A 62520-nucleotide genomic window follows, 5' to 3' on the forward strand; every position below is an offset into this window, starting at 1 on the left:
GTGAGTTACAACACATATTCTTATAATAAATTAATATTGGAAAATGTGTTGTAATTCACTAGTGACATTAAATTATTAATTTATGTTTATGTATTGATGCCATTTATTCATATTTTAACCATATTGAATAAAGATTTTTTTAACTGATTTGACTCGGATACTTTGATTTAGGAACAATCTTCATTACATATTTCTTGTTTTAATATAATTTTAGAGCCAATTCCGAATTATTAATTACTAAATGTATGCATTTGCTGATAAGACTTGTACAAAAAGATTTTAGATTTGGATTATTAAGTACTTAATAAACATCGGTAGTTTTTGTATTAATATTTAAAAACCATTGAATAATCCAAAGATTTCCAATTGCTTTAAAAGGTACGGTTAACCTTTATAATGAAAATGTAAGTGATGAACAATAACTACACAAATCCTAAGTTATTAAATGTTAAATTTAGTTCAGAAATTATTATGGATAACAAGTCAACAGATTGTTCTAAGTGTGGTCTTCGATTTCAGAGAATATAATTTTACAGTTAAATAACGTAATTTTCATAATTGACTGAGCTGAGTCACTTTCAAACTCATGTACTTATACTGAATGCAAACTATATCACGTGAATCCCACTTCACAACTATGTGCTGTATGTCCACACAACAATATCATAGTGTAGGTCAAGAACAAGCAGATGATTTGCTCACTCTGTAAACTATTGTGGAAACAATGTTTGACAGACATAAAGCAATAACTTACCAAATTTACTGCAGGTAGTATAGAGCAGAGGTGTTTGCCTGTAGGTGAGGAGAATCCAGTGCTTCAACTGATAACACTGGCCCAACCCATGAGATAGCATGACAGATATCTTGAGTCAATAAAGTCTCACTCACTTCTCAGACCATAACTAATTATTCTTTTCCCCCTTTCCACATTTCTATTTTGTCACAAATATCACTTACTCTGAGCAAAACAACCTCTCAAACAGACTCAGTATGAGACAATGGACCTTATGTCGCAAGAACAAACGGTAACGTGTTTGAAAAAGATTGCAGATAAAAGTGTACTCTAGTAGAAATGACTCACTGTATTTCTCAACTATGACAATACGTCATGGCCAAATTGATGGTGACAGGTTTGAATAATACTTTGAAGAAATGTTCAGTGTTGTTTAAAGTATCTATTGCTCATTTAATACCCTATAAATATAAAACATTGGAAATCTACAGCAAATATATGGTGATTTTGTGTTAATTGTTGATAATAATAATATAAATCACTCTCTGATTATTCTGTATACAAAAAATTATTAGGGTTTTAATAACAATATATTCTTATTAAATATAGACCATAATATTTAATATATAATTTTTACAAATGGAAACAAATTGTGATGACATATTGTCTGTGTAGCCATTTTGATCACTTGTTTATAGTATAATTTAATAAAACTCGACTCAATTTTAGATAATTTAATCATTTTAGCCATTATGGAGAGTGAAAAAATACAAGTGTGGCTTAAGAGGGTTAGTCTATGATTTATCTTGAAGATACTTAAAAGACAGTTGTCAGAGTGTTAGGGTTAGTATTTGTTTGAATGAATTTGGACCGATCGAATATAGAGTCCCACAAGGCATGGTTCTTGGTGCTTCTTTATTTCTTATTTATATAAATGGTTTGTGCAATGGTAAACACAATTTATTTACAGATGATAGAGCTTTGTACTACTCTGCTGATGATTCTGTATAAATGAAATAGAGCAAGAAGTAAACAGCTATATGTTTACTCTTTGCTAATAGTTTCTTGAAAGTGGTATTGAGTGTAGAAATAAATCAAATATATTAGTACCTGAGAGGAGACTGTGGGTTTAATCGAAAGATTGTATATGATACCTTAATTGTTGGTGTAATAAAAAGATGAGCTGCATTCACTGTAAAGAAATAGTTGTTTAGGATTCCATTCATACATAATTAAACAGATCATCTTTTACAGCCATCTTGCCACATGATACATTCACATTTTTATTTAATTGATTTAGATTTTATAGCAGTGTTTAAATATTAAAAGTTCTGGTGAGGTAGTGAAGGTACTATAATGCAAAGTGCAGAAATAAAATTTTATCATGGACTTTTAATATTGGTTTTGCACAGCATATTTTTCTCTTTACTGTAAGAATAAACTACAAATCTGAACATCACATGTTCAAATCTCTACACTTGTACTCATTTTGTTTAAAAATGTATTTAGTCCGATATTTTCTTCTTGCCATCATGGTTACCCATAAGACAAAAAAAGTTATTTGCTAACGCTCAGACAAAGCCCATGGAGTGGCATGCTTCATCATCAAACTCGGTGTTGCCTTTGTAGAAATGAAGCTTCACGGAAAATTTCAAGTCTGTAGGTCACTTTGTTTCCGAGATAATGTGACGTCAGACAGAAATAAAATTTCTCTAACCCCACCAGAGATAGGCTTTCGCTTACACTCAGCCGATTAATTAGTTATGGATTAAGTGAATTTGACTGTATTATTTTAATATGGACAAAATAGTGTAATTAAATCTTACCTTAGTATAACTATCCAATGATTCTTAGAAACAGGTAACATAAATGCACATGTATCAGTAAGAAACGCAAAGAATCACTATTAAAACAACTTGTTTATTGTTTCAAGATGCACAACACAAAACAATTAAAGACAGGTTTGATTACTTGTGAATGGGTTCAAGGGCGGTCAGAGTGCTATCTACTTTCCCCTTGTTAAACTCGAGAACAGCTGCTGGGCATTGTTGAAGGGTGGTGGGAGGGTGATTGCATCTGAACCTATCCACTGAGAGTGAACCTCATATTGTTGATATTTTTAATTACTAGATGAATGTATACAATTAATTTTAAATCTATAGTGTAAAGTACATTTTTAATGTTTGGATGGTTTTATAATTTGATTTAGACTTATAAATATACATCCGCCATCATGCCTAATTTAATAAGTGGTGAATAAAGGCTATTTAAACTTGTATAATACTACTCTTTTATAGGGAGAAGAGAAAAGACTTAGCAAAAGCTTTAGCCATTCAAATCTAGATGTATTGTATATGTATTTACACAAAGATATTGTACATTCGAAAATAAAATCAAACTAAGAAATCTGTCCATTTCCCATTGATCCTTCTATGTATGTCATCCTTTCTTCAAATATCATTTGGGCCGGCCACAATTCTCCTGTATGCAGTATATTTCATCTTTTTAAGAGTCTCAGCGTCTTGTCAGACAGATTAGCTGACTCAAAAGGCTTTGCTTAGCCAGTTTGTTGGCTTTGTTTTGGAAACAATGTATAATAGTAGATGAATGCATTATAAAAACTGCCAAGAAAAAAACAATTGTAACTATTTAATAGGAAATAACTATTTTAATTTTAATCCTTTAATTTGTTAATGTTATGTGGACGAACGATATCAGTTCCTTTGAAACAGTGTCGAGAATCTGTTTATGTGTACTTCACTTAAGTCAGTTTTTAGCACACCCCAAAAGGTGTACTTGGCCTATCGACCCACACAGTACCTGAGCTCTTGGTGTGAGATCCTTGATAAAAACCATGTGTTTACAAATAAATGTGTGTGTTTATTGAAAATGTTCTCTTATTTCGACCTGATTCTTGCCATGTGTGGTGATGAAATATTTGACTTAGATACCAGCAAACAACTTTTCTACGCCTTTGAATTTTTTTTTGCAGCCGGATTTATTGCATACATTTGTACAAATTACGTTCACATTCTAAAAATAACAATTTAACTCGCTGTTAGAGAAAGATATTTTATTATTTCGCTCTATAACTAACCACTGACTAAAATAAATAAAATAACTAAGTAAATTTGAATTAATTATCCAGTCAAAATCGATTTATCGCAATTGATCTTTGTACAGTGACGTTTCAGATAGAACTGATATCTAAGGCCGCAGGTTGCTACAGCTGGAATTTCATGTTTTTGTTTGCACATAATCTAATGAATATTTTTATCATAAGCTCACTTTAGCGCAAAGAAGATAATGAGTTTTAAATCCTAGTAATGTATATTAAACTTCAAAACATAAAAACATATGTTGTGTTGTATTTCATATATTAGCTACAGTTGTAAGTAAATAGAGGATAGAGTTCGAGCAACATTGCTCTATCCAACACGAAGTATTGATGTATTAGGATGTCAGTAGGATGTCTGTAGGATGTCCATAGGATGTCAGTAGGATGTCCATAGGATGTCCGTATGATGTCAGTAGGATGTCCGTGGGATGTCCATAGGATGTCCGTAGGATGACCGTAGGATGACAGTAGGATGTCCGTAGGATGTCAGTAGGATGACAAGTCAAAATGCTCCTGATTGGTATTTCCAACATATGTCTGATTTTCCGAGCTGTTATAAAAGCTTAAACCTAGATTACTGCATTTAAATCCCTTTGTTTTTTTCCATTATTTAGATGATAAATATAGAAAGAAACAGGATTCTTCCTGAAATTTGTCATCGTTCAGTTATAAATAGTTATACACTATTAATGTGATAAAAATTTGACCTGAGAGTTACAGTTAATTATATACTGTATAACGTATGGTCTTTCAGCATAATCATAATACCTTTTCTTTTATTATTCTGTATGCGTCTTAGTAAGTAACATTTAGTAATTTGTTAACTAAGGCACTAAAGGTTTCGGTCATTCAAAGAAATCGGGAAACACATAACAGCGTTGTGTCCAATTAAACATTACTAACAAAAATACATTTTTAATTAATTATATGTGGTACTAAGGATAAATGTAGTATTTTTTTAAAGATTCAAAGATTATTATTTAAGGTAGAAATACATTTTTTATTTAGGGTTGGTAAAATCATTCCAGCTTCATTAAGTGATAAATGCAATCAGTAACACTATGTTTCGAGATTTGCAACCTGATCTCTTCTTCAGGTAAATAACTAAACTAATGCATATCAATCAATAAACAATGGTAAATGTCTGCAAAAATCCTATTTCCATCATCAAAAACAAACTTCAACCAAATAATTTATTAAGTTAAAGTGAAAATTGAGTGCATCATGATTTTTAAACCACAGTGTTTTGGAAATTAACATTTTGATGATCTAATATAATTAGTCTACGAGTGATGTGCTAGACTATTATACAAATCACAATAAGAGTGCTTATTAAGAGAATTTTGCTTTATTGACAGTACCAAATATTGTATATTTATAGTAATAATAATAGTTTTAACGTAAGAAAACGTATACTAATAAAACGTGAAAGTGTCATGAAATGTTATTCATGTGTAATATTTGAAGGAAATTATTCCCACAGTTTGGTTTTTGTTATAATATTTTATATGTAATTTTTAGCCAAAATTATACTACAGTATTTTATAAATTTTAAGCAATAATTTTCATGTATATCATTTGTCCATTTACTGTCAATGCATAGAGCAGACTGATATGAATAACAGATTTTAAAAAAAGCATAGAATGTGGTGCGGGTGAAGTGGCTGAAAAATGGGAGACCTACTAGTACGAGTGAAGGCAAAGTTGTGAGCCTTTAAATGTGTACAAAGATAAATCCTGCCAAACAAACAAAAATTAAGTTGATATTTTGTACATGTCTTGAAAAATTGTACTAGAAAATTAGAGATTTTAACATAGAACATTTACAGCATCCGAATCACTTTAATCTCTTGTAAATGTTATACATTACATGATGTCGTAATCTTTTGTAAACTACTCAAGTCTTTTTTATACAGAAAAAATTGTTAATTTCTGAAAAAAATTGTATTTTGTAAGACAAATTTCTTTACCAACAACAAATTATAATATAATTTGCTAAAACCTGAGTTAGCAAATGTTCTGATTTGTTTCATATAATACTGAGGGAAAAGATTGTTACCTTAACAATCCTAATTATATTGGCAATTATTAAATTAGAACTATCAAACTATAAAACATTTTTTCAGTACATTCCATATTATTGTTCATTTTGGAAATTCCATAAACCTTTGTCACAAACTGTAATTATAAAATCCCAAAGACAAGAACCAATCCGTTACACAAGAACACAACCTAGCTTGTGAAACCCATAGAGGATTTTTTTCTAAGAAATTAATTAATCATCAGTTACAATACAATACATTACAATCTATTTATATAAAAGAAAGTCGTGTTAGTTACACTATTTATAACTCAAGAACGGCTGAACCGATTTGGCTGAAAATTGGTAGGGAGGAAGCTAAGAATTGGGAGAAGGACATAGGATATTTTTTATCCCGTTCCCATGGTCAGGATTCCGCCCCACTGGTCTCTAAAAGTTATGGAAATACCCGTAAGAAATGCACTGCAGCAAACATATATAATGCGACAAAAGAAATATATGTTTACATCATTTAAAGTTGGTTCTCAGAACTCCATGCGTACATATTCTCTCGATCGAGACGACAAAGCAAGCTCAATCATGGCATCGGAGATATAACTAATTCGATACAGAAGTGATACACGCGCAAAGCCTAAAATAAAAACCATACGCAATTTCGCTTAACATCTGAAGCTCATAATCATTAGACTGTAATAATATGTACCTACAATATGCATATTTTCGTTTCAAAATTACATTGAGCGCCATCATTTATTATATCGTATGTGCGCTAATGAATTCGACTTTTTGACTCCTGTCCACGCTGGGCTAATATAGTTAAATTATATACAAAAATCATAGAATATTGGAGAACAATTCCAGTTATTTCACAGGTGCATATTGAGACTGTTTTACAATTTTAATCTTAAACAGATCATGAGCTTCGAGTATCTTTCAGTGACTACCATTTATCTCAGAAGGGTAATAACAACATTCAAAAGAAATGTGCCTCCTATGTCCCAATTTTTCTGTAGGAAATCGCGTGCGAAGCCGTGGGTAACTGCTAGTTCTATATAAATTTGTTACACAATGTGACTCACAATAACATATGGGCAATAAGACTCATAAAAATTGGAATGTATTTATTATTTATACAAAATCTTTGGAAATTCACAAAACAATTCCGAGCAAATAAGGTATACTAAAAAATAAATACATATGGTTGTTAAAATATTACAAAAATTTCAACTGGTTTTTATTGTTAATATAAAATACTGAGCAAAACAAAGGCATAGAATTCTGTTGCTTGTAAAACGTAAACTAGGAACATTTTAATAATTGATATTGAATAACTAGGATACAATATATTTTTATTTTGAAAAAACTTGTTTCAGAGCACAGATACATAAGATATTGAAAAACTAAAACCTGATATTGACTATACAACATTTTGCATTTCTGCCATATCATTACAAAGTCATTATAATGTAATGTAATTTTTCTAGCTAAAATTGTAACTATAAACAGTCAAAGTATTAATTTACTTTATTTTACAACATTATTTTAAAAAACTTGAAAATCTATGTTCTTGACAAATATGACTGTAATACCTTTAACACAATGGATTCATCTTTATTTTTATATGGTAAAATTATGTTGTACTCATAACTGTAATTCAGAGATCAAAGTGAAAATATGATAGGATTTCAAATGCCACTCACAACCAATATATTAAAAATAACTTTTACTCCTCACACCAACACAGCAATTTCATTTCATTTCAATATAAAATTAAACATAAATTAAAGGATTTCTAATACGAGGTGTTCATTTTTTAAATGTTTATACCTCTTTTAAAGTACACTTATATTATTCATAGGGTAATGAAAAACTTTGAGAAAATTATTTTGGGAGTGCAAAAATCCCCCTTCTTCCCCATACCAACACAACCACTTTAACTGTTTTAGTAATTTTTCAGTTTAGAAATGCCCTTTTCAAATTTAAAATTTGCAACATTTTTGGCTGCTTAATAATGGTTTCTAATTTGTATACTATATTAAGCTCTTAATTAAAAGTTGGGAGACAATACATTTGATGTATGATAAAGCAATGATTTTAAAATTAAATTAGTAACCATTTTTATCACGATTTTTTGTACCACAGATTAACAAATCATGTCTTATTCAAACACCTGCAATGCTCTAAAACAAACTTTATACAGTGAAGTGTATTTTTCGGATAATGTATTTCTTTGACACATCAACAAAGTTATAAACTTGTATTAAAAACCCGAATATAGCCACTTGTTTGCTTGGAAATCTGCTTTACTAGTATCTAGTATATTTTTTAATGCAAAAGCAATTATTTCAAATTTTATTTTGTTTTCAACAAATCCTAAAATTATACATCCATAATTTTAGATGGGCAAGTACTAATTTACCACTTCACTGGAGGTGAGGGAATTTTTAATTTCATAATATTATAGTTTCCGCCTGAGAATTTTTATCCAACTCAAATTAATCATCCAACAAACCAAGTAAACCAACAGTGGATATGGGCAGTTATAAATTAAGCACCATGTAGAAGTTAAACATTAAAATAAAAACGCTTTGTTTTACTTTTTTTTAACAATATTTTGGACCTCAACTTTAAAAAACCCCTATAATTTAAAGCTTATTTGAAGGAAAACATGCTAATTAGAAAATTATATAAAAATAACAATAGAGATTATTACACTAAAACCATAAATATTGTAAGATTTGAATGTTGTGTCCATTACATTTTTTAGCAAAATCAAATAACTAAATTGATCAAGTTATAACAATTTTAACATATGTGTAATAAAGTATTTTTTATGATGCACTTAAAACATTACGTCAGTGGTGTGTTGTAAACCAATTTTATAACATTGCATAGGCGTAATAAATTTTCCTCAGAAGCTGTTAACCTTTTGGGGTCCAGGTGACTTCAGTCCGACAGCTGTTGCAACGTGAATATCTCACAAAAAAGTAGGTTTGTGAATAAATTGGGTTTTTGTTAATGTTTATTTTGATGTACCATTTGATAAATCATTGTTACAGCCTAGTGACAATCTATACATTTTTGGATTTTTTACCATTGTACTGATAAAATATTCAATGTTGAAGAACAACAGAACCCAAGTACATCACTATATCTTTCAAGTACACCGTTTAAAAGAGAACACCAACTAATCCACCAGTTTTTTCAGTTTATTAAAGTAAGTACTTCTTACATTTCATTTCACTGAACAAATACACTGTATTTATAATACAATATACCTTGTTATTTTAAAATTATATGTTTCTTACGTTATGAACTTATTTATATAGGTACTTAAAACATGACTAATACTTATTATCCGTACTTCCTACAAGTTTTGACTCGGGAAAAAAAATAACATAGGTAAGAACTTAATTACATATATGTATATTTGCTTTATTTTACAAATAAAAAATTGAATAAATTATGAATAAACTTTTTATCTGCCTAACTTAACTTTGTATAACACTGATATGAGGTTCTACCTTGAAAAAACTACAATACTTTTACAATTTATTGGTTTATTGTGACATGTATATAAGTAATATTGAAATATTATTTGAATTTATTTAAGTGGATTTTCATTTGCTTTGTAACTGCAGCAGCACACTTTTAATCAATTTTTTTTAGGAGCTTATAAAAAAAATCAAAGTTTTGTTGAAATTTTCTTTGAGCTGAAAAATATTTTTGTTATAAAAGGAACCTCTCCACAGGCACTTGCCTCTAGAGGCCCTAGTTATTTTTGAAAATATTTCTTTTAATTTACGAGTGTTTTTTTTTTAATTTTATTTACAAGAATGTTAAATTTTTATTTAAGTTTGCTCATTAGGTTTGTACATTGTGTATACATTTGGTTGTTTAGGTTACTTTATTGATTTATTACATTGTGTATACCATTCTATATAATGTGTTATTGTAATATTTTCAAAAACAAATCATATTATATTCTATTCTATTCTATTCTAAAAAAATAAAAGCAAGTTATTTGAATTGGAATAATGAATTGGATTTTTTGAGTAAAAAAAACAGACCCCAAAAGGTTAAGGAGTTATGAACACTGGAAATATAAACTGTATGTACTGTGTTTTTATCATATTGTCTGTTAGTAGATGTAGTATCAATGTGAAAAAAAAGACATCAATGAAAATGCAACCTCTTTGTTGTAATTTGGCATCACTGAATATTTCAAACGAAAACCAGTAATCTCTCTTTCTGGTTGACTGAGATACCAGTTGGGGGCATGAAATAATCCACTTATGTTCCACATTTGATTTCCAAATCATGCTCCTAACACATATGTAGAAATGCATAACTTTTTATTAGGCAAAAGTAGGCAGCCGCCTAGGGAGACAGCTTCAAGAAGCTGTAAAAAGAAGAAAAATTACAAAAGTATGTCTAAATTACTTTACTTTAACCCAGCAAAGATAGTTGGATAAAACGGGCTTGTATTACTTTGAAACTGAACTTTAATCAGATCCAACATTACTGAAGTATCAGAGTAATGTAAACACTGAGTAAGTTGACAAAAGTATAAGGGACCTATTTAGCTTTCCTCTATTTCAATTGATAATAAACATGTGTTTGTATCTCTTTGTATCAAGTAACCTTGAATATTTTCATATTCTAGACAGTTGGAACCTTCCAAAATTTCAATCATTTGGATAGGTAAATGTGAATGCTGAGCATAAGTTTAAAATGAATAGTATCAAATCTCCAATCGTAACTCTCCATTTTTTTATACACAGAAGAATGTAAAATGTGTTGAGAGACAATTTCCACAGAAATCCGATAGATCACAGCTTTTTATTCACTTGTTGCTGTTAAGCAAAATTCCTTACTTGATGAAATACTGGTAATGTCTTCAATTTTAAAATTTTTAAGTTTTGAAAATTAAGTAAACAATTAATTATAAAGGTTGCAATGGTATTGAGGATAGCTACTGGACAAGTTCATTTTTTATAATTATTTATTATTGAGAAAGCCAGAGTTGCACACTCCAAGGCATCAGACACTGAGTTTGTTAGACATATTCAATTCTGGCCCAACCAGTACTATCAACTCACACTGTACTGATTCTAACAATATATTACTCTGCTTGTTTCATTTTTTATAATTATTTATTATTGAGAAAGCCAGTGTTGCACAGTCCAAGGCATCAGACACTGAGTTTGTTAGACATATTCAATTGTGGCCCAACCAGTACTATCCACTCACACTGTACTGATTCTAACAATATATTACTCTGCTTGTTACATTTTTCATGCAAATCTACAAATTTGTTATATAGGCAATGGGCAGGGTGAGACTAAAACATGATGAGCATCTACTTGTAAAATATCAAAAGAGTGAATTCTTTGGATTCTAACTAACATATTTTTGTCCATTATGTCTGAAATATAGATACAAACTCGCTAAAAGAAACTTTTTCCTTTCGCTACCAATTTATTATACCTTTGGGCATGGATATAAGTATCCCCATATGATTAAGTCTTTAAGTAAAATCTCCACATTAGCTCCTACATAACAATATCACACCCAGTGAGCTGGCAGTCTTCATACCTAAACAGCAAGAAGATTTTTGTATCTAAATGACCACTCACCAGTTCTTTGCTTGCGTGGTACTGACATTTTATTTCCGTTCATACAACTTCTCTAGCATTACAACGATATCTAATATAGTCAGTCACATTAAATTAGTATTCTATTAATTATTTAGATACAAAGCATGTTGTTTGTAAATTTTGACAATGCACAGCACAGCACATGTGTCTGATATGAATTTATAATATTTATTGCATGTTTGTAATACTTAACGATAATAAAGAATCCATTTTATCTATCAAGTAGAAATTGTCAGAGAATTACACGTTATAAGTCCACAAAACTTATTTCTTAAAACAAATTGATGACTTGTTTTTAGTTAATTACGTTATTATAATCATAAGACGTACATTTATGTGGTAATTTAAACTGAGATATGTTTCTAATTAGAACTTTCAAATCTATTATCAGCTTATGATATCAAAAGACGGGAAAAGGTAAGCTATTTTTTGAGAAGTAGAAAACGTACATATTCATATAACTTCCAATGATGACAGCCTATTAATTCACCCGAGCAGAATGGACATAATTATATTGTTATTTGTTACTCTGTTAAATTGTAAAAGTAAATTCTGCCCTTACTTTTATATTAGAATCAATAGTTTGTATACTATTTGTTCACACATATTATAACTAATGTATAATATCAAACAATGTCCTTCATAACTGTAATGAATTTGATTCAACAGGAAAATTTCAATATTTTTTATACCTTAAGTATAATTAATATAATTTACTATTATGGAATATGTTTTAATAAAAATCATGAAACACTGTTTTTAAAGTCTAACCTTAATTATTAAGAATAGAGATACCATATTTATTAATAAACTATATTATCACAATACAGATATTTATATCTTAGTTTACTAGGCTCTAAGGTAGATCCTTGTTTCATATTGAACTCGCTAGATTTTAAGTGTGATTGTTTCAATGTGCCCAAACACCCACATTTTGAAGCTCAACAGTATTATTATTAATTTTATAAAAACAGTCTCGATAATACAATTATTATTGTAATGAGTTAATTATCACATTTTATGTATCTTTGTTTGGTAATATAATAAATGTTGACTAATCAGAATATTACACAACTTCAGTAGTACAGTATTTACAAAGTTTTAGTGGTGCAAATTTTAAATCACAAGGAATCCAAGTCTAATTGTTGGTTTAAGTGCTCTTAGAATATTTAGAATTAGGAAATAAAATGGTTTAAAGACAACAAATAGATTCTATAATTTACAAAGTAAATAGTAAATACAAACATATAAAATCTCTCAGAGACAAATGAACAATAACTGAACAAAGTTATTTGCTAAGTTCTACTTTAAGGAAAAATTATTATAAACGATACAATGAAGAATTTCAACAATTACAAGATATGATTTGAAACAAAACAAAATCATCTAGAGGCTAACTGATCACAGACAAACTATCAGCTTGTTATCAAATAATGATTGAGAAACCAGTCCTTGCTTGGACCAACGTAGCGATAAAATAACTTAGCCTATCGTATTTTACATCTCAAATAGTCGGTGAGAAAAGTGTACTCTTTGAATAAGTAAATATAGGAGCCCAAATATATCACTGTGAAAACGCTTGTCTACTGTAACTACAGCAGGACTACTGAACCGTACTTTGGTGATGCTGTTCACTTGAGAATATCCCTGTAAAGTATGCACAATAATCGCACACGTGGCAGTGACCACGCAACCTAAGCCAAGCAATGCCTAACTACACATTCACCAAGCTCTGACCGGTGCAATGCTGGCCACTTCAAACATAGCAACAGAGAGCAAATAAACTACCTAGGCAAGTGAAATTACAATTTACTTCACAAACTTCATAATGAGTAGAATACAAATCCCACATTTCCTTAAAATTTAAAATGTATACAAACAATTTGACGAACAAGACATAACTATTTAGAAAAATAACAGAAACCCCACCAATATTTAAAATTAAAAATACATACAAAATTGAGAATTATTATAAACTTATGGATTATGATAATTGAGCAATTTTTATCTATTATCTGATATAGAAATTGTTTACAACTCTCACTATGTTTTAAAAATAGAATTCCATCTTTTATTAGTACAAAGAAAAATAAACTTGTGAATTATTTTTTTTACACAATATGATCTTGACATTTCTTTCAAAACTTAGTCAAAGCGTTTTCGATCCTTCATCTCAAATACATTCTGTTTACTGGCTAACTGTGTGGCTTAATAATCTCATAGTTATATCACAAAAAATAGGCAGTACATTTATATCATCAGAAAGCAAGATTTGTACATGAAGAATTTTTTATCCCAATCACCAATTACTGGTGAGCATTAAAACGATTGTACAAACTGCATTTTTCATGATTTACACATTAAATTCCCATTCTGAATATAATTACATATCTCAATTGACAAAGTACTCAGTCCGGTTGGCAGCGCAACAATAAGTGGTAAAAATATTATCCTAGATAAAGCATCAATCTTGTAGATAATAACGGCACAGCCGAGATCAACCGACCCCCAGATCAGAGCTTGCGAATGCGTGACACGACGTGATGTGACATGACGCATCAGGACACTTCACTCAGATGGCGTGAGGTCCCGTTCTTCCTCACCTTCCGTCAAGAGCTGTAACAGCAAGTCGTGTAGAGGTTCCAACGCCTTCCGGTACCCGGCATCTGAAAAGTGTAGATAGTCCGGCATATCGTGATGGCTAATAGTGCCGTCAGCACCGACCAGCCCCTTCTCACAGCTCACTGTCTGCACGCGACTTCGGCCCTGCAGCTTCCTCCTCACCAACTCATTCACTGATGCATTCCGTTCACGCAGGGGTTTGGGTGCTGACCTCGTGGAAACAATTCCTGTCAAAGATACAAGAGTGAATAAACATATCCGTATATTTAACGAAAAAATATTGAAACATAAAAACCTCATTGATGTAAAAGTAGTTTTACTTACACCCTATGAAAGCATATTGTTGAAGCCTAAGAATTTGGTCCAAACTAAGTTTAGAATTTGTTTCATAATCCTTCATCAACATTTCAACCACTTTTACAACTAATTTTAGTGATTAATAATGATACTCAATGTGATAGACATATCACATTGTTATTTTAGTGTATTAATCACTAAAATGCTTATAAGCTAGCCTATTGTTAACACAATACTTATGCAGTATAACAACCACATTTAAATTATCTGTATTTTCAGTTAAAAATAACAAAAATGGCCTAATTATAGTTGTCCTTCACATGTATTAACCTATCCTGTCCATATTTGAAACTACCCAACGCATATCTTAACTAGCCATATTGTATCTGAAAAGCGTAACCTAAACGTAATGTCCTGACTGTCACGTATGTGTTTAAACCTTGTCCAAGGGACCATCCCCCTAAATAAGAGCAAACTACCCCATCAGGACCCAACTGACTGCCCCAAGTTGCCTGCCACACCACAGGTCACCCTATTGACTTTTGCCTGTCGAGATTAGAAACCAAACAACGAGGAAAAGGTTAATCTTATTTAAGTTTCTTTAATTTTTACTGGAAACATATAACAAATGTGGTCGGTATAATGCGTAGGTACTAGTGACATTTTTTTCTCACATTGTGTAAAATGCATGAAAACAAACAAGACTTTTCAACAATACCTAAATATATAAAAAATATTAATATCTAAAAACTCATCATTCGAGCCACAAATTTCAAATACACTAAAAATGTCTTCAGATACTTCTGAGGTCTTGTACGACTAAGTTCTCCAGTACTGTTGTGACATATTCTTGTACTAATAATGAATTGGAAGTGTCTTTAACAATTCCTCAAATTGAAATATAAACTGCACACACTTTTGAAATATCTCTTGTTAAATGTAGGCCTTGTATGATTTGTCTAATCTTGTAGGACAGTTTATTGTTGGATTTGTCTAATCTTGTAGGACAGTTTATTGTTGTTATGGATATCTCCAAGAATAGGGATACATTTTTATATATTTAAAGAATACAGGAAATACTAAGAAAAATGTGTATATAACTTTCATCAGTTAATGAAGATAACCATAGTTTCCATTATTATCTACAGTGTTATCTATCATACTCTCTAACAAGACTTATAAATCATTTATGGTATATAACAATATCCCAATGGATCATTAATTAAACAATTTCGCTAACCATTCAACACAAGGATTTTCACAAACCCGCTTACTGCCAGCCATTGGATTTAACATCCTGTCATTAAAACCGTCAGTTATCTACCAGGTCATTGCTATTTACATTCATTTGGAGGTTACTTTTATAAGTACAATAAAAAATAACTGTCTAAAATGCCCTTCTTAGTTTAACCCTTTTGGTGCCGAGAGCCTATATAAAGGACAAACCTGTGAAGTCATAAAAACTAAGAGCCTTTATTTAGACTCATGCTAGGTTGGTGGTGAAACTCCAAGAGCCTATATATAGCCTTGAGTAAGGTAAGTTAACAGTCAAGAGCCTTAATTTAGGCTCTCAACATTTTCATTCAGGACAAATCCATTTATTTATTGACTAATATCAATAAAATTAGTACTGATTTATACAGAACTATATATGCTTCAAGAATATAATAAAGTTGCATTATTCATAAGGCAGTAGTGTTAGACGTTAGATGATAGCCACCTGCAGCCGTGAATATTCTTGTTGTTATCTTATCTTACTTACTTTTAAAGCTTCTAAAAAGTGTGTCATTTACAGCAGACTTTCCTTTATTTTAGAGAAACTATTTTAAGTGTTGTTCTTACTACCTAATTTAACAATTTAACATCAAAACTTAATTTTGATCAATGAAAGAAATTAAGTTTATTTGATGATTCTATATCAAATGTATTATAGCAAGTAGCATTGTATTGGTATAATATTTTATTCAAACAAAATAATAATGTAGACTATAATGTTTGTCTAAAAACATTGGTGTCTTTATGGTAAAAGTCAGTTTTTTACTTTGTTTACTAATAAATACATACATCTATACATTTTTAGTATTATTAAACAAATTTGCACAGGTCTCTATCAATTAAATGTGTTGCAAACAATATGTGCAGTAGTGATTTATAGAGTAAACATTCTTTCAGGTATTTATGGAACTCTAAATTTACAAAATATAAATAAATTGAAAAAATATCTACTTTTAACCTTACAACAGGCAGTCATTTCATCCTGTGGTGTCAGGCTTTTTAGAGCTTTATGCAAGGTTTAAAAAATATATTAAAAATATAATTTAGGAGCAAAAAATATAGAATACATAAATCTATATATTTTTCAGAATTAAACAAAAAGATAATATTTGCATCAAAAGCAGGCCAAAAAATATTTTATTTCAAAATTTGTTTAATGAAATGCAAATTTTTCAAATTTGGGGGAGACCATGCCTATCAAATCAAATTATAGTGAGAAAAATTTAAATGTGAGATCACCATTTTGTGTCAAATTTTATCTAGTTTCAGAAAAACATAACCTGTATACACATATATGAAACCATTATAAAGCTACAAAACATTAAGCGGTTATGCTCATAAATTATGAAAATCAGGTCTGTACATAAGAGTTTGGTAATAAAAGTTTTGCTAATACAATTGTACATGAATATATATATATATATATATATATATATATATATATATATATACAAAATAATTGAATTGGAAAAAGTAAGCGCTCTGTGGTGTAATGGTAGCACATTCACCCGGCAAGTGAGAGATCCGGGTTCGACTCCCGGCGGAGCAAGTACTTTTTGTGATTCAATGTTTATTGAAATTAAATAAGGCTATTGCCATTTATACAATTTAACGTGTATATATATATATATATATATATATATATATATATATATATATATACATATTTTCTTACTCAAAATTAAATAACTCATTTTTTGAAAAGCATAAAAAAGTAACTTTTTGTCATTATTAAAACATCTTTGTACAGCAAAAAGTATAAGATGTGTTGGAAAGTTTGTACTATATCAAAATTTCTATACTATATTGTTTATAACTAATAGGAAATGTTTTTTAGTTTTAGAAAATCATAAACTACATCTAAATATATGAAATAATACCAAATTTACAAACAAAAATATGACAATGCGCACTAGTTGAAAAAATTCAAATCCACAACATATACAGTGTTGCTAAATTAGCTTATCTTTATTTACATCAGCCTGAACATTGCTGAATTAGAATGAATAATATGTGGTGATAATATAAAAGTGAAAAACAATAAAAAAACTATGTGAAATGAAGTTTAGCCAAACAAATTCTAATACCCAACTCAGAGCCGATAATATATCAGATTTCAGTTAAAATATATGTATCTGCCCTATTATAATATCTAACATCACTCTACACATTTAATACAACACAATATAACACTATTAAAACTACTAAAACTTCAAATTATACACGATTCGGCACAGACGTAAGATTAAACAATGCTGGCAAGTTCACAACAAACAGCTGACGTTTTCATTTACATTTAGAATAATCAATTTGCTACGAACCATAACAACAAAGAGGTATAAAACTTTAGTTCTTGTTAGCATTTTTCTTCTCGAATCCAATGTTGCATGAATCAAATCGATACATTACTACAGTATTCTATAAGAAGTGATTATGTAATGTTTGACCGACAATATTATGTCGGTTAACACTACAGAAATAGCAACATACAGCATAATTTTGATGATTAACACTACGAGGTTTAAAGGTATACAATTTGTAAAAATCAACATTTCATAAATTTTATTAAATGTCATTGTTTTTCTTTGAACAACAAACAAGATTACTAAAATCATTATATTATCTTAAAAGTTGGCAAAACGAGAACAATTTATGTCTGTGTTGTGTTATAACTCGTAAAATTGCTCTGGCACTACTGCAGCTATGCCAAGAATCAAGAATCTTTATTGTCGGCCCACAATAACTGCATTGACAATGTCATCAGATGGTTTATACATATACACAGTATAACACCAACATTAAAGAATAAAATAATACATACTACATACTTATGGTAAATAGTACAAGTCACAAAGCATAAAAACTAAAAGAATAAATTGTCTACATTACAAGAAAGCATTTCGTCTACTGTATAAAAAGCTTTTTGTCTTAACCATTTGAGCAAAGCATTTTTAAATTTTGTGCAAGGAACATCTTTGGCCGTTAAAGGTAGCTTATTAAATAATTTTACACCAACATAAAAGTATGTGTGCTGGGTCTTAGTTAGCCTAGCGTATTCTAAGTCAATAAGGTCTCGATATCTGGTGGAATAATCATGACTAGAGTTTCTAAGACTAAGTGTTTCAAGATTTTCTTTAACAAACATTAAACTTTGAAATATAAACATACAAGGTACAGTAAGAATATTATGTTCTTTAACACGTTCAGTGCGGGCCCCGCGGATCCGCGGGGTAAGCGGCGGCGTAGCAGTGCGCGCCACGCGGATCCGCGGGGCGTTGCCATAGTCTCGACTATTGCTCAGTGTGAGCCCAGCTCTCGGCCGGGACGGTTCGTACTCAATGAGCGTGGCGTGTGGTTCCGAGTTGACCTTGACTTGTACTTCGTTTCTGTTTCCCGCGTTTTTAGCATGTGCAAGTGATGCGTTCTTAGTGAGTTGTTTATTTATGTGTAGTGACATTGTACTATTGTATTATACAAGTTTTATATCGCATTTCACCATGTCTGCCAACCGTGCTACAGAAAATAGTGCTACTGACGATGAAGCATCAGATGTGGATAGTGAATCCAGTGGAAACACTGCTGTTGACAGTTCGGGTAGTGATAGTGAAGATATTGTAATAAACCCTTCATGGGCTAATAATACAAATGGACTAAGACAGATCCCTTTCACCGGAAACAATAGATTGCTAGTAGATGTACCAGGTAATGGTTCACCGATTGACTGGTTTTTTATGTTGATGGGAGTCTTTTACCCCCAAAGCAGCAAGCTCCTCTCATTACTCTGCCAAGATACCCAACCCACAAACTTGTACAAAATGAAGAACGGGATAAAAAGGGTGACAGAAAACGTAAAGATTGTAGGGTATGCTACAAGAATGAAAAGAAAAGGAAGATGACAACATATACATGTTCTGTTTGTCCAGGTAAACCAGGACTTTGTGCTGTCAATTGTTTTGACATACATCACAGAGGCCAGCAGTAAAAGCCATGCCCTCAAGACCTTGTAAATATTGTATATAGTTTTATTTGTTTTTGTTTTGCACTATATAATGAAATAGTTTCAAATTGGATTGTTTTTACGGTAGCCACTCGCGTTATTAGACTTTTTAGCCGCGCTCTGTGCGACAAAACTCTTTCCGCGTGCTGATCCCGTGGATCCGCGGGTCAATCTGTGACGTCATGTAATCCGCCATTTTGGATCACAGACGTTATTATCTGCCCATAAATCAGCCTCTGATAGCAAATGGTAAGTGTATTAATAAATATTAGACTTTAGGTTCTGGGGCAATTTACATGTATTTGCCGTCAGCAGTCAACGTGTTAAAAAAAGGTTTACATGAGTCACTAAAGGCTATATTGAAAATTGTGCGTAAAGCTCTCTTTTGGCATAGAAAAACCTCCTTAGCACCAGTTGAATTACCCCAGAGGAGAGTTCCATACAGAAGATGTGAGTGGAAAAGTGCAAAGTACGCTTTTAATAGCAATGTGAAGCTAGTACAAGTTTTGAGTTTTTTTAACAGAAAAATTACTCTGGATAAACGGGTACAAAGAATATCTGTGTGATTTTTCCAGGTAAGCTTAGTGTCCAGGTTGATTCCAAGTAGCTTAACAGAGTTATGTATAGAGTTATTTCTTAAACTAAAATTAATATGTTCAGTCTTATCTTCATTAATTTTTAAGCCATTAGCGGAAAACCAGAGGTCAGACCTTTCCTTCATGTAGCCAATCATAGCCGAGTTAATTTCAGAGAGCAAGTTAGAGCACATCAAGGTAGTGTCGTCAGCATAGAGTACACTTTTATTAGGCACAAATTTGGGAAGATCATTGATGAAGACCATGAATAAGAAGGGACCCAGAACAGAGCCCTGGGGGACCCCGCTTATAACCTGCTTAAGGTCCGACCTCTGATCACCCATTTTAACAAACTGGTACCTATTACTAATATATGACATAAATAGTGAAAGCTCATTGCCCTCAATTCCATAGTAATTTAGTTTTCTGATAAGCTCTTGGTGGGGCACAGTGTCAAAGGCCTTGGTTAGATCTAAGAGTAAGGCACTAACTTCTTCTTTTTTTTCAAAACTATGAATAATGTATGACACCACACTTTCAACAGCCTTAATAGTGGATAAATTATGTCTAAAACCGAATTGTGCTGACAGAAGTAATCGATTTTGTTCAAAGTAATGTTCAATCTGACATTTAATAATACTTTCAAATAATTTAGATATAACTGGTACCAAGGCGATAGGTCGATAATTATTTACATTAGTTCTGTCTCCCTTTTTATATATAGGCACAGTTACTGTTACTTTTAAGCATTGCGGAAAGACTCCGGTGCAAAACATCCAGTTAATAAGATAAGTTAAAGGATACAATATTTCCCTAATTATTTCTTTAAGTATAAAATTAGATAGTCCAAATACATCCTCAGCCCTGGAGTTACTTAGCCTAATAACAGTTTTTAAAATATCAACAGGATTTACAGTATGCCATTTAAAAGGCAGAGCCTTTGGATTGTTTACACCGGATGACTCCAGCATGTCACTTGCACTAGCTAAATTTAGACTAACATTATCATTAGGCCTATTGACATAATTACAAATATTGATAAAATAATTATTAAAATCACTGACAGATATGGGGGGTTCGGTCTGGCATTTCTTAGGGGTACGCCTTGTTTCATTATTAATCACAGTCCAAGCTGCTTTGCACATGTTTTTTGACCCTAATATAAATAACGACACCAGGCAGGAAACCCCACACCAGTAACTCTGGCGTTATGTGGCACGACCAGCCCAATATACTTGGCGCTAAAAGGGTTAAAGTTTTCTTTTAACGATTGTGAAGTAACAGGATTTTTTCAACCACCTTTCAGTGATACAAGAAAAACACAATTTTTTAACCAAATTGACATTTATGTGTGGATGCAATATGAGACAATTTAATACGTAAACCCATTATATGATTAATGATGAAATGAAAGTCACTACAGCTGATATTGGAGAGCACAATAGATCACCGAATAAAGTTTTATCTGGATCAGCTGTATACCAAAGTGGAAAGTTGTAAATTAACTTACTTAGAATTTTAATGATGCATATAATAATAGTAGAATGGAATCTCTCTTCTTCCACAATAATTAGTAGTGTTATAAAATGCTAAGAACTTTCAACTTAAGAAATGAATTAATTTGAGATACTGTTTAAAATTCCAAGTAGGTCTACATAATTCATAATAAAATTATTTTATCTATTCATAATAAAACCTAGTAATAAAAATGTATTGTATTATTCAGAGCTTATACTTACAACAAAAATAATGTATGTTTCTGGATGTCGTTCACGTATAACATTGACAATTTCCACAATTCCATCAGAAATATCATCGGGTGAGTCTCCAAAATTGTTTGTTCCTACATGTACAACTACTACCTGAAAAGATAATTTTGATTAGAACCAATTTAGATTAACCGTAAAGTTTGTATATGAGTCTAAAATAATACAAAACTGTCTCTGTATTGACTGGATCTTCTAATATAAAACATATCATACACTGTATGTGAAACAGTACGTACAATGTTTATCACACTCATTCACATATCAACATCCAGTTTCTGACAACAGCCACATTGTTACCATGAATGTAATTCCACATGTAAACACACACACACGTAGATTTGGCTACATCTCACTAAAGTAACTGGCACGAAAATAGTCCGATGGTGGTTGATACATCTGAACCCTCCCTTTACTTCCCTGTGCTAAACACTAAAAATTGCCAGTTTTACATTTAAGGTAAAATACTAATTCATCCCAACATCTTTTTTCAATAAAACAACACAAACTGTTACAAATATGCGTACGTTTGATTTAGTTTATCTATTATGCATACAAAACAGGTGTAAATCAAGCAGGCATTATGTGACAATAGCATGTCATGACGGGAACAACTGGTGGTCAGCAGCGATTTTGGCAACACTGCATCAAATGTCATCAGACTATTTTGGAGCGGGGTGCTCTAACTATAATACACAATGTCAACAAAACATTTGCTGGTTCTATAATAGTTTTAGAGTGAAATCTAAAAATGTATTTTAGCACAAGGAACCTAATTCCAACTGAGGTAATTGTACAGCTGGTCTGAAATGATAGAAATTGTGTTGTAACATTATTAGTAATGTGTAACATTGCTTTGCAACAATAAGTCATTAAGGGCCTCCTATGCATACATCATGGCATATATAATTCAAGAGAAATTGAGGCATATTGTAATAAATGGAAGCAACTGAGCCTTTTTATGCTCTGTCACGCACAATGCCTGTTGCTCCATCTTTTACTTGCAAAATGTTTTAGAAATGTTGTATATCATATTATTCAGCTGGATGTCTGAGATACAACATATCACCTGATCTATAGTGATACCAACAGTGACAGCTAGGTAGTACTGTTGAGTTCCCAAGTATTGTATCATCTGCTTTAACCCTAATTGTGGCAATCAATATTTAAATGTCGGTGACATACCAATTACAATTCAGAATCAACATTTAAATGTTGTGTGAGAAATATAATTGGTTCATAACTGACAACTAATTGTTGTGTGCAAACTATAATTGGTATGTCACAAATGTCAGTGACATTTAAGGTGAATGATAACCTCTGTGTTTTTTGCCTTAAAAATTGAATAAATAAATGTTGTAAATGTTTATTTTCACCAGAATAAAGGATGACTCAAAGTAATTGTTTTATATACATTAGATGATGCTGTTGGTCTTGAGCCACATTAACACATTACAGACCTTTTCTTTCAATGCACAAAGCATGTAATACGGCTTAAAGTCTATAGGCCATAGTGATTTTTTAAAAGTTGTAGATGTTGTTGTTTAGGATCGTTCTCAGAGAGTTAACATATCAAATAAATTCAGAAGCAAAACATTTAATAGGTTACCGTTTTAACCTTTCATATATATAAATGTTTTGCTTCTGAATTTATTTAATATGTTAACTCTCTTAGGATGATCATAAACTACTCAGCTTTAAGTTCCACTAGCATACACTAACATTATCAACAGTCCTGATCTCAAAGGTTTAGAATTCTATTTTAAATGCACATTTGGAAACATATGTAATATAATATCAAAACCTATGTAATAAATTATTTGGGCTAACCTTTGGCTTTATATTGTCCAAGGCACCATTGTGTATCCTCCAGAGAACATTCTGTGTGGTGTCACCAGATAAACCGAAGTTCAAAGAATGAAGCGGTTCAAACAGATCATTCCACATTGGTCTCTGCTTCAAATGGCTGATAATGGAATCTCCAATCCACAATACATCTGGTTCTCTATCTTTAGTGTCAGCTAAATGTTGGTTATGCTGGAAAAAAGAAACTCTATAAACATGCTTCATGGAAACTACTATATGATTCTACTATTGTGATTCTATTTATCATATAATGATTATCTTGGTTTCAATATGTTTCACGATTACATAAACACATAGATTTTTACAAATTAGAATAAACACTATTTTCACGTGAAATCATAACTATCAAAACCATTTTTTTTTTTTGTGATAAAGATTGAAACAGTATTATTTTCAATTTACTGTAATCTAGACATTATTTTAAAAATGTGAATATTTCATTATCTGCTATATCCAGTCATTGCCTCAGGGATAGCTTTTGTTCTTGAAGTTCCTGGCTAAAGTGTTAAGCTAGCCACTTTTACATGACAGTGATCTGTACAATAAACTGAGCAACTGCATTAGATCTCAACAGCATCTCAGAATTTATTTAAATGTATAGTATAAACTTTATATTATTTTGTTCCGAAGGATGAGAGACAAGAGTGGCCTTCTTCTCACTAACATCACTTCCTTTTGGGAGGTAGAAGACAAGAACCCATCATGATAACGACATGCAATTTTCACAGTAAGTCAAATAAAGTTTGTTCTTTATAGTAATGTATTTTTCTTAGGTCCACGGTAAGAAAGCCCTTAAAAAAACAATGGCTTCCTTCCCTTCCGGATAATACCCAAGTACCAAAATTCATGATATCAGCAAGGTTAACGGTCGGAGTAGCCAATCAAAATGTTGATCTTAATAACATATTCTACTCGTCCTCCTAAACAAAAATATATTTGGTCTAAATTACAAATAACCATGTTTTTTAATAACTGAAATGTAAATAATAATAATAATAATGTTGTCTTTATTTTCATCAAGCGTTTCTCAGTTACATACAGAACAACTGCTTTTCAGAACAACTATCGTCACATACAACATATACATGAAAATGAAATACAAATAAATAAAGAAAATCTATACATTAAGCAAATTCTGCCTCATCTTATTCTTAAATGTAGCTATTGAACATTGTTTCATGTTTGGTGGGAGGTCGTTGTACAATTTCGGGCCGAAATAAGAGAAGCTCCTCCTTCCCAACTCCAGCCTAACTTTGGGAAAGTGGAGAAGATTCCCATGGCGGGTTCTGCGCTGAGAGACCTCATCCCGAAATGAGAGCTTCTCACTAAGGTACTGAGGCTCCTGTTTAACAAGAGCCTTGTGGACCATGCGGCACGTCATGACCCTGCAGACGGTCTCTACCGACATCATCCCAGCGGCATCTCTGTAAGGAGAGACATGCTCAAATCGTTTCAAATTAAAAATGAAACGGATTGCAGAGTTTTGCAACTTTTGAATGCGATGCATGTCTTCTCCAGAAATGCTATTCCCGTAGGCTGGGAAACAGTAGGCGAAAACGGACAGGACTAGTGACTGCATGATACGTAGTTTCGTAGACTCAGGTAGAAGATCTCTAAATCTGTAGAGTCTCCTCAGTCTACCTCTAAATGTCAATTTTTGGTTATATTTACCTATGTACTGTGTTTCTTGTTACATATGATTTTCAGTGTTATCTGCTCCCAATAGCTTATCTGAGTGTTCTGTGTTCAGAACAGCTAGTACAGCACCAACAACCATTCCGTGCAGTGCCTCCTGCCACATGAATAAGCATGGCGTTCATTACTCAACTGCCACATTAACTCTAATACCGTCAACTAGTTTTTAAAATATTTACGAATATTAAGTGTTGATTAGGTAAGTAGTTAAAAAAGCACTGATGTGATCTAAGCTCGAATTTAATACTATCTCGAGGATGTTTTACTTTTTTGCCAGAAGTCCAGAGTGGCTAAGCACGCAATGATAGCCAGGGGTATTTCTGACGTAATTTCAGTAATTATTTCCTCCCTTTTATATTTATTGTACAAAGCTAATCTTCTATACATTAAGTTTCTTATTTTTGGTTGAAATTTTGAAAAATATTGTGAAGTAGATAAAATAGATGGTAATTATCATATTAACCGCCGGGGCGGAAAAATACGAGTTTTGCGTTCTTAACTTATTGGAATCGTCCTATATAAAAAAAAGTATAAGGTTTGATGGGGTGGAAATGAGAAATAACGAAGTTCTAGAAAATAAAAAATTAAATAACTTTCCAGTAATATCTCCATGTTCTACATCCACGTCTAGCGTCACGTGACCTTTTGTGGCCAATGATTGAACCTCGTGATGACGTCATCGGTTGCGCCGCCATCTTTGCAAACGTAAATGAGAAATTACAGAAATGAGCAGAATTTTGATCAAAATTAATAATGTTTTTCTTAATTTCGAGAAAAAAATTAATTACGAGTGCCTCCGGCCATCAGCGCGGGGCAGCACCGAAGGTGCTGCCCCGCGCTGATGTCAATAAAAGAAAAACATCCCTCGAGATAGTACCTATCAGTAAAATATAAAATTCTAGAGGGGCTGATCAAAAATATAAATTGAAATGTAATGCAAAGGCAATTATGTAAAGTTTAAAAACTAAATAAATCATGAAAAACTCAAATATATAGATGGATATTAACAGAGAACACTTACCATTAGTGTGTTGGCGGATATAGCTAAACAGCAGCAACAAAAAAGTGGTCTATCACAACGAAACGACACAGTCTCCCGGTTTAAAAACACCACTCGACCGCACGACGAACAAATACACTCATTTTAAAAAATGCCCTGTTCTATTAAAAAAGAGATAATTTCGTTTCGGTTAAAACGTAAGCTCTTTACGTGCCCTACGAAACACTCCGACACACACAATTCACTAGGGTTGGTTGAACTAGTGGATGGTTGATTCATCATTGTAAACTCACTCACTCAATCCGACCTACTGAACACGATATCTTGTGTAGAACTGACCTATGCCCCGGACAACTCAGATAACAGGTATGCTATCAGGCTGCTATCAGTCCCGGCCGCAGATAATATTCAAGTAAACAGATTATCCAGACACAGCACACAAACTGAACATTAAAACATTAGAAACTTTACCACTTATCAATATACCCCCTAAAATCATGTTATTTGTCATTTGCACCCCCTAGTACTATATATATTTTTTGTTCAGGAGGGTGAGCAGAATACGTTGGTAACGTCAAATTCGTGATTTGCCGCCCCGGCGTTTAATCTTACTGGTACCAAATAGATATTTACACTTTAAAAAAAATTGTAGTCTAGGCTACTATAACTCTCCTAAGCTACTATCATAATGCCAGATTATTAGATCCTAGCCCACTACAAATTCAAACTTGAAGTCTGACTGATAAGAAAAATGTTATAACTAGCCCTATTAATCCTGGACACTTACAGATACTTCATGTAGTTTATTTTAGAATTTATGTTTGAAATGTATACTCGTATAAAGTAAATTTAGCATAGGCTAGGTACGGTAATTTCCAACTAGAAAACTAACCTGGCTCATCCATCTGTCATCACCTTGGACATCTTCACTAATAGCAGGTATTACGCATCGATTCATTTTAACAGTAAAAATGTGCGTACCAATTCAATTTGTACACGAACAAGAATTCAAGAGATAAAATTCATGTAAATTTGCAAAGATATTACCAAAAAACTTCCAAACTCACAACTAACAATACAAGATAGAGTAAAATACTGCAACTGAATTTATTCTTCTTCTTCCCTGTGCCTCAGATTGTGAAGGAGATTGAACTATTTTCCCGACAAGGGATGATGTATAATAAACACACACACACACACACACACACACACACACACACACACACACACACACACACACACACACACACACACACACACACACACACACACAGATATATATATTTATTTATTTATTTTGTCTTCCAACGGCTTAGCCAATTTACAATCAGTATAGTTAAATACAGGACATTATACATATATAGTAAGCAAAGTAGCACAATGTTGAGACGGTGTACAAGAGATATACAAGAAATATTAAATTGTACAATTGCAAAAACAAAACAAAATATTTTCTAAATAATGGAGACAACAACGTGAAGAGTACAATGGCAAAGATTAAGACAAGATGCTGACTTAACGACTAATAAATGCCGACTAGTCAAACGTAACAATAAGCTAGAAGTAATAACAAACAACGATGCAACAGAAAGCAACAACAATCAATAAACACAACAATAAACTGCAATAATAACAAGCTAATAAAAATATGCAAAAATGAATAATGTGTGGTTAAAGCGATAACAATGACACAAACAAGAGATAAACTATGACACTAGCGATAACAACAAAGAATAATCAGTAACAATAGCCTGCTAACAATACTAGGCATGAAATGTAACAAGCAATTTAAAAAGGCAGAAAATAGAAGTTAGTGTAAATGAAGATACTACTAATCAAGTATGCAAGCAAGGCAAAACTAATGAGCCAAATTACGTCCAAAAGAACTTTCAAGACAACGTTCTCATTAATACAAAGACAGTAAAAAAGCAAATCGTTTTGAAAAAAAAAAACCTTGATATTCCTCAAGCAAGGCGAAAAGAATGGGCTAAATTACGTAAAATGAGATATTTAGAAATGGTACCTTATCAATGTCCACAGCCCGTTAAAAGTAGTCACTTCTGTCTGTCATTCCCTTATTTTTGACGTGACGTCTTAAATTAGGTTGCGGCTCGGAGTCACTCATAAAAAAGTGTAACGCCCGGTAACGTTACGATGCCCGTCCAGTAGTCCGCCGCACGGGATAAAGCAGATAACTGTGGGTCCGCCGCACGGGATAAAGCAGATAACTATGTATATTCGTGAAAATGTGGAGTGCTTAAATTCGTCATTTACAACAACTACAACAATAAAGGTAAATAATTGTACACTGATATTTCATTATCGTAAACTATGATTGATTGATTAATTGTTAGATTGACACAAAAGTTGAGAAACTGAGTTTATAGGTTATGTCATACTATTGACAAATGTTGATAGTGTTAAGTAAATTATTAGTTTAAATCACTCTGCAATCAATCGTAATTCAGTCGATTGAGAAGAAACAGCGCGTATTGCTAGTCAAACATTTAAAATAACAAATTATAACCTCTAACCTGTCATAACAGTGCGACCAAACAAACGAACTAAACCGACCAATCACCACGCGCGGAGTTAGAATTTAACTGTGTTTAGCAAGAATTTCAAATTCCAATTTTAGTAAATGTTTTATTCAACTTTACCATTTACAATAACAAATTTTAATTAATTTCAAATTATGTACAATGTTTTAGTAAACAAAATATATTTCTATAGTTAACATTTGTGCAATTCTTATTTTCATTCAATTCCTTGTTCCTATTGTGCAATTTAATAATATTCATATCAATAAATATTCTACCGAGAAAAAGACGTTGTCACGTAAAATCTTCGCCCGTAAAACCGACTTTAAAGGCAACCATAATTTTTTTTTGACTAATATTATGAAGAATAACTGAAATGTGATCATTTTCAAGATGTTAATATTTATTTCTGAAATCACAAACTATAGCAACTTTATTTCTTACTTGACATATTCAGCTCTTTTTTTATTTTTCGTATGGTATTAAAGACAAACTGTAATACAAATAAAATTTAGCTATGTGTACTTAAAAATGTAACGTTTAAAATATTTTTCACTCGATATAAAACACCTTGTATTTATTTGTAATGATTCTTACTAAAGAAAACATGACTATTAGCAGAAAGTTAAAGACTGAAAATAATACTAGTTATTTGTCTAAAAGAAAAGAAACTAATACCAGTAATAATTGTTTATATATATATATATATATATATATATATATATATATATATATATATATATATATATATATATATATATAGAGAGAGAGAGAGAGAGAGAGAGAGAGAGAGAGAAGATCCAAAGACGTTTTCTGAGGTTGGTTGGTGTTAGACTAGGATTCCGATATCTGGATGTTCCTGTGCAAGAAGTCTCACGGCTCCTAAACCTACCCTCCATGGAATCAAGGCGTGTCAGTCAGGACTTACTTTTCTTATACAAGCTGGTCAGAGGAGAGTTGGACTGCCCTGATTTGCTGGAAAGAATAAACTTCAAGGTACCTTCTGGCACGAGGTCAAGGGCACTTTTTGCGAAAACCTCAACTAATACCTTATATGCAGCCAATAGCTCACTGTTTCGAGTCCAGCGCCTGGGCAACACACTTCCTGATCACCTAGACTTCTTCCATACCCCGCCCTCGTCATAATAAGTATATTAGTGGGTACATAATTATGGGTAATTTTTAATGTATCAACTACTAATTTACCCCTCCGATTACATTTTAAAATGTATTCTATTCACAATTTTTTAAGAGGCACGTAATTTTACGCCTTCAGTGAAAACGCAATTTTTCTATCTTTTCATTTAAATATGGTTAAAACGAACGCCCAATACTTAAAGAATGGATCTTACAATTTTTAATACCTTTTAAAATAATTACAATTCTGTTTATTTGTCAATATTCATTTTGCTCCTGAAATGTCTCCCATACAGTCTATCCTAAGCTGTCGTAGGTAAGTTTGTGGCAAGTCTGTAATAATCAACGGCGGGACTGTAAAAAAACATATAAACATAACCTAATGGTTACTATTTGGCAAGTTTTAGGTGTAGTTTTAGATTAGAACTTTTCTACAACAATGTCTTAAATGTACTTTACAATTTATATATTTCTCTGATAATAAAAAATATTTCATTGTGTTGAAATTCAGTGATAAAACCAAAAAACAGGTAATTGTACCTGGTTAGCAATGCCGAAACTCCTTTCATGTAACTAACTATTAAATCAATTGCGGACACTTACTTTATTTAATATAAATTATCTTCTTTTAGTGTAAAACGATTAGGACAGTAGCTCCATCATAAATATCAATAGGCTAACTGTAATAGATGAATTACAAAATGAGTGTAATTCTAACTGTAGCACTTGTCTTGCTTTGAAATACATGAACATGGCAGTGTTGTCTAGATTTGATGTAATTAATTTGCTTTTATATATTTTTATAGGAAGATTAAAACAATATGTACTGTACATCATAGGATCACCTTATTAGTTGTTTTTCAAACAGAAAATCCCTAGGAAATGAATAGAAACTAGAAAAAATATAGAGGTACATAAAGCCCTAGACCTAAGTATTAAAAGGAGCCTTGAAATTACATTAGAGGAACTAGTAGTGAAACGGGCGTACACTAATGCCTTAGATTCTCAGCACGGGCTATAGCAGCTGTTTTTTTGCTGATGACAGAATGAAAACCATTCCTCTAAATAGTACCTTTCAATAACACATCAAAATTGTATACATCTTTATTTGTTAACGATAGGCCTATCTAGCATTCCTTACAAGAATAATTATAATTTGGAGCTATGTTTGTTTGTATGGTTTTAATTGCCTCTATGGTTTTTGTTGTTCTCATCTAAGAGAAGCTTAAAAATTGCACTTAGTCTTAGCAAGATTTTTGCCTTCTTTCAGAGTGACAGGATATTCTGTATGGTTAGTCTTTTTCTTTCGTTTGTTCATTGTGCGGACTAAAGAAAACATCCTTGGAAATTACCTCTAGAATAAATTTAAAATATAGCTGTTGCCAGGCTTAATTTTTGTTTAAAGCGTTTCTCTGTGTCCCATGACAGTCATAATCAATTTGTAGTGAACATTAAATGCTACAAACAAGCCAAATTGCCACCATTAACAATTTGACACTGCATACTGTTAGAATACAAATTACAGAATAGATACCAAAACTCATTCGCTTCATTTGGTCCACTTGTGTTAATTTGGCCAGCTCTATAAATCTTTGTATCAGCCTTTGGTAATGTTTAATATAGGTAAAGGTTAACATAATATCAGGTGGCAAAATAAAGCGTAAGAGTAATATGATAATTAATAGACTTAAAAGTGTAAATGGAGAGTGGGTTTAGTGTTGGAAATTATCACACAGTAATAAAGTTGAACGTATAAATACTTTCTCAAATACAAAATTTCTGTTTTTTGCAAAATAAAAAATGCTTTGGAGCTCTACTTTTACCTTCAAATCCATCAATCTCTGGTGAAATCCAGTCGTATGACAAACCTAAAAAGCATGAAACATTTTTGTTAGATCTGACAAAATTAAAGTTAATTGGTTCTGGTGTTTTTATTGTAAGTCGGTTTGATGTTTTTAGTTGTATTTCTCTTAGTTACATGTATTTCTGGATTAATTAACAATACATTTAGGTGTAAATAATGTTACAATTACTACAAGTTAGCAGATGAAATGCCTGCTTCAAAATCATGAACTGTGTGTACATAATTTGTTTTTAAAGCTCAATATTCTGTTCACTATTTGTTAACTTACTGCAAATAAAGAACACATGTTCAACAATGGCAGGATAATTCTTCCTATATTTGGAGGACAAATGGTTTAATATGTTGAATAGTTCTTCTCTAAATAAGTAGTCTTTGTTATTAGCTCAAAATAACAAGTTCCGCCATCACAAGTTAGCAGATTGTGCGGACTCACACGATCCTTCCATGTGATTTTTTTTTCTAAAGGGCAGCCTATTGTCAAGAATCTTTTGTGTACTGGAGGTATGAAATTATCTCCAGCAGTTTAGTTTCAGCAGTCCTACAAAATCCTAAATACAAACAACAAGGTATTCTTGAGGAAGGTTAATATCCTTGTTGAAAGTGCCAAAGTTATTCTTAGATTGTAATGCAGGACAGTAAAACAGAATTAGTATTATGCGTAATTACAGAGAAAACTTAAGCTAGCTTAATAAATACCTTTTTATTCCAAGGTCTTGAGTAATTGACCTTATGGTGGTTGTGAGTTCAAATAGTAGCCTAATACATACTATTAAGTTCAGAAAATACCATCCTAATGGTTTTTGCATTATACATGCAGTTTTTTGGATTATCATATGTATACGTACATTGTAAATAGAATTATGGAAACAATACATTGACCAAAATTAATCATATTTTATGTTACAGGTTATTCTAAAAGATGAACTTATCGAAGGATTGTATTGAGGTTCCGCTTTACTATAATATACACTCAAAGGAAGACTTTATTTTTCAAATCCAATGTAAAAGGAAACCTGCTGTATTAAGAGGGTTAGACATCGGAGACTGTTGTGAAAAGTGGTCAGCTGAATACTTGACACATCACATCGGACATTTAGAGGCAAAAATACATGTTTCGTGTGAAAGTAAAATGGACTTTATCAACAAAAACTTTTCATATAAAACATTAAGTTTAGCGGAGATCATTAAACGAGCTTCTGCAACGATAAAAGAAAATTACTTCTTCCAACCACAGGAATATTATTATTTAAGATCTCTGAGCAGTGAGAGAAGGGGACGTGAAGTTTCTGACATTACAAAACAATTTGCTCAAATAGCAGATGACATTGTAATACCAAAATTTTTCAATGATGATGATTTCTTTTCAAGTGTTTTGAGAGTTAGTTCTGAAGGTGTTCAGTTGTGGACTCACTACGATATCATGGACAACATATTGATCCAAGTACAAGGAAGAAAACGTGTTGTACTGTTCGATCCATCTGACATCAGTTATTTGTACATGGAGGGTGATAAATCTCGTGTGCTAGATATTGATGAACCAGATTTAACTTTATTTCCAGAATTCACAAAAGCAACAAAATATGTTTGTACTTTGGAGCCTGGTGATGTTTTATTTATTCCAGCACTTTGGTTTCATAATACACTAGCCCTAACATATGGGGTTGCAGTGAATGTCTTTTGGAAAAATCTTGATCATGAGCTATATGATAGGAATGATTTCTATGGAAATAAAGACCTTTTACCAGCTGCCAAGGTTAGTTTATGTCAAAGTAACTGGACTTTCTGTGATCGAATACCGATCGTAAAATAAATATGAAAATCAAGCATTCAGCCAGCATTTAATTATGGTATATTGATACACAGTGTTGATGAAACTAACTTAAAAACAAACAGTTGATCCTAAGAGAACCTAGAGAAATTCATAACAATTTATATATACGAAGTTTCAAGAGTCATTGAAACAAAATTATTTAATTTTTTAAATTTTTACACTCACAAAACTGTAAAACAGTAGAACCTCTTTAATATGAACTATACATAATTGGGACTCTAAGTAGTCTGGATTAAGTGAAATAATCCTAACTCCTCAAAGATTTTTGAAGCCATTGTTGGGGCCTTGTCCAATACTTTTGAGTGGTACTTAGCATTATCAAATACTATGGTTGAGGATTTTCCAGATTTGGAAGAAGATTGTTTACAAACCAGCCTAAAAACTTTTCGTGGTCCATTTCTTCATGGTAATCGCTCGTTTTTTTTTTTTTTTTCGAAGAAAAAAGTAGAAGGCTGTTTGGAATAAAACCCTTTAGAACTACCAGCGTGAAGCAATATCATTCTTCCCCCTTTACCGAGAGGTACGGACATTGTACCTTGAACAGAGTCATCTGGCCAAGCGTTTGTTTGGGAGTGGTTTGTGTTAACCCATGTCTCGTCAATCCAGAGTACTTCATCTAAATTTAAGTTCTTCATTTGACGAAGAAACCTACAGCGCCATGCAACTACATCTGGTCTTTCAAAAAGTACTTTTCGTTTCCCAACTGACTTGTACTTGAAGCCAAGTTGTTTTAAAACAAGTGAATGAGAAGATTTGCAGCCGTTAAATAAATCGGCATCCTTCACTGATTGAATTAGTTTTTTTTCCTTTCGTCTATAGTATGCATACACATGACGACGGATTGCATGTTTTTGGAAATTATCCAGGTTTGTAACTCGTTTCTGACGTGGAAGTTTCTTTTTGTTTGGGGTATGTACTTCTCCACTTCCTCCCTCATCAAGGTTTTTCTTCTTCTCTGAACAAATTTTTACAACGGTATTTTTATTTATGCCCAGGGCCGCTGCAGTTCGTTGTACAACTTTGGCAACGGGTAAGAGTGGCCTATTGTTTGTTTTTTCCTGCTGGAAATATTCTTTGGCAGTGCAAACAAGTTTTCTGGCTTGAGTGCGCAGAGGTACACCACGTCCTACGTTCTGATAATGTAAACGCTTAAGATGAATGCGCGGACGCCCACGACGTTTCACAGTTTGATTTTCTTCATTCATGATGTAAATATAATCATAAACTACTAGTACAAATGTTATGAAAGTACAAAATAATTTGTTACACTACTGTAGGCCTAAGTCACAGCTAAGTCCTGAAAAGGACTGTTAAACAACGGTAACACCACTACAGTTGCACAGAACACGAGACTACAAAGTGAAACGCACGAATCGGTTACTGGGCAGAGACTGTAGACTGAGACTGAGGAGGGTTGTGCGGATATGAAAACGGCAACGCTGTGCGGTTTACTCGAAGCTGATTGGCTGCTCTCAGCCGTTGACCGCGCCCCCCTCCACCGGTCCCAGTCCTATTTTGTAATCAATTCAACTATAGTAAGCGACTCATTTTCCCTGAGTTCCTCTAGACTCATTCTGTAATGGAAAGCAACTAATACTGAGTCTCTGTCATTACCAATTCTATGACATATTTAACCATAAAAAAGCTCTTAAACCCTAATAAGAATAATATCTACATGTTTCCAATTAACTAAACTTCATATTGACAAATAAAAAAAAAACATTACATTTTTCGTGAATTTGTATATGTTAGTATAATATGAACATCTTACATATGTTTACACAATGTTTCATATTGTATTACTAGATAATAAATTCTGTGTCTTTTAGCTATTTTGTTTTATCCAAACAAAATTTGGTACACAACCAGGATATTTGAGGTTTTGCACTAAAATTGCTCAGCAACCACTAGTTTTTGCAGTATAGTTTTGCAGTACTAATATTTTTCTAGTTCTAGATTCAAATTCTTCATACTTTTGCAAAAAATATACATTACGTAATAAATATACCCTTGCATAAAGCATTCGCACATTTTATAAAAGTTTGGAAAAACCCCTTGCATAATGGGCTTGCCAGTACAGAAATTTCTATATAACTAGTTGAGGAGTTAGGATTATTTCACTTAATCCAGACTACTTAGAGTCCCAATTATGTATAGTTCATATTAAAGAGGTTCTACTGTTTTACAGTTTTGTGAGTGTAAAAATTTAAAAAATTAAATAATTTTGTTTCAATGACTCTTGAAACTTCGTATATATAAATTGTTATGAATTTCTCTAGGTTCTCTTAGGATCAACTGTTTGTTTTTAAGTTAGTTTCATCAACACTGTGTATCAATATACCATAATTAAATGCTGGCTGAATGCTTGATTTTCATATTTATTTTACGATCGGTATTCGATCACAGAAAGTCCAGTTACTTTGACATAAACTAACCTTGGCAGCTGGTAAAAGGTCTTTATTTCCATAGAAATCATTCCTATCATATAGCTCATGATCAAGATTTTTCCAAAAGACATTCACTGCAACCCCATATGTTAGGGCTAGTGTATTATGAAACCAAAGTGCTGGAATAAATAAAACATCACCAGGCTCCAAAGTACAAACATATTTTGTTGCTTTTGTGAATTCTGGAAATAAAGTTAAATCTGGTTCATCAATATCTAGCACACGAGATTTATCACCCTCCATGTACAAATAACTGATGTCAGATGGATCGAACAGTACAACACGTTTTCTTCCTTGTACTTGGATCAATATGTTGTCCATGATATCGTAGTGAGTCCACAACTGAACACCTTCAGAACTAACTCTCAAAACACTTGAAAAGAAATCATCATCATTGAAAAATTTTGGTATTACAATGTCATCTGCTATTTGAGCAAATTGTTTTGTAATGTCAGAAACTTCACGTCCCCTTCTCTCACTGCTCAGAGATCTTAAATAATAATATTCCTGTGGTTGGAAGAAGTAATTTTCTTTTATCGTTGCAGAAGCTCGTTTAATGATCTCCGCTAAACTTAATGTTTTATATGAAAAGTTTTTGTTGATAAAGTCCATTTTACTTTCACACGAAACATGTATTTTTGCCTCTAAATGTCCGATGTGATGTGTCAAGTATTCAGCTGACCACTTTTCACAACAGTCTCCGATGTCTAACCCTCTTAATACAGCAGGTTTCCTTTTACATTGGATTTGAAAAATAAAGTCTTCCTTTGAGTGTATATTATAGTAAAGCGGAACCTCAATACAATCCTTCGATAAGTTCATCTTTTAGAATAACCTGTAACATAAAATATGATTAATTTTGGTCAATGTATTGTTTCCATAATTCTATTTACAATGTACGTATACATATGATAATCCAAAAACTGCATGTATAATGCAAAAACCATTAGGATGGTATTTTCTGAACTTAATAGTATGTATTAGGCTACTATTTGAACTCACAACCACCATAAGGTCAATTACTCAAGACCTTGGAATAAAAAGGTATTTATTAAGCTAGCTTAAGTTTTCTCTGTAATTACGCATAATACTAATTCTGTTTTACTGTCCTGCATTACAATCTAAGAATAACTTTGGCACTTTCAACAAGGATATTAACCTTCCTCAAGAATACCTTGTTGTTTGTATTTAGGATTTTGTAGGACTGCTGAAACTAAACTGCTGGAGATAATTTCATACCTCCAGTACACAAAAGATTCTTGAGACTCAAATGCTTGACAATAGGCTGCCCTTTAGAAAAAAAAATCACATGGAAGGATCGTGTGAGTCCGCACAATCTGCTAACTTGTGATGGCGGAACTTGTTATTTTGAGCTAATAACAAACAAAGACTACTTATTTAGAGAAGAACTATTCAACATATTAAACCATTTGTCCTCCAAATATAGGAAGAATTATCCTGCCATTGTTGAACATGTGTTCTTTATTTGCAGTAAGTTAACAAATAGTGAACAGAATATTGAGCTTTAAAAACAAATTATGTACACACAGTTCATGATTTTGAAGCAGGCATTTCATCTGCTAACTTGTAGTAATTGTAACATTATTTACACCTAAATGTATTGTTAATTAATCCAGAAATACATGTAACTAAGAGAAATACAACTAAAAACATCAAACCGACTTACAATAAAAACACCAGAACCAATTAACTTTAATTTTGTCAGATCTAACAAAATGTTTCATGCTTTTTAGGTTTGTCATACGACTGGATTTCACCAGAGATTGATGGATTTGAAGGTAAAAGTAGAGCTCCAAAGCATTTTTTATTTTGCAAAAAACCAGAAATTTTGTATTTGAGAAAGTATTTATACGTTCAACTTTATTACTGTGTGATAATTTCCAACACTAAACCCACTCTCCATTTACACTTTTAAGTCTATTAATTATCATATTACTCTTACGCTTTATTTTGCCACCTGATATTATGTTAACCTTTACCTATATTAAACATTACCAAAGGCTGATACAAAGATTTATAGAGCTGGCCAAATTAACACAAGTGGACCAAATGAAGCGAATGAGTTTTGGTATCTATTCTGTAATTTGTATTCTAACAGTATGCAGTGTCAAATTGTTAATGGTGGCAATTTGGCTTGTTTGTAGCATTTAATGTTCACTACAAATTGATTATGACTGTCATGGGACACAGAGAAACGCTTTAAACAAAAATTAAGCCTGGCAACAGCTATATTTTAAATTTATTCTAGAGGTAATTTCCAAGGATGTTTTCTTTAGTCCGCACAATGAACAAACGAAAGAAAAAGACTAACCATACAGAATATCCTGTCACTCTGAAAGAAGGCAAAAATCTTGCTAAGACTAAGTGCAATTTTTAAGCTTCTCTTAGATGAGAACAACAAAAACCATAGAGGCAATTAAAACCATTACAAACAAACATAGCTCCAAATTATAATTATTCTTGTAAGGAATGCTAGATAGGCCTATCGTTAACAAATAAAGATGTATACAATTTTGATGTGTTATTGAAAGGTACTATTTAGAGGAATGGTTTTCATTCTGTCATCAGCAAAAAAAAACAGCTGCTATAGCCCGTGCTGAGAATCTAAGGCATTAGTGTACGCCCGTTTCACTACTAGTTCCTCTAATGTAATTTCAAGGCTCCTTTTAATACTTAGGTCTAGGGCTTTATGTACCTCTATATTTTTTCTAGTTTCTATTCATTTCCTAGGGATTTTCTGTTTGAAAAACAACTAATAAGGTGATCCTATGATGTACAGTACATATTGTTTTAATCTTCCTATAAAAATATATAAAAGCAAATTAATTACATCAAATCTAGACAACACTGCCATGTTCATGTATTTCAAAGCAAGACAAGTGCTACAGTTAGAATTACACTCATTTTGTAATTCATCTATTACAGTTAGCCTATTGATATTTATGATGGAGCTACTGTCCTAATCGTTTTACACTAAAAGAAGATAATTTATATTAAATAAAGTAAGTGTCCGCAATTGATTTAATAGTTAGTTACATGAAAGGAGTTTCGGCATTGCTAACCAGGTACAATTACCTGTTTTTTCGGTTTTTATCACTGAATTTCAACACAATGAAATATTTTTTATTATCAGAGAAATATATAAATTGTAAAGTACATTTAAAACATTGTTGTAGAAAAGTTCTAATCTAAAACTACACCTAAAACTTGCCAAATAGTAACCATTAGGTTATGTTTATATGTTTTTTTGACAGTCCCGCCATTGATTATATTGAGACTTGCCACAAACTTACCTACGACAGCTTAGGATAGACTGTTTGGGAGACATTTCAGGAGCAAAATGAATATTGACAAATAAACAGAATTGTAATTATTTTAAAAGGTATTAAAAATTGTAAGATCCATTCTTTAAGTATTGGGCGTTCGTTTTAACCATATTTAAATGAAAAAATAGAAAAATTGCGTTTTCACTGAAGGCGTAAAATTATGTGCCTCTTAAAAATTGTGAATAGAATACATTTTAAAATGTAATCGGAGGGGTAAATTAGTAGTTGATACATTAAAAATTACCCATAATTATGTACCCACTAATATACTTATTATTCATTGCATATTTGTTAAAAATCGAGAATAAATATCCTTACATTTATAATGGAATGCCGATCATAGAAAAAATAATGACAGTTCATTTTAAGTTTCTTGGGTTGCCTACTGACTGTGATTTTAAATCATATTACTAGGCTTGTACTGCTTTCTGTTGCAAAATGTGCCAAGTACGTAAATCGATAGTTCACATTATTTCGGATTTCTTTAGTATTGTTCTGAAGCCTTTTGTCATACAATATTTCTCTGCTGTTAGTGCCATACCACTTAAAATTATTATTTTATAAATGTTATTGTAATATTTAATATGTTATCATGGTAGATAGTCATGTCCTAGGTTTTTGATGGAACAAGACAATATTCATTGAAATATTCGAATTTGATGATAGTGATGGACATTTTGATCCTTTAAATGAGCGTGACAGCGAGCAAAATTAATTTGACTTTATTTTGCCTACTTAGTTTAATTTCATTTATAAATTGTATACTTTACAACACAACTTTTTGTGAACTTTTTTATGCTTTTATTTTAAAAATATTTATTTAGTTCAAGCTATACGGTGTAGTTTTAATTCTTAAAACTAAATACAATACGACATGAATATTTCACTAAAATTAGTATTATATTGATAATTAAATTAATCTTTGCATTTTACGATTTATAATTTGTAAGTTAAGTTGAATTATATAGTGAAACAACTATGTACTACTAATATATCACCCATAAGCATACTTACAATTACATATCAAAACTGTATTCTTCTATTTTAAAAATTGTTTTTATAAAACACACAATCATTATGGTTTATACTGTTTATATAAACGTAAGTATTTAAATCTTACTGTACAATAATATTATGGTAATTTGAAATTGAGGCATGTGAAGCATATTTGGTGCTACCCGGGAAAATAAATCCGATTTGTCAGTGTCAAGCGGTAGGCAGAGAATTCCAACTGGGTGGGAAAACATGTAGCGGGGCTGTAACGTGACAACATGATAGGGGAGTCCAGCACATCACATTGAATAGCATAGTGTACTAAAAGAAAAGACTGGGCCTTCAGTGCGGTCTTCCAAATGACATTATTTTGTTTTATCTTATGCAAATTACTTTTGGAAAACGTGTGACAAATTCTTAATCTACAGAATAATGTTGTACAAGCGTATATTCTTACTGATGTAGACCATGAAGTGGATGAGTGTACCAGATTTTCAGATTTTTGAGGAAGCTTCAAGTACCCCGAAGCTTGCTTAGTGACGGGTATAACTTGGGAGACATTAAAGGAGCAAATCAAGGAGTAAAATACTCGTTTATGATGATGCAAATCCTTTATTTACCAATCTTTCAATACAACTTGTATGCTAATTTTGTGTTTTGCAATACGCTTATATATTTGAATTACAAATTCTAAAAAATGTCCTTATATTGAAATTATTTGTACAAACCCCTACATTATACAACACCTCATTAGTGTTTAACCAGTTAATGTCACTCATGTTATGTTAATGTTAAACTGCCTAATTGTTCAATTTGTATGTTTGTTTCTGGCTGTTGACAGGAAAACTGTATCTTATTTTTAGGAGGCACGTTTATTGTTTGGTCACAACACTGCATTAATCCCAGTTAAACTTTTGATTGTACAGTAGATGGACAGTTAAATGTTAAACTACAATATTTCATACAAACGTAAAATTATAAACTAAATAAATAAATTAGTGACCTTAATCGTAAGTATAAATTAAATTACATAACTTTTGTGTGTGTTTTTCTTTGGATGTGTAATACTGGAATCCGAACCATAACGACTCAGCCATCAGCACCACTTTGATATTTCATGTATTGAGTATCGAATGGCGATTTTTCTGTCAGGCATTTCATATCCCAAAAGGTCAAATACAGTAGAGTATGTCTTCCTAAACATAATACATGATATTATATTGTTTCATGCAGTGCCACCCGCAGAGGGGGATGTTGGCACAAATAGCGCCATTAACAAAAACCTTGGCGAATAAAAATTAGGGTGAGATTGAAAAACTGTTTTCAAGAAATAAAAAAATTTAAATCTGTATTAGTTTAATACAGATTTTACACTAGTTAAGTCTATGACGAAAACGGCAAACAATAAAACTCGAGCAATTCGAGGTTTTGTGTTATTATAGAAGCTTTTAGCTATTACTCGGCCAGATAAAAGATTTTAATTTTATATATTTCGAAGCACTCCCTTCCACTCGTGACCAATGTGTCCAGTCCATGCAACCTCTTACCCACCGCGCACATCTTTACCGTCAACATCGTTTCCTCAGTCACCAAAAAATCGTATATTCTTAGTCTTCATGTGACTCACATACTTTACATAAACATAAATTCATAACCTAGTACAGTACGCGCGCTGAAGGTTCGGCCCTGTCGTTGTCCTACTAACCAAATAAAAACATTGACTCTCCAATGATCCGTCACGGACGGCAATGTTTAATTCTCGTTCGACAATCAACTTATGGTTAGACCAACTTCCTGTACAAATAAAATTCTGAAACTTCGCAGATCTATTTTCCTGTTTATTCCAATGCTAATGGATGTATTAAGTTTCAATGTTTTATTACTTTTCTTCAATAAAATATATTTTAAAATTAACTGTGCCAAAATTGTGATACAAAAAAGTTTGTATGTGAGGATTTTTTTATTATTTGGTCAGGAAACTTTCACCAACGGGAAAGTTTTTCTGAATGAACTGAAGTTAATTTTAGATTTAACTTTTTTCAGATACATAGTTTAGGTTAGCCGTAACTTAGTCTGAAGTGTAATGTATCACCGACACCGCTGCCCTACAGTTTATGGCCCATTCACGTAAATGCAACACGGCAATACCATTTAAAAGTTTAACATTGAATCACTTTGCAATAGATTATTTCTGAAAAAAAAAAAACACTTTAGCCATAGTGGTGATCTGTGATAAACTAAAAGTTTAAACTTTAATGAAATTATGTTGAATTTCATTGTATTTTATTCGAATAGAAAGTGTTTTGGGGTGTATTGTTTATACACTAATTTTATGACAGATGAATGAATACGAAACACTGATGTACAAAGAATCCTGAGAACAGGGACAATAAATATTCAGACTGCAGAACAGTTGTTATATCAGCCAATCCACCCGTCCCCCGCCATAAGTCTGCTCGGTTGACTCGGAGCCGAACCTTCAGCGCGCGTACTGTAAGTAATTATTGAGAGCAGTGTGTTTTTATTTGGTTTTGTGATCGTAATAGACCCTGTAAACATTTGTTTTAATAGAATTAGAACGAATAATTTGCCTCGAAAACCACCAAAAGATTTCAAATATAAGTGTTAGGAGTTCATGTCCAATACAGTGCATCGGAATGAGAACCAACCGGGAATTATCCAGAATCATCGGTTAGTATTTTTCCCTACTTGAACACTATCTTTAGCAGGTTTGAAATAATATAATATAAAAAAAGAAATAGATTCATGGGCGAACTTGCAAATGAGATGAAACATTCACATATCTAGCGGCAAAACTGAGAATAGGACTCTTTTGTAAAGTACTTGACTCCCTGATTTCACAACTATGAGATCACTTTACAGCTCTCTAACTATCGTGCAGAGTATGACTTATATTTCCCATCAAAAGATGTAAAAAAAACTTAGGATCTCACTTAATACCAGCTCTTCATGATTTATGTATAAACGATTAGAAGCCGATGTACGTTCTAAAGAGGTTCATGTTTTTGTCAGTTATACAAGAGTTAGTTGTAGAAAGATTGATCTGTCACATGTGCTAAGTTCAGAAGATAGAAATGACAAGAGTGTAAGTCTTTTAAGCAATGAAGAAGTTTAAACACAATATTTTCCTGAAGAGGCACTTTATAGCCTTAGTAGGCCCAAGGAGTTTAAAACAAGTTAACCACGCTTAAATATTTGAATATTTGAGTCGGTGGATCAAAAAAATGATTTATTAGACTGTATGTGTGTTTATTACTTATCTCTAGTTTTCTATATTTAACAACGATCTATCAGATAATCCTTGCCCTACCAACAAGCTATTCAGCTGGGAGAATAATAGTCAAAGATATAATAATCTTGGTTATTTTCTGAAATAATATATTATCAATTCCCAGTGATATCATAGACAAGTTTGAATTTTAAATTGTAGACGGTAAAATACACTAATTTACAAAGACTATCAAGGATAACGGCCATCAGGATAGCCTTTCACAATTTTTCTGTAGTCATTGCAAGTATTGTATATTATTACTTTAGTTCTTTTTTTAGTATTCACATTCCCTTTTAAAAATCCTGTACAAGGAACTGGTCTCCATAAGTTATCTTAATTAAAGGTAATGCTATATTTTTAGTGATTGGTGTATTTAAGTTTAAACTTGCATCCCATATTTTCCCCCCAAATAGTTTGAGATATAAACTTTATTGATGTATGAAGATATGTCAAATGGGACTGATTTTATTCTGTTCAAATATACACGCTCTAATATTTGGAGTTGTTGTCCTTGAGAGCTCTGTCTGACTTTAATTCACGCTGTGATATGTTCATAGTTTTCGTTGAAGCATTTATTCGAAAAGAGGGACACATTGTGTAAGGACATGTTCCACTTACCCAGCACAGATTAAAAGCTAAGGCAGTTGTACAGCAATAAAGTTTTGTGTTATTTTGAAACAAATCACCTACCTACACTCTGAAAATAATTCAAGAAGTGTATGCCAATAATTTATCAGTACTGCCAACCTTGTACTGTACCAATTTCTTCCCCTTATTCTGTTTGGTAAGATCTTCCCACATGGCAGTGACCCATGAGACCGAGCAGAAAAGGCTATAAGTAAGATCACCTTGCCCTGTATTAAAAAAAAAACAGCAAACAGAATGACATTACAGACATTATAGGGTTAAGAATAACAATAATTTTCAAGAGGAGATTTATAAAAAGGTTTTTTTTAACAAAAGTTTACAAGCCTAATACTGTAACATAGAGTGTATTATGTTGCATAGGAAACACATTGTTTTAGCTGTTACTTTTCTAAATACAGTAAGTTTTGTCTGTTTTTCAGTTTTTTTATAACAAAATATAAAATAAAGTAGACACAACTATGTTAGTACATAACGTGTTTACTGTAGTGGTGTTTAACAATAACCTGTTTCACCAAACAAGAATTTTCGTTTTAATGCAGAGTCTACACTCAAACTATTAATCACATAGGCTACTACCCTCAGTTTTAATATCCAGCAAACAATGTTGTTAAATGGGCACTATTTCCACTTGGGTTGCGAAATTAAACTTTTTTAGTGCAATTCTTGTTTCATAGATGTAATTAAAATTTGATGCAACTTGTTTTATCCTCACCTCTTAGATATTTAATAAATTCTTTACACTTTCTTTGCATTTTTCACACTTTTACAAATTGGCTGGTGATAGTTAGGCCTAACATCAATTTCAGTATCTAGGAAGAAAGTACTGAAATGGGACAATGAGGCTGATATCTGGTTCAAAACTCTTCTTAAATCCTGACACATAAACGGCAACCATAGTGAATTGTACATCATATCAATTTATTTTCTTTGAATTTTTAACTTTATGAGCTGATTTTACAGGGTTACATTTAAGAGCAGCTAATATACGAGAGATGATGTAGTAAATAGCATATGTGAGGACAACAAGAGAGACGATAAAAACAGCTATGACGTCCAGTAGCAAGTACTGATAGAAGGGAAGGTGGACAGAAGCTGGTTGCAAGTGTGGAGCACCATGATGTCGAATGACATACTCAGTCCAGTACACAGCTGACTGTAGCGCTGTCATCGGCCGGTCTCGGAACTGTAGTGACAATCTCCTCATGTTATCTCTGTATCTAAAACATAACATAGATTGAGTAATAAATATCTAAATCAATCTAAACCATCTGATCTAATTTAAACACACATGAAGGCGCTTGCATTTGCATTATCTCTAAAGATAGTTATCTTACCAAAATAACAGATGGAAATTTATAATTGCTTTTTCCAATTTCAAGTTTTAGTGTTTATTTAAAAATCTACGGAAAATGTATATTTTATTAATCATTGTTTAGATCTGCAGTAATGATAGCGTGGACTTAGTACCCTAGAGGATATATTTTGTAAACAGAGTTGTGTTAGTAAAATGGTGACTCACTTTTTGGCCCAAGCCAAGAGGCTTCACTTTGTTAACAAATAATCATGCTTGTACAGTATTACCATTAGATTAAGCGAGTAATTAGTAAAGATTCACCAGTAACTCCTGAGTCCTGTTAAGATACAACGAGGGATTGCTTGTAAATTGTTGATGTCCTGGATAGCATTGTATGTTGACTATGTATGAAGCATAAATGTTCCTGGATTGTACTCTAAAATTGAGTCTTTTTCTTTCAATGATATCTCTATTCCCTAGTTAACCTCTGGTGAAGTTATTCCAAAAGTGTTTAATTAAACTGTCCATCACAACTGCAGAAGATAGAATGTGATACATTTCTGTTGCACATACTGTAACCATTTTTGGTTATTGACGGTTTAAATATCTGCCTTTAATTTCAAATTGTCAACAATGATATTACAGTGTTGTATCAAAAAGCGGGGTTAACAATACAGTTGGTTTCATTACTCATAAAACGTATCATTAAAAGTATCTTCTGCTGTGTTGGTGAGTTTAGCGCAATGAGATATAAAGAAAAGCCCTTACAGCAGAAATGCAATACATCTGGACAGACAAGGACGTAGCCAGTAAGGGGGTTATAACTCCCCCCCCCCAAATTTTTTCAGTTACTTTATTAGCAAACGATTATTATTGTTTAAATAATTTAGTATTACTCACATTTACTGATGAAATATTGTTCTCAACATTGAAATGGGTCAAGAACTTTTTAAGAAACTAAATAGGGAATGAGCGGATGCCTTACATTCTTTCCACTACTGGAAAATATCAGTCGTCTTGACCCTCCCCCTCCCCAAGTTTTTTTCCTGGCTACGTTCTTGTGGGCAGATAATGTTAATAGGGATAAATGGGAAAGTTAAAATTTAGACTCAAATACATCAGAATTCAAGAATCAGAAAGTGACTGCATTAAATTTGATGCTCTTCATTACAAATATGTTTAATAATAAATTAGAAGTGGTGGTAAATGATTGTTTTGTAATTTAAGGAAATAATTATTCAGTATACCTTAATTTAAATTAAACTTTTAAAACAATATGAGTATTAAAACTACCTTTTAATATGAAAACAATTGTTGTTACATGGTAGACATTATGAAGAAATGGATTAAATTTTAAGATTTTTGAAAACCTTATACACAGCAAGAACCACAAACCTGTGGAAACTTGTGCAAGACTTAGTCACTTAGTTACAACATTTCCACCTTTACTAGTAAATTATATTAAAACCTGTTTTTAATTAAATTAATTAATTCAAAAGTTAGTCACTTACTTTGGATTGTTTATGATTTCTGACACTGCTCTTGATATCGTCTCTTCTGACAAATTGTCGAAGTCTAGTTGAATACAAGTATCTCTGCGTTCTAAGTGCTTGATGTTTCCCTTCTGGTCAGCGAAGAATGGGACACCAATCATAGGTTTACCGAAGTGAACTGCTTCAATAGTACTTGATAAACCTCCATGCTGAATTACAGCTATGACGTTTTCATGTTCTGGAAATATTTAGGTAAATTATTTTAAACTGCCATGTACCTTGCAGAGGTATGAAGCCCCTTTTTATACTACTCTGACAATAATAATGACTTGTTTTGTAATTAATTGTGTGTTCACTAGTATGTTACACAAACCAAGTTTATTAAAGAGCACTTCTGCATATAAATATGATTAATTGAATTGAATTGAAAATCTCTTTATTCATTGAATATACATTTTGTATACATCGAATAGCGTCATAAAAATTACTAACCAATAAACTAAGAGGTTATAATGTGATAAAATATTATAATTCTATGATCAATCTAGTTATAAAAACCCTAATAATTACAGCTTTAGCTATAACACAGATTAATTTTAAAAATACAGAAATAGTTAACAATATTATAAATAATTGAAAAGAAACATTTTTAAACCACAGAACAATAACAAAATAGTATATTTCAGTAATCAACAACAATTTAAATGAATACAAGACACAAAACAATCCAAATAAATACATAAACACAAATTGATATGTATTGGTGTTGTATAAAAAAGGTCAGCTCAACCCAGAATTTATAAAACTCCTCAAATGAATATAGAGATAAAGAAATTAGGTATGACTTAATTTTATTTGTAAATATTGCATTATTTTTCACTGCAGTTATTGTAAATGGAATTTTAGTTTAAAATATTTTCCCCATGTAATTAATGTTTTTCTCACAAAACTGCAGCGAATGTTTGTCCAGTGTAATACCACATGTTGTGCTGTACTTATGGCTCACTCTTAACATGTAAGGGATGTTATTTTTTATATATTTTATACTTTTATAAATAAATATATATATATATATATATATATATATATATGACATTTGTATCAAGACGTCTACTTGATGTTTACAATTAAGCGTTGGTGCATTTAAACAACCAAAGTGAATATGAATATATATAAATTATTTATATATATATATATATATATTTACATATATAAATTATATATATATATATTTATATAATCCGTATGTAGTTTAGTAAGTTTGTTTTTCTGGTACTCACCAATCAAATCTCTCTGTGATAACCACTTTCTGATAACCACATTTGGGGGAGCCTCAGGAAGATCCTCTTCATACTTGAAAATTACAGTTTGAGGTATTTTTGAGAACACCTTCATGAACATCATTATGATCGGTTTCGGTAAAGTAGCAGCACGGACTAATGATCCAAAACTCATGACAATTACACCATTCTTTGCATTATCCAAAATGTCTTGTAGATCCTTTAAAAACATCAAGAAAATCACAGTTTCTATCTCACTATAGGTTCTTCCAAAATCACAAATGCTCACTTACCCCCATGCAAGATTAAAAATAATTTATCTGCAATATTTAAACACACACAATTTTTCGCAATGCTGAGACAACATTAATAGCCTAGTGTTGTGACCATATAGACACTATAGTATGTACAGGGTAGTAAAGTATTTACACAGGGTGTGATACTCTCACTTTAAAATCTGGGCTGTTTTGAGTTAAATGGGGGTTTTAATTCAGGTCAGCTTTTGTAATGGGTTTGTTGAACACATATCCAGGGTTTAGAGAGTGTTTTTCATTGTTGCTGTGAAAAAATTTCAGATGTAGATAAAAACAACTAGTTCACTTGACATTGAAAGCACTGAAAACGGAATATATCAGTTACTTAATATATAGTCATAAAACGTAGAATATTAAAATTAAAAACTACTTTTGGAAAATACAGATACAGGAGGTCCTTCCAAAAATATTTGATTTTGGCATTAAAAATTATATTTTTTGATTAATTTGAGAGGCCATATCTCAAAAAATAGCACTTGCGAAAACTTTAGTTGAAGACAAGCTCATCAGATAAAAACTATAAACATCATAGGCTGAACTGAGATGAGAATTTGGTTATTTAAAAAGATACATTGAATGGACTTGAGAGAACAACTGGGCTGAATATGTAGGACGTAATTAGCAGTTACGTAAACAGTTTTTTCTGAACAGATTCAAACATCAAGTTATACAGTGTGATAGTTTGTTGGAAACATGTTGTTGGTTTCAGATTTTTCTATCTTTCAATAAATTGTAATGAAAAATAAAGAATTCACAGTATATGACTAGGAAAAATATTGAAGCAAGCTATATACTTTAGTAAATTTGGGCTTGCAAAACGCAACAGAATTGAGATAAAACTATAATATGTTTTGAATAACTTTCTATCGTAAATAAATTTTATTCAAACCATATTAAAAAATAATGGAAAACTTTTTCACTACAATTGAATGTATATTCAAAGTCAGAAGCATTACCAGCCGATAGCCCAGGGGGGAGCAAGTTGTTGCTTACCCACCCCGCCCCCCTCTCACGCTTTAACAATAACATAGAGCAGACCGTAGTTGAGCGTGGAAATATTAGGAATGGAATTGGTGAATTCATTCGAGTTTTGACATACAGGAATCGATCAAGCAAGTTAAGTCAGACTTAGAACTTTGATTGTTTTACATTTGAAAACTTTTTTAGAATCTCTAGGTGGGGGGCAGCTACCCCTCCTTGCCACTCCCCACCCCCCCCACTTGGCGACGCCATTGTTCAAAGTAATGCACAACTCCTTAAGTCTACCCATGTGTCTAGTTTACATAAATGTTGTCATTTTTTTACTTCATAACTGCGACATTGACACACAAAAATGTATCATTAAATATTGTATAGTCAGTTTTTAGTCAAACATCCACTATTCATAACACATTATATACAACAAGTAGTAATTTGTTAAAAAATATTTACTTAAATATATTCAAGTGATTTATAAAGTATTTGTGAACCCAGATATGAGATTAACAAATTTAAATTGATTTTCTATTCAGATGCTATACCACTATTGAATTTAAAGTGGCTCAAATCTTTAAAAATAGAAAAAACCGCTTGTGGTAAGATTAAAATATGTTTTGTATCTACAAATGTATTTTTAGACATAACATAATAAAAAATCTTTTTTTACAAAAAAACCAATTGTAAACTTACGTACTTACTATTAGTACTTTTTTAACATTATTTCATGCATCATGTGCAAATATCAGTAATGAGTAGAGACATTTTTGTTTGTTTAGTACATGAACATACATAAGCTGATAAAATACCTTAGGTAATGGTTTTTTCTTCTTGATGTGGATTCCTCCAATTTCAATGACATTAGGAGGGAAGGGTCGACTCTGCAATAGAGCATGGTAGCTGTTGATAAAGTACATTGAAGTGTTTGCCACAACTTCACTCACTGGTGGCAGAGGTTCACGAAAACTTTTCTCCACCATCGCTTGTGTTTCTCTACTAAATATCCAGAGATGCCAAAACTTTCCATAGAGAAGTGTAACGGTGTTGTAGATCCTCTCCCAAAAATTCATGTTGGGACTGAACCTCTGGAAGTAGTTGAGTATATAAGACGGATTGTCAGGCAACCCAAACCTATCTGCAGCCCAAGGCATGGCCATACTCGTCGTCACAGCTATCATAGGAATTTTGAGTTTGTATGCGTAATATGCGAAACAGTCACTTCCAAACAGTTCTGTGATCACGATATCATACTGATCGTGTGCCTTCAAGAGATCCTGGTATTCTGGTTCATCGAGAACTTTACAACTGTCTCCGTGAACATCTCTGAAGAAAAATGTTGTTGCCCAGGGATTGGGCACTCTCTTCCTTAGCATTTCAACAGAAAACTCGTTCATTATTGGTTTGAGTCTGTCAGAAAAGTCTATATCTGTGTAGTTGGGCAATAGTTTCTTCCGTGGGAAAGACGAGAAGACAGTGACGTTGTGTCCTCTGGCGGCTAGTTCCTCGAAGAGAGGTTCCATCACGATCCAGTGACTTCTCATGGAGAATGCTGCCAGACCCAGGATACGTGCACCATCGCAGCCCCACACCAGGGTCAAACAGGCAACAACGATCCCCAAGTACATCTAGAGTGAAACCAAAGTTATCTCAAGACGCATAATTAATTAGTTTCTAAAATAACTGAGACATATCAAAATTCTTGACCTAAATATAATTTAAATTTAAAATGACTTAACTGTGTGAGATAACTTAAGTTTAAAAAATATATTTCTATATTAAATTATTTCTTTAGAGTACACAACCAAATTGAAAATATTACAATCTTCTGTCACAGTTTTCATAGCATATCTTGAGATGAAAATACTGAACACCTATTAATTTACCTACAATTTAAAGAATTTTCATGAACGTTGTTAATGGTTTTGGTTTAAATATAGCAAAACCTTTATTACAGTGGATCTATACTGAGTGAGATTGACTGAGGTAGCTGAAGTCTGACGCAGTAATGTGTTCAACTAGTACCATAAAACTGTTTTAACTAACACTTACATTGCAGGTCTGGACTGAATGAAACTGAGTTTAGCTGAAACCTGACACAATCATGTATTTACAAGGTGAGGCAGACCACCCGTCCTTGATGTATAGAGGCTGAACCGAGAAACCTATCTTCTTCGTTTTAACAGAACCTAAAAAATAATATAATTTGTGTAATATTTCTGAAAAATTGTAAAACAAATATTAAACTTTTATCTGCTGCACAGTTTGAACAGTTACAATAAATACATTTTGATTGCAAAGCAATGCATATTAGTTTCATCAAGCTACAGTGAACTTGTTAGTTTTTTAATTATTTTTGTCTTGATAATCTATGACGGACTTAGTACTCGAGTTCAAAGCCAGGTATAACAAGTTCCAACCGATTAAAAAAAACCAGAATGACTCCATAGTTTATAATTATACTTCGGCTAGGTACACATTAACTATGGCAGACACATTACTGCATCAGCAATTATACACTTTAGCCTCATTCAGTTATCTAGATATATTATAGCTAGACATTTATTACATAGCAGCATAGTTTAACATGTTAATTGTATATACAGGGTGAGGCAGATCACCCAACTGCGATGTATAGCATCTGAACCAAGAAACCTACATTCTTCATATTAACGAAAACCACCATATTTCGACTCCAAAGAATCGGGAAAATCGTTCTTCATGCCCAAAAATACCCCAAAATGCACTTCAGGGGGAAGAGGTAATTTTAAAAAGATTTATAAAAGAAACGTAAAGGTATGTCGAGCTGTACCTCATTTTAAAGGTTAACGGACTCCGGTTGTACGGTACATTTCCAGTGTCACAGACACAACTAGCAAGTCTTTGGAAAACATTTAGTGAATGATGTTCATGCTCCAGATAATGTTGAGCATACAGAGCAGCAACAGTTGTGTAGTTCGGTAAACATCACCTAACACCATCAATATTGAGAAAGCTTCCTTATTGGTGAATGGCATATTTTACAGACAACTATACATGTCTTCACGGACACGGCACAAAACTGACTGACTAACTAAAAGAAGTAAAGTCTGATAATATATGATTATCATCTCTTATAATTTCTCCCAAACTTGTTAAAAATGTTGTTAAATAGTCCATACTGGTAAAAAGTAAATGAACGTACCAACACACGTTTAGATTAATAAATAAAAACAAGTTCAAAAATAGCTGGCATTGCTATTTGGTTTGTTATAAAACAAATCCATTACAGGTCACTAATAGATAAAACGTAATCAATGTTTAAATATGTATATTCCTATCAATGTTTTTGATAGGAATTTACACTAATAGTAAACGGTCCTCTCATTACATGGAAAGTGTTTTAAAAACAAGTGGTAGACACTTCTGAATACCCTAAGGCAAAGGTAGTAGAATACAATGGCATACAGAATGCATGAAAACATCTTGAAAATTCGAATGTTTGGTGCCATTACTCAACCATTCAAAATAAAGCCAAACTTTAAATACAACAATTTTCAGTCTTTAAGAAAGCTATCAATAGGTGTAAGGAAAGTCATACTATTTTAAGTTTTACAAGTTTTAAATGTCCTCAATTTGAACTATTAAAAAAATTTAGAAATTTGCAGAAAAGTAAAAATTTTAACATCTTTATTTAGAAAGAGTATATCTTTAGTAATTTTGGATAAAAACTTAAATTTGCTAAAACTTTTAATGAGGTACCGGTAACAATAAAAAAATGAACTCTGAAACCATACAACTTTAACTTTTTTGACTAACCTGTAAACAAGAAGCAAAATAAATTTACACGTTTTTGCAAAATGATCAGTGAATAGGCCTTCAAAATGAGGTATGGCTCAACCTACCTTTACATTTGAAAACCTTTCAAAAACGACCTCTTCTCTCCTAAAGTGCCATTTTGGGGTATTTTTTGGCTTTATCGTTGATATGAAGAATGTAGGTTTCTTGGTTCAGATGCTATACATCGCAGTTGGGTGATCTGCCTCACCCTGTATGTACAATTAACGTGTTAAACTAGGCTGCTATGTAATAAATGTCTAGCTATAATATATCTAGATAATACCTTCTTTGTCAGTCTGTACTGAATGAGTCTCAAGTGTATAATTGCTGATGCAGTAATGTGTCTACCATAGTTAATGTGTACCTAGCCCAAGTATAATTATAAACTATGGAGTCATTCTGGTTTTCTTTAATCGGTTGGAACTTGTTATACCTGGCTTTGAACTCGAGTAGTAAGTACGTTTTAGATTATCGAGACAAAAATAAATAATCAAAATAAAAACTGACAAGTTCACTGTAGCTTGATGAAGCATATGCGTTGCTTTACAATCAAAACGTATTTATTTAACTGTTCAAACTGTGCCGCAGACTAAAGTTAAATATTTGTTTTACAAAAATTTTCAGATATATTCCACAAATTTATTTGATTTTTGAAAACACCTTATTGGATTTAATATATTTTATAATATCACACAATTGTTGTTTCCACGATTTTGTATTACGTGTTTATAATGTCTTTAAACTGCTATGAGAAAAGAAACTGGTTTATATTGGATACTTGAACTTTTTCAAGAACTAAAGCTATAGTGTTTGTTTACTCATGGTTTTTAAATTAACAACATACATAACATGATATACCCTACATACATAACAAGGAGCATTCATTATGGTGGAAATATTATTCATACTAGTATTGACTCATTCTGTGTAACTATATAATTGTGCAATACAAAATATGATTATAAACATACTAGATCAATCTATAAAAATCTTGTAATTATAAATTTTACTAGTACACTCATTACAGTAAATACAACTAAATGTGCATAATGACAATAAAAATTATGAACAACCCTGATCTTAATATTGGATTTGACAAATATTAAACTTACTTTTGAGAGGTGTAGAGTGTAGAATAGAGTGTACAATTCACTATTCTTACAAATTAGTACTACCAGTCATATTTACACCACAGAGCTTGAGCCTTGGCAACACAGGTCAGATATCCACACACTGATGATCTGAGGATTTATCATTTGCACCCTACACTTGATCTCTATTTAACAAGTTAGTTCTGATAATACTTATCTCTTGTTATCACATAATGCTAATAGAGCTAGAAAACAAAAGTGCTATTGTTTTTTATATATTTCGTTCCCCCCTAATAAGGATGCACTTTGACCTAAAGTATTTATATTGACCTTTTCTCTTAGAACTCTTTGTTTTTATACGCCTATTTCACATCCGCAAAATGACTTAACATTTGCTTTGTTTATAAAAGACGAATAACATATTCATAAACTACAATAAAACTTCCTCACTACTGTTTGAAATGTCAATGGCTCAATCAGTCACAATATTGTGGAACAATAGGATTTACAACTCGAGCCAAACACAGAGATCCGTGTAATCCTCCTGGATTTTGTCATCAAAAAAAGTCAGTCATCAAGGTGTTAAGCTACAGTCATGAATCATGAGAGGGTACTGCCAAGAAATTATCTCAGCAAATTTTATGGAAGTATGTCTTTGCTTTCTGAAAAACTTAATACCTTCCTGGGTTCCTATTCCTAATCATCTAAAGAGTGGTTAAGTGTGTCCACAAACCTATCAGATTATAAGTTTTAGCATGAACATTGGCTATCACAATTTGTATGGGATTAAAGATAAGTTTCTGTTCTTGGTAAATATTAGTCTTGGCTAGTTTAAAATTAACATTTTGGGAATACAGTGACTTTTTTTTAATATGATGCACATTATATTACATGTTAAAACAGTACTTCTGCCAACACAGTATTTTTATTTTACTTGTCGATGCCTCTTGGGGATAGTCAGTTTAGATGGATTGGAGTTTTTTTGCATAATTATTGGGGTAATGTACTAGCGAAGATATCTGCCACTACTGCAACAACCTTCTTTGAATCCCATTTATAAGGTTTACCACAATTAGGATTCTGACTCAGCTGTCAAGCAACTTTTGTTAAACTTAGAATTCTTAGAGATTGGAATTTGAATTCAAGAGGTTATCCTATGCAGTCTCCACAGTTCATACAAGGCTTAGATATTCAAAATTACAATACCAAGGCATGCCTCAAATGTTGCCTACCATTCCACCTTAGTCTGTTTAGTAAAAACCAACACATGCTGGAGTGAAACTGTTAAACTGCTACCAGAAGAAGAATTCAAATCAAACTCCTGCACAATTTAAGAAGAGACTTACTAACTGGTTGTTAATAGATATTTTATATTTATTAAAAGAACATTTGACTTGATATGTATACAAACACAGAAAAGAAACCTAACCTGGTTCTAATTAAACTAAGGTTAGGAAGTGAGATGCAACCTGGGCTGCCTTCTACTCTCCGTTATATCTCTTCCATATTTAAAAAATGTAATGTTGTTGAATGTTATTCATAGCTAAATCCAGCCACTCATACATATTTAGTCATACATTCACAAACACACGTTATTATATTTTTGTTGTTACAGTTGTTTATATATATATATATATATATATATATATATATATATATATATATATATATATATATATATATACTTTTTGTTACATACCTCATTGATTATTTTATATTTTCAATTTTATCTTCTTAAATTAATTTTACATATTTTCTCACTCCATTTGGTTGTTTTCATACATGAAATGTATTATGTATTGTTGTTGTTAAAATAAATAAATAAATTCCAAACTCTCTCTTATCAACAAGTTCTGTTTTAGACAAGAAGAATAACAATCTAATTGAGGGTATTCAGGTCTCTTCCTGATTGTTTTGCTTAAATCCATACTTTCTTATTCTTTGTAGTTTATTGTATATTTTAGTGCCAAAACTACCAACTTGACATGCACACAAGTTGTTTGTAGTTTAAGGAATATATGAATAAGGGATGAGTATGAACAGTATAATTTTTATTCTTGCTAAAATTGACTATTTCTTAACACATTGCATTAACTCAGATAACAATGGCAATGGAGCAAGTCCTGGAGTTTTACAAGGAGTCTGAACCAAGACAGTTCTGCTATAGTCTATATACACTGCTGAATTCCAGTTTCCAATGCCTCACACACAAGTGCTAGCTTTTGTAGTATTAACTGAGAATATCTTATTACATGATGATTATATGCATTTAATTTAGCTCATTAAGAATGTTCATTTATTTTATCATATTAATTATTTCATTATGTTATCGGATTCCTATACCTAAATTGGTCTTCATCTCACTAATTATTGTTGTATTTTGATATAATTAATTTTTGCTGAATTTTCATAACTGTTTGGTATTTATGATCTTTGGTTAGATATTATACTTTATTTTTTAATTTATTTTAACACCTCAAAACTTAACCAGGATCTCTTAAAAAGACTACAACTAAAGGGGTCATCTGATTCATGGGAAAACCAATTTCATTACACCTTAGCTTGAAGCACTCTCACAAGAACTTTTACAACTTAAATAGGTTTGGATTTTCATCAGCTAAAAGCACATGCAGATTAGATGAACAAAAAGATTCTTGCTTAAGATCCACAGAAGGATCCAGAGGTTCCTTACCACGGTTATCAATGCCTCAGAGATGCTTGGAGGCATGTTAATTAGTATGCTGTATCACATCAGTAAGATTCGTATTAACCAAGTAATGTAAGTACCTGCAATAATTTAATCTTTGAATCAATAATGTGTTCTCAATATTCTGATATTTCAAGATGGCTGCTTTTTTATGTAATTTGATTTGTGTATTTTGATTTCGTGTTTAATTTTCACAATTATATTGTCTACATAAATCAATCACAATTATTTAGCAATACGTTACAAAATAGTTTAAAAACATTTATTTTGTTTTTAAAAGAGAGGTTGAAACAATCTCTTTAAATCATCTTAAATGTTATAGAATTTATAGAATATATACAAAACAGTCTGCTCCATTTTTCTAACTATACAACAAATATTATTTTACTGGTTCAGTAAAGAAACAAAAGAATCATAAAATTTTGGTTTTAATAAAAATAAAATTCTTGGTATATTTTGAACTCTTTTTTACTAAATACTTATCTACAAGAGAAAGATTTGCATAATATATTTAACCTTTCAAGTGATTTGGGCCAATGTGTGTAAACATAACTATCTTTACTTTCTCACATGACGTGGGGGTCAATAAGTTTTTTACTGATCTCTGACATGAGACGTGGCGGTCAAATAGTTAATTATTTGATAACCTACATTGCAAATTTTAGTTTTTAATGGACAATAGTTCTAAATCAGTCTTTTCAACATCAGTAAGAATTATTATCTAATTCAGATTAGTTTATAAGACTGGTTTTCTTATACTCATAAGACTTAATTTTTATATATTCATATAATTGCTTCAGTAAAATATTAATTACTTATCTTCATTGTACTTGTATAAACTGGCATAAACACATTTATATTCCCATCATTTTAAACTTTTTAAACTAGCAGATATGGTTAACAGAAAGCATACATTATCAATATTTAAATGTATCTAAGTACCTGTCATATCATTAATCAACTGAATTAAGTATTAAGTCTTCAATAAAATGCAAATTTAAAAAGTATTCATTAATAGTATATTCATTAATAGAATAGTACTCTAATAACATTTTTTTTTACCTACTACTATAAATTAAAATTTGATACAAATTTGAAAATAAAAGTTGTTTTTATCAAAGAATCTCAACATAAAATATTTAGAACTAACGGTTTTAACATTAAATATAGAATAATATTGTAAACATGTTGTTAGTAACTTGGGCTTTACAATAAAATTACATAATAAAAACATAAGAAACGTGTTATTTTTGGTCTTAATGTTATACTAGTTTGGAGATAAAAATTGTAACAAGAAAATTTCCTTTTTTAGTGGTTAGATTGACATCTTGTTTATATATAAATTATATTATTAACTATTTAATTTAATACCTAAGGTTTGTGTTTTAAAAAATTATAAATACAAAGTTTACAAAGATTATTTTTTAGAATTTTATCAACTACAGACAAGTTGAAATACAATTAGTTTAAAGTTTAATATAAAATTACATCTGACTCTCAATTTACCAATTGTTTCATAATTTATTGTTGTTTTGTACTTCTACAAGGCATATTTCGGTTTAATATATGTTTCAATTCACTGTCAATAGATTACTTGAACCATATCAAATAGCCCCCTAAAGCAAGGATGTAGCCAGCGAGGGGGTTCAAGGGGTCCAGAATTTTTAATGGTTTCAATGATTTTTTTAGTAAAAGATTATTATTATTATTTAAATAATTCAGTAATACTGACATGTACTACACAGATACGGATCAAGAACTTTTCAAAGAACAAAATGAGGCCTTACTTTCTGTCCACTTTGGAAATATATCAGTTGTCTTGACCCCCTAAAATTTTTTCCTGGCAACGTTTTTACCCTAAAAGGAGGGAATCCTTGTTTAAGTGCCTCGTTTGACACCTAGAAGTATTGGTCCACCAAAACCTCAAGATGGCTCTCTACATTGAGGCCAAAATATTTCGACAATTTAATAGTGTAAGCTTTGTTTTAATGCAGAGTGTACAAGAAGACTTTGATGTTATTTATACAACTAGATGCATAAACCTAAAATTAAGTTCCGACAGTAGAATAATGTCTTAATAATTTACAAATGGTCTTGACTATCAAAAAGTAAAAGCAAATTGTACAAAGGTTGATTTTGTTTACTAAACAAGCTACTGATTCATCAGTATGAAGGACAGTTCAGTTGCGAGATATCCTATTAAAGAGATAACAGGATTTCAGACATTTGCCTTTGTTAAAATTACAAGATTACAGTGCAAGATTCAAGGAATGGAACCAATACTCAAGCACCAACAAAAATAATATACAGGGTGTAAACAAAGTCCTGTATGTGGTTGATAATTCCCGAACGATTACAGGTAAACCAATATAACTTAGTACATTACTGCACCTATAAATCTACACTTTGAAGTAACTCAAATTTTTTGTCATGTAAGGGGGATGGTACGCAAGGAGTCAGAAGGAAATCTTAAATTAGAGCATAGGTCGAGTAGTACATAAAATTAAAGTTCTCTGTCAGTAAAGTACAATGCCATAAATCAGACCTGAAAAGGTTTACTCTTTCAAAAATTACACTGGTTTCAAGTTTAAAACATTTACAATGTAGTTCCTGTTCTAGGTGGTTTAATGTTCTTGTCTTGACTCAAGTTGTAAAAGTTAAACTAAGTAAATGAATACTGGACTTAAGACTTAGTTTTTGAGGTAGTTGTTGACTCTACATTAAATATTGTTTATTTAAAATAATGTACATTTTGGACTATGCTTACGATAAATATTTTTAGCCAAACTCCTTGTTGACCACCCTCCAATGGATATGAAGGATTTCTTTACCTGTAATCGTTCGGGAATTATCAAGCCCGTGCAGGACTGTTTCTACACCTTGCATAAAGTAGCAAACACAAACCAATATAACACAGTGGAAACTCTGTAGTAAAAAAGTGTTTGATTTCCTAGGTGTTAAGTTTTTGTAGCATTCTAATATTGTAGTTTTAACAATGGCAAATGTCAAGAGTCAAAATCCTCTTACCTTACAAATCAACCACTGTCAAACGGTTAACAGTTTGACAGTGGTTGATTTGTAAGGTAATTTAAAAAAGAATAATCTTATCTGAGATAGTATTCGATCATCACCTCAACTGGTATATACGTAACTCTTGAATAATGTTTTTACACATCTTATAAATCAGGTTTTTCAAAATAACAAGTTAAATTAAAAAAGAAAAACTATAGCAAAAATGCCTTTTCATTGTTGCAGTTTTCATGACGTTCAAATTAATAGTTTTACATCCCTGACGTTTTACATTATTAAATAACAATGTTCATTTCATAAATACATAATACTGTACACTTTTCAAATAACAAATATCTGTTATTTAGATATCTTTCTTTATTTTACTATTCAACTTTTAATTATTTTTATTTGTATGATATTTAGTGCCTATCGTGGTAAATTGGCTCTCTGCTATTTAATGTAGAATTAATTAATCTAAAAAAGGCAAAGTGTTACAATGGAAATTTCTACTACTACTGAGGAAATAACAAATGAATAAAAACAAGTTTGATCATTCAAAGTCTTTAATAAGCAAAAATATTACTTTTATATAGTTTTTAATATTTACAAACATCACATTAGCTGTATTAGTCTATGAATTTATTACAAAATTAGAGTAAAAGCTCACTAATGTTACCTTACTCCTCTGTCCTTCTTTTAATCAAAAATATTTGTCCCCCACAACAATAATAGTGATTAAATTATGATTAAACTTTATGATAACAGTAAAGTATGAAAAATGTAAGTATTTATCAATAAAAGTTTTACAAAAAAACAAATTGCCTTTGTTTTATTCTATTTAGTATTTTTATTTCTTTTTGTCATAGCTGGTTTTCCAGGAAATGCACAACAAACAATATATACAGAAGCATTCCGTTGAAACAGTTAGAAATGAATTAGATTGCAATTTAGTGTAATGTAAGAGATGGTACAACAAACATGACAATAATATTATTCAATGGAAGAATCAAAACCTTTGAGAATAAAAATGCAATTGAATTCAATTGTTTTAGTGTAACAGTCCATGTACATGATTGAAGGATGTACATGTATATACGGATGCTTATAAAAAGGCTAATGTCATTATTTTTAACACATCACATTGTTTTTAGTTATAAAAGCAATAATTTTATTTTCATTATGTTTATATATTATATTGATATAATATATTATTATATAACAGGCATCATTTTTAGAATTACCTGTGTGTGTTTTCAATGAATTATGAACCAGTGGATATGAAAGTGGCAATGGATTTTTTAATATGTATGATGATGACAAATGGTTTATTCAATAATTGCATTCTTTGTCAAATAAAATGTAACAAAGATTCTTCGATGCAATAACAAAACTGTAAGTGTTCATTACAAAGATTGTGAGAAGTATTAGAAATAAGACAGCTGACATTTTTTGTTAGACGTTTTCTTATTACAACCAGTTCTTGTTAGCCATGAATTTTTGTAATAATAGCCAGTTGTTTAAAACATATAAAATAGCAATTTACATTGTAACTGACACTTAGTCTTTTTGCTTATATGTATAACCAATTTTTATGTTTATTAGATGAAAAATATCCATTGTCCAGGTAACTGTGATATAGTTAACATTATTTGTGAATTTTGGCCAATGAAACAGGTTATTATTTTAAAATAATTTCACCTAATTTTTGCTCACTAAGCTTTAGTGCAACATTTAACTTATTCAGAACAGAATTTTAAACAACTTTTATGTTTTGGTGTTTTTTTTTTACTATAT

General features: G+C 31.6%; 4 protein-coding genes across 6 annotated transcripts; 1 reads left to right on the top strand and 3 right to left on the bottom strand.

Annotated features, from left to right (window-relative positions):
• Window positions 1-13449: 13449 nt before the first annotated feature.
• LOC124355519 (platelet-activating factor acetylhydrolase IB subunit beta homolog) lies at window positions 13450-27695 on the bottom strand. Its single transcript, XM_046806680.1, is given in 5 exon segments — window positions 13450-14371; window positions 14374-14401; window positions 22058-22180; window positions 23915-24121; window positions 27538-27695. Coding segments are annotated over 5 exon segments (675 nt in total). The 5' UTR covers window positions 27604-27695; the 3' UTR covers window positions 13450-14120.
• Window positions 27696-30698: 3003 nt separating this feature from the next.
• On the top strand, window positions 30699-35445 carry LOC124356036 (tRNA wybutosine-synthesizing protein 5-like). Its single transcript, XM_046807180.1, has 3 exons — window positions 30699-30852; window positions 33093-33939; window positions 35353-35445. The coding sequence occupies exons 2-3, from the start codon at window positions 33106-33108 to the stop codon at window positions 35443-35445; spliced, it is 927 nt and encodes a 308-aa protein (XP_046663136.1). The 5' UTR covers window positions 30699-30852; window positions 33093-33105.
• Window positions 35446-35561: 116 nt separating this feature from the next.
• Window positions 35562-39738, bottom strand: LOC124356037 (tRNA wybutosine-synthesizing protein 5-like). Its single transcript, XM_046807181.1, has 3 exons — window positions 39561-39738; window positions 36453-37299; window positions 35562-35591 (listed from the first exon to the last, which is right to left on the bottom strand). The coding sequence occupies exons 2-3, from the start codon at window positions 37284-37286 to the stop codon at window positions 35562-35564; spliced, it is 864 nt and encodes a 287-aa protein (XP_046663137.1). The 5' UTR covers window positions 37287-37299; window positions 39561-39738.
• Window positions 39739-45641: 5903 nt separating this feature from the next.
• On the bottom strand, window positions 45642-56833 carry LOC124355520 (UDP-glucosyltransferase 2-like). Of its 3 annotated transcripts, XM_046806683.1 has the most exons (6): window positions 55029-55243; window positions 53982-54125; window positions 50910-51725; window positions 48812-49031; window positions 47550-47769; window positions 45642-45961 (listed from the first exon to the last, which is right to left on the bottom strand). In XM_046806683.1, exons 3-6 carry the CDS (start codon window positions 51723-51725, stop codon window positions 45658-45660), a joined length of 1560 nt encoding a protein of 519 aa, XP_046662639.1. In that variant the 5' UTR covers window positions 53982-54125; window positions 55029-55243; the 3' UTR covers window positions 45642-45657. The 3 variants fall into 3 exon arrangements, with proteins under 3 accessions (XP_046662639.1, XP_046662640.1, XP_046662637.1); XM_046806684.1 differs by lacking the exons at window positions 53982-54125; window positions 55029-55243 and adding an exon at window positions 56707-56833; XM_046806681.1 differs by lacking the exon at window positions 53982-54125 and having other exon boundaries at window positions 55029-55242.
• Between the last annotated feature and the right edge of the window lie 5687 nt (window positions 56834-62520).

The sequence above is a fragment of the Homalodisca vitripennis genome, chromosome 2, assembly GCF_021130785.1.
Source record: "Homalodisca vitripennis isolate AUS2020 chromosome 2, UT_GWSS_2.1, whole genome shotgun sequence".
NCBI classification, from domain to species: domain Eukaryota; kingdom Metazoa; phylum Arthropoda; class Insecta; order Hemiptera; family Cicadellidae; genus Homalodisca; species Homalodisca vitripennis.

What these genes read in the sequence shown, in the direction of transcription:
- LOC124356037 (XM_046807181.1), bottom strand. Translation starts at nt 37,286, where the DNA reads ATGAACTTATCGAAGGATTGTATTGAGGTTCCGCTTTACTATAATATA. An exon ending in ACCTTTTACCAGCTGCCAAG is followed by an intron (nt 35,592 to 36,452) that starts GTTAGTTTATGT and finishes TTTCCATTACAG; the next exon opens with AATGAGTCTAGAGGAACTCA.
- LOC124356036 (XM_046807180.1), top strand. Translation starts at nt 33,106, where the DNA reads ATGAACTTATCGAAGGATTGTATTGAGGTTCCGCTTTACTATAATATA. An exon ending in ACCTTTTACCAGCTGCCAAG is followed by an intron (nt 33,940 to 35,352) that starts GTTAGTTTATGT and finishes ACACCACTACAG; the next exon opens with TTGCACAGAACACGAGACTA.
- LOC124355520 (XM_046806684.1), bottom strand. Translation starts at nt 51,725, where the DNA reads ATGTACTTGGGGATCGTTGTTGCCTGTTTGACCCTGGTGTGGGGCTGC. An exon ending in AGAAAAAACCATTACCTAAG is followed by an intron (nt 49,032 to 50,909) that starts GTATTTTATCAG and finishes ATGTTTTTAAAG; the next exon opens with GATCTACAAGACATTTTGGA. An exon ending in ATCACAGAGAGATTTGATTG is followed by an intron (nt 47,770 to 48,811) that starts GTGAGTACCAGA and finishes AAATATTTCCAG; the next exon opens with AACATGAAAACGTCATAGCT.